Genomic DNA, 72089 nt, shown 5'->3' on the forward strand with positions numbered 1-72089 from the left:
ACAAATATATTTTTAATTTTTTACAAGCATGTTGAAGAGTCTATCCATCCCTAGGAATCATAGAGAGATTTACAACTACAACTCATCTGAGGAAATAGAGATCCTAAATATATCTTTACAGGAGTTACTATGCTGTAAGTAGTCTATCCTGTAGTTTTGGCATATTTATATGAAAATGTATTTAAATTTCTAAACTTTAACTTGATTTTTTTTTAAAGAGTAAGAAGTTGCTTGGTCAGCAGTGGACAAATACGTTTGTCTGCTGTGCCTAGATGGCTCACCACATACCAGTGGCTTGGCCTTTTTTAATTCTGATCACCTATGCTCCTTAGTGGCAAAAAAAGTGCTACAGAATATTCAGCATGCTACATTCCATGCCTGAGAACAAAAGACTTTTATTTAGTCATTCATTCACTTAAAAGAACAAACGAAACTAGACTCTGGGGTATATTCACATATATACTGTAGTAGCTAATGCTTGTCCCTATCCCAAATAACTTTGAGCTAAGGTCTTCTTTTACTTAGAAGACCCTTCTCACAGTCTTCACAGGGGAAAAAAAACCCTCTTTTCCTCCTTTCTCTATTGAATAATGTCCAAATGATCTGCAGGTCTACATGATGACTCAGGGAACTCTAAGCTATGTCTCCGCCTCTTCTTTCCCTCTCTAAGAAAAGAATTGAGACAATCAAGGAGCTGGCCACAATATCCTCTATACAGCTTTATAATATAACTTTTAAAGCTTCTCAATATGTCCCAGGAAATGGTTATATATGTTTGCCTGTGGCCCTCTGCATTCAGCAGTTAAATTACAGACATGTTAGAGAGTCACAGAATATTCTGAGTTGAAAGGGATGCATAAGGATCATCAAGTCCAACCCTTAAATGAATTAAGTAATTAAGTGAATTACTTAATTACTCTTAAGTGTGGGGATCGAAACTATGACCTTGGCATTATTAGCACCATGCTCTGACCAGCTGAGCTAATCTCAGTTTTTTTGTTATATCAGAAGAACCTTGTACAAAGAATTGATTGCTTCATTTGGACTTGACTCTTAACAGGGGCACTTGAGAGTGAAAAATACTGCAAACATATTCTATCAAAGCCAAAGATCAAGAATTGGATTACAACAAAAGAAACAGAATGGTAAAAGATAAAAACTAGTACACTTCTTGAATTATACTTGGCCAGTGTAATTTCTCTTTAGCTAGCCAAATAACGCTTTCATCCTACACTTATAGCTAAGACCTCATTGCAGTCTACAACTTCCTCACAAGAGGAAGCAGAGAGGCAGGGTCTTTTTTCCCTTCCCTCCCCCTTCCTCTTTCTCTTCCCCTTTCCCTCTCCTTCCCCTTCCCCACATGGAGTGAACCCAAGTGAACAGCATAAAGCTGTGTCAGGAGAGGTTTAGACTGGATATTAGGAAAAGGTTCTTCACCCACAGGGTGGTTGGGCACTGGAAAGGCTCCCCAGGGAGGTGATCAGAGCACGAAGCCTATCACAGCTAAAAAGCATTAGGACAATGCTCTCAGGCACATAGTGTGATTCTTCGGGTGGTTCTGTGCAGGGCCAAGATTTGGACTCAATGATTATCAGGGGTGCCTTCCAACTCAGGATATTCTGCGATTCTATGATTCCCCATGAGGAAATCTAAGATGTCTCTCCACCACCTACTCACATTCTGTCTTTCAGGTGCTGCTACCCATTGCTGAATCCAATTTATACACAAAAAAAATGCATATTCAAGACTTTTTAAAATTTTGAAGCTGTTCTTGCAACACTGGCTGCCTTTTCCATCTAGCCTTCCAAAGGACAAAAATTAGACTACAGCACCTTGAGCCTATGGACACCAAAACAACCTTCAGCCTAGGCTCATTGGGGACAATATCACCTTTTGTGTAATCATTAGGCTGGCAATTTCCCATTTTTCCACTTACTTCTGACTAGGAAATAAGTGGACTAGATGGTTGCTTAGTCAGACAAGGTATTTCCTTACACTAAAATTCCTTTTTTGTAACAGGAAAAAATTACATAAAAGGTATAGACTGCCAGCTGTTGTTATACTTCATTGTCTCCTTGCAGAGACTGAATGCAATACAGCAATAGTACAGATTCTACACTTAACAAGGATGTATGAGACAGTGGTGTATACTCCACCCTCAAAGGTGTTGTCAGCATTGTCAGAATTCATCAGTTCAACTGAGTAGGTTGTAAGTCTTGCTATGGAAATTGGGGAACATTTATGAGGTCTCCAGTGCTCTCCATTCCCATCAGTTGCTGGGGTAGAAAGCCAGTAGGCAGTCCATCCCTGCAGTTAAGACAAAGGTTGCTGGTTCCAGTTGGAGGCGCTTAGGCACAAGTGCCAGACTTCACATCCTTGCAGTTATACATATTTCTGCTGGTATAAAAAAGAAGCTGCTGCCTGTTCAGCTCTGCCTATTTCCATGTCTGCCTGAAGCTGCAGAGGCAATGGAGGAGGCACTTTAAAAGCAGGCTAGCAGGACCAAGACATTCCCACTCAGCGGAGTGAGCTTGATTGTCTTCAAGCTGACAAAGTGCAGGGCAGGGAGGTAAAATCTCCACTGTGCCAAGCTGTGTTTTCAAAACTGTATTTGAATTTTGCAAAGGACAAGTGCCTACTTTTCTCTTATGGCTGTGACCTCTTCCTGGTTGACCCTTTCCTGTCAGCTGTGAAGCCCGTATCCTGTAACAGTGGGAAGAGTCAGGCTGGTAATCCCACTTAAACTGTTGACAATGAGTAAATAAGGCTTATGGTCACTCATTGATCAGTAACAGCAGAAGAGGTCATTTAAAGGACTACATTGCATCTGTGCAGTGAATGTGCGTGAATGTGAAAGACTGTGGGGGAGAAAAAGCCATCTAAGTAAAGATTACTGCACTGTGTGAATACCCAAATGGGTTGACCCAGACTTGTAATTTTACTTCTGGCACTCATGGATTTTTCAGTGGTTGGCCTTTCAACCTCAAGTTTTCTTTTTTGTGTGGCAGAAAGTATAGGAGAAAAAATATAATAAAAAGGAACTCCTAGAAAATATCAAAATTGAGAGAGATTGCAATTACAGTCTGCACACACTGGTGCAGGATTGCTGATTCCAAAAGAATATGTCTTGAGAAGATATTTTACAAAATATGTACATTCTCACAATGTGATTCTGTGCCATGCTCCCTCTTGGAGATGGTATCAATCTTGCAGATTAACTGCCACTCAGTCAGCTACATCCTCAAAGGGGCTGCGGTTCTCTTCTTAAATGATTCAGGCAGCAACAGTATACAGACTTAATTTGATGAGGATAAAAAAATTGGTGAGGAAGAAGAAGCTACTTGATCATTTAGTTTAGATGAATGCATCTTGCTCCCTATTACTCTGTAGTGCTCATGGCAACCAGACAGGGGCCAGGAGATGGGTCTCCTGGGTAAGTGCTGTAGCTCACCTCCTTGTTTTGATCACTTCCACAGGCTGAAAACCAAGTTTTAACATGGACAGAGGACTGACCTTGTCAAAAAACACTAGCAGTCAGTGATAAAAACAAAGAACAAAATATATTTGTGTGTGAGTCCAGACAACTTTTGTTCATTGACCTTTAAAATCTGAGACTACAGAGTTCAAAGTGGGACTGTTTGTATCTCCTTAGGTCTCAATTTTAAGACCTTAGAAAGAGAAAATGAGACATGGTGCATAGGAAAGCAGTAAGGGAATACAGACGTGACAAAGAAAAGAGCAGGGGGAAGCCCACAACAGTAAGGGATCATAACCAAAGAGGGATAAGAGTGACTTGTTGCTAGGCTCTGAAGCAGAACAGACTCCTTTAGTGACAGCAGAATGAAAGCCTAAGACTTACACCAGAACTAAGAAAAGGTGGTGACTACAGACTTCATTGTAAGAATTGAAAAGTCTATCACTTGCAGCCAAGGAAGATGTACAGTGTCTTCCATGAGCAAAAATGTCTTTGTTTAATGACAACGTATTCAGCAGGTGACACCTCTAATGAGACAAACCCTTTTCTTTATTTCCTTCCCCCCAATATTGACAAGGTAGAAATTATGAGGAATCCAAAAGAAGAAGGAAAAATAACATTTTTTTTAATGGAAAGAAACAAAACCAGAAACAAACAAACAAACAAACGAAAACCTCATAAAACAACAATAGCAGAAAACAACTCCAAAGGTCAGCTTTGAAGTCAGTGCTCCAGTGAGCAAAAACCCAGGTATCAAGAGAGGGTTCCGGTGCCCACCTGTTTTTATCTCTTATCTCCCAGGTTCCTGGGATGTTTCACTTCAGGGACCCACCTTCCCAGCAGGTTCCAAGATGCTGGGTACAGTCACTATCTGATCCAGTTCAGACAGGCGGGAGGTAAAGGGGAGTGGTCCCCCATGCTCCGAATTATGTGATAGTATGAAACATGAAATTTTGGTAACTAATTAGATCATTGGGGGTGGAGGAAAGCTTCAACAAACTTACCCATGCTTCTACACAGATAAAGAAACAAGATGGCAGTGCTGGAATACCTAGCTTGATACAGTAGTCATACAGAGGAAAAACCATCAGTAGAACTTTATTCCATTGGATTGTGAAGCATGGGGGAAAACTACTGGATAAGGAAGTGTAATTACATATTAGAAACCTTTGTCATTTACATTATAAAATCTTTATATGAAGTATGAGTTAATGAAAGGTTTGTACCTACAATATGATAGAACCCCTATGGACTGACATTTTAGATCTAACTGGTAAAAGTTCAATATTGGGGTTATAATGACAGGATGGTCACGATAGCAAGAGTAACCAGCACACTCAAAGAGGCTGGTGAGGTTGTGAAGGCAGGAGACAGTAATAAAAGGCCTCTGTGCTATCTTTCTAAAGATATCCTTAGCATAAATATTGTGCTAGGGTTGATGACATATTTTTATATGTTTTTAATGCTTAATAGTTCAGGCACTCAGAGAGCTCTGAACAAGCACAGTAATGTTTATTTATTGAGCAGCACACAACCCCAAGCCCAAAATACAGCAGAGCCCTTTTGACCTTCATAGGATCTGAGTTGGCATCCAGGTTGAAACAGGAAAGACAAAGCCATATGCTACATTTGTGCACAGCTTGAGATTGTTTAAACAACATTCTTAGAGTATCAGAGTTTTCTAGCTCCACAGCCTGGGACAAAGTCATTTGGGCTTTTAAAAATTTACTTGTACTACTCCTAAAATTAAGAATTGAAGCTTTTTATAAAGCAAGTAATGGCAGCATACAGAAAACACATTTTTATGGGTTCCTATATCTTATGAAGAAATAAAGAGAAAGAGTGTGAAAACTAATGAGATCCTTCACCAGAACTTATTTGAACAACTAAATAAAGAATAAATCACAGTAGTAAAAAAGCAGCACAGTAAAGTGTTATATCAAACAGAAATATGACAAAGAAGGAGGTGTGATTACTCATTCAATTGGAAGTGCATAAAGCCTAATCTGACCTACTGTTATGAGCTGACCTACTATCTGACCTAGTATTATAAGCTAGATATCTTACACCTAGCTGTTTATACTGCAAGTAAAATGTCAGTTGTGGTTTAAACATTTTAGTGCTCAATATTGATTTTAAACCTACAGAATAGAAAATCCAACACTTCCCCAAGATCATACTTTGTAGTTTAGTCATCTTTACTCTAAATGAGTGGTACTTCCTTGTCCCAGTTTAAATGAGACAAGGGTCTTTTGCTGAGGATGAATTAGGAGGAAAAGACCCAAACTTCTCTTTCCAAACAATTATAAATCCAAAATTAAGAGGCTCCGATTGAAGGAAAAACAAATTATGGAAAAGGGAAAATAACAGCCCTTTATTAAAAGGTATGTGTGTATTAACAGGAACACGAAAAAAAACCCAAGTAAAATAACTAAGTAATACTCCTATACCCACCAATAATCCCCTTTAAGAACAAAACCGATAAACCGGCAAAAAGAAAATAGTTCAATTTCTTGCACCCTTTGGTGCTGTTCCAACCACAGTCAGCAGGGGGCGCCGTCGGGTCACTGGAGATGCAAAATTTGTAATGTCCCGTACCATTCACCAGGTGGCGCTGTTGGGTCACTGAAGGTGTAAAAAACTTGTAGTGTCCTATTATAGTCACCAGGTGGCGCTGTTGGATCACTGAAGGAGTAGAACTTGTAATGTCCAGTGCCCGTCACCAGGTGGCGCTGTTGGATCCTTGGCTGCCACCGGGGAGGGGAAGGGGGGAACAACAGCAATAAACAGAAAGTTCTCCCAATGGAAGAAAACTCACAAACTTCAGCTGATTAGGGTCCGTTGTAAGCAGGGCTTGCAGTCAGCCAGAGGTGAGCCAAGAGCAGCAGCCAGAAACTCCCCTCCGACAGGAAAAACAAAGGAGCCCGGCAGTGTCTGCAGCCCGCAGCAGCCTCTCACCCCGGCGAGAGAGAGAGTCTCCTCCCCTAGCCTCCACCCCCCCCTTCGTTGTCAAGGCAACTAATCTCGCCCATTAAGGCTCGAGCCGATTCCTTTGTTTAACTAAATGGCTCATCACAGAACACACACACACACACACACACACACACACACAGGGCAGGAGGAAAGGAAAGAAAAATTCCTTGCTAAAAAAAAAATACGAACTATGACATTATCCACCCCTAATTTTTTTTCCTTTTCTCATGCCACCGTACATCTATCAAATGGAACCTTTTTTAACTCCACATATACATACATCATTCTAGACTATGTACATATTCACAAATACATATAGATACAAATATGGGTAGAGTTATGACCTGTTTACCCTAAGATAATATCTCCTTGGGGTATGCACCGGGTTTCTCCATCTTCTTGCATCACCCACCATGTGCAACCAGGTCCTTGGGCAAAGACAACTCCACGAATGGATTTGCCTTTGCTCGAGGCATGGTTAACCCAAACTGTTTTACCTAACATACCTCTCATGTGAACCACTGGGACCTTGTCCCCGTCTACAGTGTGAAGGGACTCTGATTGGGCAGGGCCGGCTCGATTGACGGAGCCTCTAGTGTTGACTAACCATGTAGCCTTTGCTAGGTGTTGATCCCAGTGTTTGAAAGTCCCTCCACCTAATGCTTTCAGGGTAGTCTTCAACAGTCCATTGCACCGCTCAACCTTCCCGGCAGCTGCTGCATGGTATGGTATGTGATAGACCCACTCAATGCCATGCTCTTTCGCCCAGGTGGTAACTAAACTATTTTTGAAGTGTGTCCCATTATCTGACTCAATCCGCTCTGGGGTGCCGTGCCGCCACAGGACCTGTTTTTCGAGGCCCAGGATGGTATTTCTGGCAGTGGCGTGAGGCACCGGATGCGTCTCCAGCCATCCAGTGGTGGCTTCCACCATGGTGAGCACATAGTGCTTACCTTGACGGGTCTGTGGCAGTGTGATATAATCAACCTGCCAAGCCTCCCCATACCTGTATTTATTCCACCGTCCACCATACCATAGGGGTTTCAGTCTCTTAGCCTGTTTAATGGCAGCGCATGTCTCACAGTCATGGATAACCTGAGAGATAGCATCCATGGTTAGATCCACCCCTCGGTCTCGTGCCCATTTGTAGGTGGCATCTCTGCCTTGATGGCCGGCGGCATCATGAGCCCATCGTGCTAAGAACAGTTCACCTTTGTGCTGCCAGTCTAGGTCCACCTGTGACACCTCAACTTGTGCAGCTCGGTCTGCCCGTTCATTGTTGCGATGTTCTTCATTGGCTCGATTTTTGGGCACGTGGGCATCTACGTGGCGGACCCTCACAATCAGCTTCTCTACCCGGGTAGCGATGTCTTGCCATATATCAGCGGCCCAGATGGGTTTTCCCCTACGTTTCCAATTGGTCTTCTTCCATCTGTCCAACCACCCCCACAGGGCATTGGCCACCATCCATGAGTCCGTGTAGAGGTAAAGTTTTGGCCACTTCTCTCGTTCAGCAATGTCCAGTGCCAACTGGACAGCTTTGAGCTCTGCGAATTGGCTTGATTCACTCTCTCCTTCCATAGCTTCTGCAACTTGTCGTGTGGGACTCCATACAGCTGCTTTCCATTTACGTTTCATCCCTACAATACGGCAGGAACCATCAGTAAAGAGTGCGTAGCGTATGTCTTCTTCTGGTAGTTGGTTGTATGCTGGGGCTTCCTCTGCCCGTACCACCTGCTCTCCTTCTTCTTCTTCTGCTAGACTAAAATCCTCACCTTCCGGCCAGTTCGTGATGATTTCTAGGATCCCAGGGCGATTTGGGTTTCCAATGCGGGCGCGCTGCGTGATCAGGGCAGTCCATTTGCTCCAGGTGGCATCAGTGGCATGATGAGTAGAGGGCGTCTTCCCTTTGAACATCCAACTCAACACTGGCAGCCGAGGTGCCAGGAGGAGCTGTTCTTATCTGGAGTCACCCTTGTATCAGACCTCTCACTTTCATCTTTTCCTTTTCCCTGTGAGGGCTGCACCATACCGAGCACCTTTTGGTCCTGGTAAATCCTGGGCCTAACTACGAATATTAGATATGACACCGTGGCAATAGATATGACACCTTGCACGAGAAGCCCCAAAAGTAAAATGTCTCTTACATCTAAAGAGAGTTTAAATCTCTCAGAGGCTATTGTAGTGGAACCAAAGGGAAAATGTATGAAGGGTTGGGCAAATATACTCCCCTGTGTTTCTCCATAGGAATAGGTGCCATTATCCTTAAAACCCCAAAGGAGACAGTGTAGGTTAGAGCAGTAATATATCCTTGAGAACATATCCCGAAGGAAACTAACAGGTACTGAGTTTACTATGTCATAAAACCAGTGCGAGATCTCAAATATACTTATTGCAATGAGGGTCATAGTGTCTGAGCTGAAAAACATCGACAGGTGGGACATAGATTTCGGCATAATTATATACCACAGAAAAGCAGCGATCTTAGACTTCATGGTGCCTATAGGTTCACAAACACATATAAAGTCACACAAGGGCAGTTATTCCTTTTCCACTTTTCCTCTCTCGTGCCCCACGTTGGGCGCCAAAAGATGTCCCAGTTTAAATGAGACAAGGGTCTTTTGCTGAGGATGAATTAGGAGGAAAAGACCCAAACTTCTCTTTCCAAACAATTATAAATCCAAAATTAAGAGGCTCCGATTGAAGGAAAAACAAATTATGGAAAAGGGAAAATAACAGCCCTTTATTAAAAGGTATGTGTGTATTAACAGGAACACGAAAAAAAAACCCAAGTAAAATAACTAAGTAATACTCCTATACCCACCAATAATCCCCTTTAAGAACAAAACCGATAAACCGGCAAAAAGAAAATAGTTCAATTTCTTGCACCCTTTGGTGCTGTTCCAACCACAGTCAGCAGGGGGCGCCGTCGGGTCACTGGAGATGCAAAATTTGTAATGTCCTGTACCATTCACCAGGTGGCGCTGTTGGGTCACTGAAGGTGTAAAAACTTGTAGTGTCCTATTATAGTCACCAGGTGGCGCTGTTGGATCACTGAAGGAGTAGAACATGTAATGTCCAGTGCCCGTCACCAGGTGGCGCTGTTGGATCCTTGGCTGCACACCGGGGAGGGGAAGGGGGGGAACAACAGCAATAAAACAGAAAGTTCTCCCAATGGAAGAAAACTCACAAACTTCAGCTGATTAGGGTCCGTTGTAAGCAGGGCTTGCAGTTAGCCAGAGGTGAGCCAAGAGCAGCAGCCAGAAACTCCCCTCCGACAGGGAAAAAAACAAAGGAGCCCGGCAGTGTCTGCAGCCCACAGCAGCCCCTCACCCCGGCAGAGAGAGAGAGAGTCTCCTCCCCCCCTAGCCTCCACCCCCCCCCCTTCGTTGTCAAGGCAACTAATCTCGCCCATTAAGGCTCGAGCCGATTCCTTTGTTTAACTAAATGGCTCATCACAGAACACACACACACACACACACACACACACAGGGCAGGAGGAAAGGAAAGAAAAATTCCTTGCTAAAAAAAAAAAAAAAAACGAACTATGACATTCCTTTTCAGCTGGAATGTGTCTAGTTTTGTCTTCCAGCTGTTCATTCTTGTTATGCAGCTCCCTGCTACATTAAAGAGCTCTGTGGTTACCCAATAACTTCTTCCCATGAAAACACTTATCCATATTGATCGCATTTCATGTAAAACATCTTTTAGATAAAACAAACCACATTGCACTCTCTATGTTTTCATTCTGACATTATCCTCAGCCCTCATACTGTTTCTATGGATTTCTTCTGTGTTCTCAAATTTTACTTGCTCTTTGAATATTCATCTCATTTTAGCTGTCTACAAGCTGGACATCTAGCCTTGATAAGTCTCCAAGGTCCCTCAATAGTCAACAGAGGACAGAAAGCAACTCCAAGCAATTCATCGTTTTCTCTTAGTCACCTCTCTAAGAATCAGATAATGAGGACTTGGATGTAACTTTCTCCCCACAGACTACAGCAGGAATCTAGGCCACCCATCTGGACTGCACACCTTGCTTTTAGAAGGCTGAATTTTAGCTAAATCAATTCAAGCAGATATTCAAACTCTGGTACTAGTTGTTTTTCATCATGCCCATCCCTCAGTTCCATTTTGACTTCCTTCATAGTCTATGACCTCTATGTTCCTTTTAAGCAACACTCTTCCAGATTGCTATTTCTCCTTTTGTAATCTATATTTGGACCTAACACTTCCTGGAAAAATAAAGATTACTCTAAAAGCTATATTACTATAACTATTGTAATTATCATGATCCAAATAGTCTCACGACTCAGCTGTACTTATTGAAACTTCTTGTTTGGGATGTTTAATGAAATAATACTACACTTGAAAGACAAATAGTAACTTTGATGTAAGCTGAAAACGTCTTTTAAAGATATAATAAGTTAGCACATTCCTTCATATTCAAGACCTAAAGACTCATCTAGTTGTATTGATTTCACCCTTCAAAATAACTGTAAATTTTGGAAGCCCTAACTTCATTTGATAATAACACCTTTTGTGCTACAATATCAGATTATCTCAAAAGCGAATTCTAGACCACGTTTCAATTCTGAAATGTATGAGATTATATTCAGAGAAATAACGGTTATTGTAGAAACACTTATCCCTAAGTCTTTGAATTTTCAAGATCCTAGCATAAATAGGCAGCAAGATGTAATAAAAAACTCTGCTGTGATATGAATCAAGGGAAACCTTACCATAGGAGCTTTAAGATGTTCTGAAAACACTAACTATGAAATACAACAGTTTACCTAGGTCTTTGAATTAGTGACCTGAGCCACCTTCAATACCTTGCAATCGTTCTAAAGCTGCAAATGAGCTTTGCTTCAATTGCTTTTATGTATTACATACGAGAGCATAAGGAATTGTTTTGAAATTGGGTAAAATATCCAAACAAATAAAGCCTTTAAGTATTACATGATACAAGAAATGAACTAACTATTCATGTTTATGGACTGTATAAGAAAACTGAAGGATAACAAAAATGAGTGAGTTAGAGAAAAAAGAGAAAAAAATCAAGCTATAAGAGGTGAATTAACAATCTGCACTAAAGCCTACCAGGCAGAAGAAAGGCTATGGAAAACTACAAGTAGCATTATCAGGCAGCAGCCATTTCTCAGGGCTGACTTGTGACAGTCCTTACACAGAGCATTTCTTTGAGATTACATAGGCCCATTTAAGATAAGGGGGCTGATGTTCCTGTCCTGGAGCAGCTACTGAGAGAGGTTTCAGAGACATGGGAGGTGGCACAGGGAAAAAATTCCAGCTTGTGCAAAACAGGAGCAAGGAGGAGCTGGGAGCATCCAGGCAGGCTGCCCTATGGGCAGTAGTGGTGTTGCAACCCAAAGTTGCTGAGACAGTTGAAGCCAAGCAGAGAAATAGTCAGCTGCAAAGGGAGTGGGCAGGGAAAGAGCAGTATATAAACTCTGCTCCTTCCTGCTCTGCTTCCTCTAGCCAATTTGCATTTTATACACCTAAAAATTAATTATGTTTGTAGCTTTTCAATCAGATCATGTGGGATTGAGGGAAGCTGCGTTTTAAACCAGCGGGTCTTTGGGGAGATGTTCACTCTAGTAGATTATATAAACCTTTGCACTGCCATTTTCTGGGCATCTTGTGGTCTAGCCACACTGCAGAAGCATTTGTGCAACGCCTGATGCATCCTACCCTCTGAAACAAGCCTTAGAAATTAGCCTAATACCAGCATCTAGCTGCTCTGAGCACAAGGAGAGAGAGAGGAGAGTTAGCACATCTTCCTACTTTCTCCTTGCACAATAAGATTAATTGTGTGCTTGCCAGGATGCATCCCCTTCCCCACCCACAGCACTTCAAATAACTCTTGGCTGTGATGAAGGGAGGCAGCACTGGCCGGTAATGTGGTGCAGCTGATGCCCCTTAACACAACAACACCAGCACAAGTGAGGAACAGCACACACATAGGAATGAGAAGCAAGGGGCAGAAGGAATTTTGGTAGCCATCCTCATTGATGAAGAAAAAACTGGAAAACCATACCATGAAGAAGAACAGTTTAGAGCAGTTTGACAATCCTGGGCTGAAACTGAGGAGCTAAAGGGAGTCCTTTCTTCCCAAAGGTGTAGTCGCAGATAATCATGCAAATTACTGTGCCTAAACAAGAGCACTGATGTTCATGTAGCAAAATGCAGAAACAAAACAAGTAAAATACCCAGATAACATACGTTCTTTCTTGTAAGAAAAAAAAAAATCAACAACATGCAAAACTGAAAGAATAGCCAGTTTAAAAAACAGATTACTAAATCTGGAACTATAAATGCAAATCTCTTCATCATAACCGAGTTACTGAGCCCTGTAAAAACTAAGTCATACTAGTAAATACCCACAGCATTAAGCAAAAGACATTTATTTTCATATGCCTTTCCAGCAAAATAACAGTCTAAAAGTATTCCCCGATATTTATTCTATAAGACATTCAAATTCAGTAAGGAACTTTAAATGTTGCAATTTCTTTTTTTTTTAATGATATTTGAAATTAATCAACAAATTTTAAATTATTTCAAATCATCTGAATGAATCTATTTCTTGCAAGATAGAAAAACTCCTTTGTAGTACAAATTAATTGTTATAAATAATTTTTGCTGTTTCTTTAAAGGAAAGTATCAATTTCAAGATAAAAAAATTGCAGCTTGTTTAATAATCAAATACAAAAAAACCCAGAAGGATTGAAAATTTGGTAGCTATTTCTTCCTCTCTGAATGAACAATCATGGGAGTGGTAGTCTTCTCAGGGAAAGAAGCATAACAGTACAACAACTCTGCGTGATCCAGAAAATCATAAATGGTCTCCCAAAGAAATGGGTACAAGGTAGACTGGGGAGTCAGAAGAGAACATGGACTCTCACTGTGGAGCACTAAAGATGGATGAGATGAACATTCTGAAGAGGCAAGGAGTACAGGTTTACCATTTTAATATTAAAACAAAGTAAGCTGAAATGTGTTTACTATGCTGTGGCAGTGCAGCACCTGGCAAGGTGCTTTTCTGGGACAGAGGAGAACCTCCTGGCTCAGTACAATGAGAGCAGGTTAAGTTTTGTATATGTCAAAAACTATGTTAATACCCTTCAGAAGACATTTGTTTCTTCCCCTCTTTCATCCCCAAAGCCCTACTGGAAAATGAATGAAGAATGCCAGGTTTAAACTGTCTGAAATGTATTAACCCCTTCACTATTTTTTATCAAGTTATTAAAACAAACTCTTCATAAAGGTGCTGTATTTCTACTAAGATTGTAAAGAGAGATTAAGTGAAATCCTACAACCTCCTTGCAATGCAAAAGTATTTGTCAAATGAATCATCAACAAAGCTGTACTTAGTAGGTATGCCTGTGCTTATTTTAGCAGCAATCTCCCTCTTACCCATAATCATCTCCCTTAAAGGAAGATAGTGGTGTTCCAGTGGCACAGAGTAAAGATTTGCTAAAGTTTCTTTTGTCCTTTTTTTTTTTAAGTTGCAATCTTTGCTTTCTGCTTTGCATTTCACTGTTGGTTATTATGGCACAGGAGTGAAACTTGTCAGTTGTCAACCTCACAATGTCAGCAGCCTGGAAATGCTCATGCTGCTAACTAGTAATTACTCACACATCAGTGTTGGATCTGAGCAAGCATGGGCGTCTTGGCGAAGCCTTCAGAACTTCAGTTTCAGCTCCCAGTACATGTTATTAATGACAAACTACAAATCAGGCAAAGAAATACTTCTTCAAATGCAGGCATTCAGCCTGGGAGATTTCCATTCCCTTTACTATATCTCCAGTCAAGGAACTTGGGAATGTGCTAATTTACGTGGGACCCTGCTGGCATTGTCGGGATGCCAGATGGTACTTGGCCAATCACAAAACAAAAATGTGATTTTTTTAAAGAAATGTGGCACATTGTTCCGTTGTTCATACATGATGTTTGTATGCAAATGCATCAGAGATTTCTGCCACTAATGACTACTTTTTAAGTCACTCAACTGTAACTCAAATTGTCACTCTTTTTTTCCAAGGTGGGGATTTTATTACTCACAAGTGAAGTGGGGAGTTTTTCCAAGTGTACTGTGAAAAAGCCATACTACCCAATTTTCTGTTGACAGGAAACTTGCAGGAGATTTGCTGTCATGTAGAGCATTTTTAAATTTTTTTCTCACAAAGAAGTTCAATGTTCTGTAACAAATCTTGCTATATTGGTCTCAATTTACATCTGCCTTTTCTTTTTTTTTTCCCCATTTGAACAATAGAAACATTGATTGGTAAAAGCACCACTATTGTTAATTTGATCGAAAATACTGGAGTTACCAGAATAGAAATTCACTTTCACATAGTTTTAGCTTATTGTCATAAGTTACTATGGCAGCAGGAAAAATTACTAGCAGTTAAATAAACATTCTTTTTAGATGAGCATAAATTATTTTGGTTCTTGTGACTTTAAAAGAAGAATAATTGCTGTTATTTAGTTAAGCCATATTATTTCTCCTTTAAGAGCTGACAAAATTTTCCTCAAAAATCTAATTCCTTGTTAATTACTCTTTACTACAATGTTTTACAGATTATAGTTACTATCTCCCAGGGGAACTATTTAATAAAATAAAACAAAAAAAAAGAGATATAATTTGTAAAGATTTTTCTCTACTTCTTATTCCTTTGATAATTGATTATACAGTCAAACATGCTAAAATTTGTCACACACAATCAGATTTATTATCCCTGGAGCTCTTCAAGGCCAGGTTAGTTGCAGCTCTGAACATGGTCTAGTGAAAGGTGCCCCTGTTCATAGGAGGGTTGGAACTATGTGACCTTTAAGGTTCCATTCAACTCAAACCACTCTATGACTCTAGCATTATGAACATCATCTGTCTTCAAGTAGTGGAACATCTCTTTTCACTTAATGAATTATACCAGGTACTTAGACTGGTTATTTTAATCAGTGTTTTGTCACAACCACTTGAGGATCAAGCAACAGTAAAAAAACCTTGCGATATTTCTTGGCCCAGCTTCACATCCTAGGAGTCATAACCTCTCTGCTATGGAGAAAAAAAATGATGTGTGAAAATCAGATGTTTGTACTTTCCTGGCTGTTCACAAGCAAAGGTTGGACTATAAAGTGTTGTGAAATACCCACAGTGGTCTTTAGGACAGCTCTAAGTCTGAGGATATCCAATGTTCAGCCAGAAAATGCTGTCCAGAAACTCATTCCACAACGCTGCATATGCACTGCTGCTGCAAGCTTCACTTGGCAGTGCCAACTCTTCTTAATGACAATCACGTAAGACTTGGAAAGTCATCTGCCCATTCTTGGCTAAGAATCCCCTCCTCAACATTCACAATTTAGGAACATATGGGCTCCCTTGTCAGTTTACACTCATGCCCATCTGCTCAGATAGCATGGAGTCTGTCCACAAGTCAGTCAGATTGCTGCTCTAGGGTACACATGGCATGCAATAATGGGTTTAGATGAGCAGCCTGCACAGTACTGAAAACACCTTTTCTGCTGTAGAATGCCTCTCATCTGTACCAGCAGTCAAGCACTGCCACCACATGCCTCCTTATATTTGAACAAAGACGTTTCAATATATTTGACAGAATAGAAAAGGAAGCTGCCAGCTGACCACTGTCACTGATTGTAGGAAATAGGGCGGTCTGAATAATAGAAACACAAAAAGAAACACTTTCTCAAGATGCACAGTCTTGGCTAAGCATGCAAGACTTAATTTACAAAGTGACCCGGAGGAATATACAGAATATACTGAACTACAATTGAAAAATTCAGTGAAGATCGAGGCATAAACTGTAGTACCTAGAATATACCTAGAAACATCATTTCACTTTTGCTTTCATCTCTCACTAGTGCTGGGAAAACAAGGAGACCAGGTGAGAGGAAAATGTCAACTCCAAGACAATGGTATGTCCCTCACAGTAAAGCAGCATTCAGAATGTAGGAACTTGCATTTTCCTATAACGTGTTGGGAGTTGGTTTTAGATTTTGCAGTAGATGTTCCCTAGAAATGCCCTCAGGCTTATTAGTGATTGACAGGGTTACACACTAGTTTTAACTTGGATGGCCCAGGGCATCTAGAAGGAAGCTTCACATCTGCCAGGATATTGAACACAAAGTTAGTTTTCAACATCTCTGTGGTAACATCCCATTGAAGCAACATCTCATTGTAGCCCTATTGTCTTTAGTGAAAAGCCTTGGCAAGTGGGTAGGTAAAACAAGTGAAGGCAGGGGAAGGTCTTTTCATATCCATAGCAATGCATCATCCTTGCAGATTGTACCAGAAAGCTTTTATAGAACAGACTACACTACACATACATCAGCACTGCAGGTCTGGGACAGAAACTGTACATTTGTATATGAACAGAGATTGGTCCTATCAGGAATAGGAGAAACTCTTCAACATTCAGGCATTGGAATGGGCTGCCCAGGGAGGTGGTGGATTCTTCGTCCCTGGAGGTATTTAAGAAGAGACTGGATGTAGCACTTAGTGCCATAGTCTAGTAACTGTGGTGGTAGTGCATCAAAGGTTGGACTTGATGGTCTCAGAGGTCCTTTCCAACCCATCTGATTCTATGATTCTATGATTTATTGTAGTGGTTTCTCTTTCACTTACATCAAATAGTACAGCTGCTACTTTCCTGGTTCACATTAATTTTTTTCTCCAAATACACATAAATTCATCACAGAAGTTTGGTAATCCTACAAGCTGGCATGTTTTAGCAAGTGTAGGCATGCAGGAGGAAGTTTGAGCTGCAGATGAAAAACCTCTCTCAAGTTATTCCTGTTCTGGATATTGTTTATCCAAAAAATTACTAACCTTTTAGTAAATAATATACTCACAAAATTAAAAAATAAATAAATAAAATTAAGAGTTTGCACAGTTCCGAGACCAGAAATGGATTAAACTGTTGGTTAATATTGTTTTAACTGCCTAATCAGAAATCCTCTAAAATGTTGCTTTTCAGTTCTATTTCAGTAGAGGTTAAATTAGGAGACAGCTGAATCACTTAACGAAAGTAAATTCACAAATAAGAACAAATCCAAAGAAAATAGTTCTTCAGTAAGGAGCAGTGATTTATCCAAGTTTAGTACAGTTAATACTACTCAAATTTCATTAAGAATTTCACTCAAATATTTGTTTCAATTCTTTAGGTAACCCACACTATCACCTGTATTTCCTTTCTACAAACTCTTGAATAGCAAAGATTTATCTACAAATTCAGTGGTATATGAATTACAAAACAGTCATAAATAAAAACCAGTTTTAAAATCTGCTTATTAAGTAGTATAAATAAAGAATATCTTCAAGGAAATTTTTTTAATATTGCAGAAAAATTGTAACTGTGCATAACATGGTTTCCAGTGTGTTTTTCTGAGCTAATTTCTCTGGGTTTTTCTGAGCTAATCTTTCCTGTGTGTTCACTGTTTTTCTTAGCAAATAAGGCAATAAGAGACTGTGACATAGCTAAGGGTTAGCATGATCTTTTCTCACTAAGAAACTTGAAATAAATCCTACTGATTTATGTTGGTTTGCTTCTCACGTTTAGAAAGTTGTATCAGATTGAAGTTTAAGGAGAATGCTACACTGAATAAGTATTCATTTTACCTTACACCTCTTTTTAAGTTTTTATCTTCAAGAGCAGGAGAAATTATAGCACTCTAAAACTATGAAAGACAAAGCACAGTAAATTTGGCCTTGGACCTTAGGCAGCTGTAGAACAATGACAAATGAATTTGCTCATATCATTTATATCCTAGAAAAAGGAAAAAAAACACAAAACCCCCTCACTTTTCATACACAGATCCAACTGCAAATGTACTGATTCTCAAGCCACTGGGTCTTATCTTCTACAGTCTATCATTACCAAACCTGAATGATTCAGTACATAGTCCACAACAAAAGCCATAATTTAAAGCAAGAATACAGGAGCATACATAAGCAAAACTGACCTCAGTGAAGTCAAGCTTCTCCAAACAGACAAAATCACAATGACAGATTGTCTACTGAATGCCCAATATTAATAAATTCTTAATGCACTTTTATGCATTACTATGTTACGAAAAAAAAACACAAAAGAAAGTACTTTAACATGCTAAAGACATTCCATTAGGTGAATTACTCTTTTGGATGTTCAGGAATGAATGACACAGGTATAACAGGGACTGCTTCTGAAATAATTTTGTCCTTCTGCTTGTTTGAATTAATTATTGTATGCAAGTCTTAGTCTTTCCTCTTGCAAACAAGTAAATCCGGTAACAAAAGAGGATTACCTAGAGTTTTTCCTACCATTGAAAACTGAGGTTTTCAGCTAATTCCTAAAACTTTCAAACCATTCAACATACTTTTGACTTTGATTTCCCAGTGTCAGCAACACAGCAACTGTGAAGCACAGTGAGTTTAAAGGTATACACACACATAAAGAAGTAAACACATGGACAATGAAAAAAGAATGGGAGACTTGTAGTAAAATTAAAACACTGGAAACCCATAAAAATATTTTAGTCACTGCTCTGAATCCAAAATTCAGAACATTTAAAGATGTCAGCTCTTGCAGATGCAATCTCTGAGATAAACAAATGGGTAATGAAGATATAATAATCACTTTTACTAATGTCAGATCAGTGCTTACCCAATCTGAAAAGCAAAAAGTACCTACTCCCTCTGTCATCTATACAGAGGAAAACAATGTATGAAGAAATGCTACTTTTAGATAGCACTTGAATTGGGTTACATGTAATAGTTCCATCTAAATGAATGCTACCCAGGCAGTACAAAGGTGAATATTGGGATTCAGTACAGGGACTGAAAATTTGGGCATGCAGGTGTGTTTCCTGAAGAAAACTATGAGTAAGTTATGAAACAGCCTTTGATAAAAGAATGATGAAGTCAATCAGTCAGGTCAGTTGGAAGTGGGCAGCCAAGATGCAGAGATGTGCAGTAAGGATCAGTTCTACATTCATGGGAACAGCAGATAGAACAAATGAACTTGTAAAATAGCAATAGAATAAGCTTCATTCTAATTAGTATGTAAAGACCATTTTATTGTATAAATATTGTATATAATTCTGTATACCAACAGCTCATACTTTCTCTGTGAGACCCTAGTCCTCCAAGACTCCTCCTTTTCTTTGAAACATGAAGAAAAGGTGTCAAAATTTGAAACAACATTACTGACTGCCTAATACCAACCTACAGGAAGACCATGACTTCTGAGGAACTGAGCATCCCATCAAAAATGCAAAAATTGTCCCCCAGCACTGTTTGGATGATGAAGTCTGTCCCATCACTAAATAGAAAACCAGAATAAGGTGACAGGGCTAGGAACATCAACCCACCCAGGGCCTGTTCAGCAGGCATTGAAAAGCTGAAAGACTGTAATGGTGGGGCACTCTGAAACCGCCGCATAATGAGTCCTGATGGAACAAAAGAAATCTTTCCATTTCCGTACAATTAGGGCTGCTGCAGACTGGAATTGATTATGCAGACCTGATCAGTTACATTATTCAGCCTGGAAATGGTGCAATCCACAGAATAACATCTCGTGAATAAAATCTTGTGTCAAGACTTGTGATTAGTATTCTGTTAGGGATTGATTTGATTATTCCAATTATAAGAATTAACTTACAATGGACTTTGAAAAAATGAAATCATGTGGGAAATCCCTTGCACTACCACAGTAACTCTCATTCTTAAAACAATGAATATATAACAGTAATGTATTTAAAACTGGATTACTTGTCCTTGTATACATTAGTAGAAAAGAGGCATTCTGCAGAAGCAGAGATGACAGACCAGAGAAAGCCTTTCTGTGACACAAAAAGTTTAAAAGCATTTGTCCTTGAATGCAACAGGGGATGGTGATGCTATCCTAAGTTGAATGGAGATGTGTGCAAATGCCCACATCAATAAAAAAGGTTTGTACACTGTTAAACACAGACCTTGGAGGTAAGCTAATTAGCAAACTAGAGAGTTTTAAAACTCTCAAGTGAAATCTTTGAACTGAAAAAAAAGTTATCTACTAATGAAGTCCCCTGTGGCTTAACAGTCTAGATTTGGCAGCATTCATACTGCTATAGCTGAATTTCAACTAGGCAGACACACAGACAGCAAAAAGAGAAGTTGTATTTAAGGACAGAAAAAATGATGGGTACGTATATAGAATACCCACTGACCAATATCTCTCTTCACAATTAGTAGTGTTAAGGCTGTAAGGTGAAGAAGAGCAATCTAAATATTCTATCTTTGAAAGGAAGTGGCAAGTGAGATACATATTTATGGATGACTGGTTTCAAACAGTATCTAAGAAGTCTCTCACCCATATAAAATGTAACAGGATTTATCATTATGAAAGTGATATAAGTATATATTTTCAGAGTATTGCACAGAAACAGATGTGACCTCTCCTTCTAGGGCTTAACGGTTTCTGTAAAAAGGCGCTTTTTTTCTGTGCTGTTTAGCATAAAGGATTCAGGTTTACATCTACACTTGAATTAGAATTTTGAATCTAATAAAAAATGTAAGCAGAGTAAATATTCAATGGGGAGCTCCATATAAATTTAATAATTGTACTAATCCTGACAATAAAAGAAGGATTGTAACTAAAACAATGTTTCTTATTCCTTATTAAATGATAAATCATGATAAACATGATTTATCATGCTGCAACCAAGAAGCTGGCCATATGATCCTCATTATTTAATAAACATGATATTTTTATATGGTGTTATGATTCTTTTCTCCCTTTGACTATAAAGTCTGGAAATTACACTAAAGTGGCCTTGGGGAACAATCAAAACAAATCAAGTTCTAGAGTTATCAGCTTCCTAAAACCTGTCACAAGTTAGAAACACAGAGAAGTAGAAAGCAGAGATCTAGATTGAAAACGGGAGAAGTTGTTTCTTATTTTACAGAAATAGCATCAGGACTTTGAAAGCTGCCATCATAAAGGCCCGGGAAGTCCACAGAAAGGGGAAAGGTATGCAGGAGTCAGCCCCCAGAAAAGTGACTCTGATAAACAGTAAGAGTAGTATGCCCAGACACATGTATGAGGAGAGAATTACATTCCTCCTTTCTCACCTACAAAAAATCTTCCAAGCACACATAAGTCACACTACTTTTGTCTTCCAGGTTGAAGGCTGACATATCTTTGACCTGTGGCTTTGCAGAAGAGGGAAGAAAGCACTCTCAGGCTGCCTTAGAGAAAGCATTGCAGAGCTGTAACAGAAAAGTTAACAGAGCAAGTAAAATCTGGCTTTCACATTCTGTGAGTAATTTTATTAATTTCATTATTCTTTCATCTCATTATTTGTGCAAGATCTGCTGCTCCAGCTGGATCCCTGTAAGTCTACGGAACCTGATGAGTTTCGTCTGAGAATACTCGAAGACCTGGCTGGTGTCATTGTGAGGCCTCTCTCAATAATTTTTGAATGGTCTAGGGAATCTTGAGATGTCCCCACTGACTGGAAGACAGTAAACATTGTCCCAGTTTTCAAAAAGGGCAAGAAGGATGACCCTGGAAGCTATAGATCTGAGAGTCTTACTTCAGTGCATGGTAAAATTTTGAATAATTATTCTGGGAGTTATTGAAAACACCTGAAGGACAACACAGTCATCAGTCACACCCAACATGGCTTCATGAGGGGAAAGTTCTCCTTAACAAACTTTTTTCATGTCCATAATTTCACCATTTATCCTCTCAGAAAGTTGCTTAGGAAGTTAAGGCAGAAGCTTTTGATACTGTCTCTCCTTCAGGAGAAAATGTTCAGCCCACAGTTGGATAAATACATCATGTGATGGGTGAGCAACTGACTTAGACTCAAGACTAAAAGTAATACTAAGTAAGTTTGCCTGCAACACTAAATTGGGAGAAGTTGTTGACTCCCTCAAGGGCAGCGAGGCCTCAACAAATTAAAGGCAATAACCAACTGCATGAAGTTTACCAAGAGCAGGTGCCAGATTCTGCACCTGGGATGAAACAACCCTGGATTTATGTACAGACTTGGGAACAAGAGGTTGGAAATCAGCCCCATGGAAAGGCACCTGGGAGTTCTGGTCAACAGCAAGTTGAATAGGAATCAGCGGTGCCCTGGCAGCGAGGAGGGCCAACCGTGTCCTGGGGAGGATCAGGAAAAGCATCGCCAGTTGGTTGATGGAGGGGATTGTTCCACTCTGCTCTGCATTGGTGCAGCCTTACCTGGAATATTGTGTGCAGTTTTGGGCACCACAATATAAGAAAGATACTCAGCTGTTAGAGAGCATCCAAAGGAGGGCCATGAAGATGGTGAATGGCCTAGAAGGGAAGCCATATGAGGTGCGGCTGAGGTCACTCGGCTTGTTCAGCCTGGAGAAGAGAAAACTGAGGACAAACCTCATTGCGACCTACAGCTTCCTCATGAGGAAAAGTATGGGGGCAAGCACCAATCTCTCCTCTCTTGTGACCAGTGATAGGACCCAAAAGAATGGCATGAAGCTGTCTCAGGGGAGATTTAGGCTGGATATTAGTTCTTCACCCAGGGGGTGGTTGGGTGCTGGAACAGGCTCCCAGAGAAGTGGTCAGAGTACCAAGCCTGCCAGATTTCTGGAAGTGTTTGGACAATGCTCTCAGACACATGGTGTGATTCTTGGGGTGGTTCTGTGCAGGGCCAGGAGTTGGACTTCAATGATCCTCAGGGGTCCCTTCCAACTCAGGGTATTCTATGATTCTATTCTTCATTTAAATCAATCTTGACATTTCTGGTTTGCCTTGGTTTTGGTAGAAACACACTTTTTCTTTTTGAACTTAGTTAAACTTGAATTGCTGACATGTCTGTTCTTTTATTTGCCAGACGGGACTAGCTTCAAAGGTGCATTTCTCTTTATTCAATACACATCTTTCAGCAGTTTTACTGGTATTTAGTGAATACTTTAATCTAAGGGATGCAGAAGGCACATTTTTGGTTGCATTAAAATCATCTGGGAAGAGAAAAAGGAGACTAACTTTCCCACCAAACAGAAGCAAACCATTAAAAAATGTATATTGCCAATATGAGACAGAAGTATGGATGTCACAGAGTCACTATAAATGTCTTAATCCATAGAGAAAAGTGAAGGTTAAAGACAGTTTGGACCTCCCATTGCTTGGTCAATTTTCCTTATGATGCCTTTGGAGAGCACGAGGTTCATTCTTATCCAACTTTCCTGTGAGCCAATCATGCTTACAACTCTCAGGGAGCTCCAGATTACTTATTAGTTGTTTACTAGACACTGTCATAGAACAGACACTGTTTCTAGGTGGCTTCTGGATTATTTGCTGCCTATAGTGGTCATAACTAATCTCATTGCTTTCCTTCCGGGACATTTGATAAAATACACTACTGTTTTTCAGCTGCAAAATGTAACAGCAAGTGAATAGTTGTACTGGAGAGCTACCTAGGGATCAACTCCATGTATTAAAGCAATCAAGAAAAAAAAGGAGGAAACCAAGCTTTGTATATGTGAAAAAAGAGAAAAAAGGCTGCAAAACTTATCTGCTCTGCCCGGGAGAAAAACTTGTCCTCAGAGTAGATAAACTGAAAGGATCTCTTTATTTCTTATAGACTTGTTTTAAATTATTTCAGCATTGTTATTCCCATATAAAGCAGGGTAAAGAGACAACTGTCAGATTGTAAATGCCTGGAGGCAGGGAAGGAGGTCAGGCAGTCAGACATCTTTTATGTTCCTCCTCTACATTAAAAAAAAAAAAAAAAGTAACAATTACTATATTGCTCAGAACAAAGTCAACTTTATCCAGCATCCAGTGGACAGTAACAGATATGTCAGAAACAAGAGGGCAATAAACATAATAATCTCAGCTTCCAGAAATCTGTAACTTAAGGTCTCAGGAAGACACTGTTTACATCTTTGAGTTTAATAACTTGTGATGGATTTTTTATTATTATACCATGAATTTATCCGTTATTTTTAACCTGTTTTAGTAAGGGGTTTCTTTAGTTTTTGTAAACTAGATGACATTTGATTCTTCTACATTGAAAAAAGAAGAGTAAACTCCAAGTCTCAGGAGCCATAGATACACTCTGGACCTATTCAACTTCACATTTACAACTTTTATGTAATCTCCATTCCTTTCCTGTGTGTTCTCTGCCATTCCACAGCTGGGCATCAAGATGACAGTCGATTGACCTGCCCATGGTGATACTATGATCGATTTTCTGAGGAGCAAAAGCTAATTCTGAAACGCCACCAATTCTCCTAAGTAAGGTTATTTCTCTCTCAAGCTTCTTAATAATGATATGTCATTACCTATGAACAGTATCCTGAGCAAGGAAATATTACAAAGCAAGTCTGTCATTTCTTAGGAAAGGGGCATAAAACTTGTTGCTGACTGGCTGCAAATATGCATCTACTGTATTCTCCTGTGTTCAAGCTATATTTTGGATAGCTCACACCCATGCAAAAGACCAGGTGTTTGAAAAGAAATGGTACATTAACAAAGCTCTTCAGAAAACCTGCAGAAAGCCTGCAGAAAACCTGGGGAACAGCGTGAAGGAATCAGATTTGCAAGAACTCCTGAACTAGGAAGGCAGTGAAGTGAAAGAGAGAAAGGGACACAAAAGCCTTTCTACATAACATGCATTCAAGATTTGAGGGCCAAATAAACTGATGAATTACTGTGGAGAACTCAGGCACAATATCTCCACAGTGATTAGCAAACAAGCTAATTTGTTCCTTCCTGGTTTCTGGCACCTTGCACTCCTCCTCATCTGGATGTTTTTACATGCTCAGATGTAAAAACACCTGTTCTAAGAAAAACACAACTGCTTATTTTTTTTTAGATATTCCCAAAATATAAGTGACAAAAGTAAACACCTACAGAATCTCCAGGCCATATTTTATCTTGAACTTTTGCACAGCACTCATGAGATTACATCTAGACTTAAAGGAATTCTGAACTATGCTGCTGTGTTTTTCATCTCCTGCCAAAGTCTTCCTCAAAATTCACAGCTCATTCAATCCTTCTGACTACTTAATAAACAAAACTCTGTATTATCACTATTATCACCTAATTAAAATATATCTCTTTCGGAGCTTTATTGTATAGCACAATGCTTCAGCTGCAAGTTTGTACAAAAATTATTGTGCAGACATCACCTAATTGCACCTCTCAAACTACAGTTCTCCTATACACTTACAGAAGTTAAGCTACGCATAAGCGATATCAATTACTTCTCTGTGAAAAAATTCTACAGAAAAATCTTATATGTTTTAAGCTAAATTTTATAGAAAACATACTTCAACCTACATCTTTATAACAAAGTGTTAATTCTGCTTTTAACACTTTGTGATACATGAAAGGGTTTCTTGTGCAATTGGAGGTAGTTTTTGTCATTTGAGACCGTGTTACTGCTATTTGTTTCAGAAACAATATGACATCTATCACAATTTAAAACCAAACTCAATGAAAACTTTTCTAAATTGTATCACCACAAAATCCACCAGCGCAACGCAAGTCTTGTACTCTGAAGGCATTCCTACCCTACCCACAGACTGCCTGCACTCTCAGGGCAGAAGAATAATTTTTGTGGTATGTTGAATACACTTATAAATTGCAGTGGGTGTGTCAAGGGAGACACATAACAAAGATAAATGATGCCCAGCAATACTTCTCACACATACTATATATGCCTGCCTTTCTTTCGGAGTCTCGGGGGGGAGAAAGAGGGAAGGGAGCCAGCAGGTCACCAACTAAGAGTGAGGTGGAAAGTGGATACTTGTCAATTGCATGGAAAGACACAAAGAGGGTGATGGAAGTAGCAAGAAAAAGGGTGATGGAAGTAGTTAAGCTCAAACCACTTGGAGTGAAGGGGACTTGGAGAAAGATGTAACCGCCTAATCTATGTGTCATGTGAACACTGCTGATTTTCACTTTTGTGTGGCTCACTAAGGCTCAGACTGCTTCCATCAATGTCACAAGGATAAATTCACAAATATGAAATATTGCAGCATAACTGTCTCTTTTAATGCAGGGGATCAGGGTGTCACAGCACAGTGTCAATGCAGTGCCTGTAGTCACACATTGGAAGGACAGGACAGTCCTGTGCTGAACTGAAATCACTGTAACTGAGATGGTTCTTCACCATGAAGGATGCAGATCATGGCAGTTACACATCAGAGAGGACAAGGGGCCAGATCTAAAAACATAGCCACAGAAATTCACAGTAGTAAACATCTACAATTCCATATAGCCCTGCTGCCAGTGGAGACTCCTCCCATTACAACAGATGGTTTCAGAGGGGAGCCAGGCTCTTGATAATGGGACAGGATCCCTTAGTTTTGAAAAAGAGGGCAGAATCCCAACACATGTCACAGCTTAGAAAGAGACACATTCCTCTATGGCAAGTTCAGCAAAGATCACTAAAATGGCATAATTAATCCAAAATCCAATTAACATATTAAAGAAAAATTTAAAAAGCGGCAAGAACAGAAATAAGAACCATTTCTATGCAATGCTCTCCCTGTCCACCTTTTCACTGCAGGCAAGTCCTTGTTTTCATATAAGCTTAGGATTATCTAAGTTGCAGGCAGCTCTGTCCACTTCACCCTCCTGCTCCAGACACTCCTTCTGCCCTGCTCTCCTCAAAGGGGCAGCTGTGCACAGAAGCAAACCCAAACACTGCTCATCACAATGATGCACAGAAAAATGTAACAGAACAAGGAGAGGAGTCAAGAGGGGCAACCAAGATCATCTAATAGATGCCCTGAATCAGGAGAAATATGATGGATGTGTATAAACAATGAATGTAATAGAGAAAGGTTCAGTCTTTCATCTTTTTTCCTAAGTTAAGAATTAAAGGGTAATGAGTGGCAATAATAAGTGATGGATTCACAACAGATAGAGATGGTTCCTCACGTGTAATACAGCTGTGTTGTGGATACAATAAAGACTGACTGGATTCAAAGAAGGACAGAAAAAGTTCTTGGATTTAAAAAAAAAATCTATTGAGCAGCACTGAGTATAAGGCAGTATTTCTGACTCAGGAGCTACAAAAATCACCAGTCAGTGGTTGTTTGGAGAATATTTGGGTAAAATACCATGCTTGTGTGTCTCTTGTACTTTTCCCTACATTTCAGCGGCAAGATCACTGGACCATCAGGAACAGGAAACTAAGAAAAGCCAGGCATGTGGTCTTGGGAAAAAATGAATTTTTGTTTATCAAACATAATTTTTTTAAAAAAATTGTTACATATGAAGCCTCAGCCCCACTGGAATGCTAGTCTAATTGGAAATAGGAGGGTGTTATGTATCCCTGTTCAGAGAGCAGCAGCATAGCTCTCTCTTGAAAGGAAGAATTGACACTGCTAAGCTTTTTCTTATTTAAACAACAACACAGAAAATCTATTTTTTTGCATCATAGGTAATCATTGTGGTTCAGAATGAGCCTGAATCTTTCTTGGATTTTTGTTAAATAATCATAGAAGGATCTCAGAAATTCAAAAAGCTTGATTCTAGGGTGACTGTCAGAATGGACAAGACAGAAGCATTGAATGACTATTTAACTAATAGTCATTAGGGGAAGGAAGGAATCAGGACAATATGACACTTCTATAGTATTTGGGAAACTTAAACTAAAGATCCCCACACCATAAAAATCAGAAAAAAAGGCAACTAAAGGGACTAAGAAGAGAAAAGTAGAGGAAACAAAAAAATACTGGTCTTGAGAGAGTCTTTGTCTCTCTGTTAGGAGATTAGAAATTATTGTATTATGAATCTTTATTTATTTATGTATTTAATTTTCTTTGTAATAAAATGTACAAAGATGCAGAAATCTTTACATCAAGGAAGCAAGGACAACAATACCTGCACACAACAGCATCAGCAGTGCCAGCAGAACAACTCTCTTCACACACTCAGACTTTCAAGAATCTCAGTCAAGAATCTCAAGAATCATTTTAATTTTTACAATGTCTAAGGGATTTTTCTGCTGTATTTACATCCATCTTTTATAAATAAAGTCACTATTGGGCTATTCCCTTTGTCTTTTCTTACTGGACTTAAACTATCCCCTTCCTCTTTTCCCCTTACTCTTCTATATCATTGATGATGATTTTCTTTCTACACCTCTCTCTGATCATACCTTAATCAGTAAGGAATGTCTTGACAAATAGGTTCATTCAGGTTGTTAAATTTCTACATTCTCCCAATCACTTCAGGAATTTCACTCCCAGATTTTAGCCTGGTCCATTTACGAGTCCTTTACAGACCAAAAAGCGCCAAAATTATTTCTCAGAGGAAGATATATAGCAGCTGGCATCTCTGGTTTCTGAGTGAGGACTTTGAAGACAAAAATTGACCTGAAATACTGAAGTGTTTGAATAAATTCTTCTGGAATTTCACAAGTACAATTCATTTTATTCCAAGATCACATGTGCCAATTCACAAGGGGAAGTTATTCTTTTTATTTTTTGTAATGGTCTAGCAACAGATTAGTATCTAATTTTGTGACATTTAATTTGGAAATTTCTTCTTACAAGATTTCTGCAAAGGCCATTCATTGGTTTTGCACTGGGGAAGTATTTTTTTTTCCTTATGTATAAACTTTGACTCTTTGTGATGTCAGATTGCCTTTGAATGCTTTGTTCTTTTAACATTTTCCTGCACACCATTTTTAGAACTTTCCTGTATATTCCATTTATTCCTTTTCTTTTGCATCATTTCTGGAGTTTTCTCCAACTTATTATTAGTATTTATAAAGGTTTAATGTTGGAAAATATGCACAATTACTGGATTACACAAACAGAAAACCAAGCAGTGCACACAATTAAAGTCCTCAACTAACTGTTATTATGAAGGGACAAAGTTTTCAAGTGCTGCTCATCACTTCATCACTGTGGCAATTGCTGTGCTAGCCTCCTTAAAAAGCAGACAAATCAAAAATATTAGAAGTAATGGCATTACTTGGTCAAAAAGGGAGGTTTACCTGCCATCACATTTCCCAGGGATGTCAGTGGTGTAATACTACAGCATCCTGCAACACCAGCGTAATCTCAGAAGCAACAGCCTGTAGCTATTGGTACAGCCCCTTAGCTCATATAAAATTGCAGACTAAAGGCCCTTTGGATATTTCATTATAGGGAACAGTAAATAAAGCTAATTAAGGAAAATATCATATTCTCATTACCCAGTCTTTTAGGAACAACAAGACCTACAGCTTTCTTACTGTATAAGTCATGAGTTCTGCAACTCTTAATTTTAAATTTATTTATGATGTTCCTGTCAAAACATGTCCCTCTACAACCTAAATTATTGTTGTGAGCAGAAAATCATGATGTTTAACTCAGAAAGAAACCAAATGGAAAATTTAGACTTCCTTTTAGCAGTAAATAACATTTTAAAAAGTGGCATAGAGCACATTTCAACAATCACCACAGGCTAAAAAAGAAGGAAACAAAGCTCAATGAAGCAATCCAGGGGATTGATTCATGAGGCTTGCATACCAGCAAAGCTTGGCTTGAACCCTGTCTGGAGTTAGAAGTAAAAATAAAAGCAAGCACCTCATCCTCCTATAAAATCAAAAAAACCTCCGTATGTTCCCATACGGAGAAAGCAGGAAAGATTTTGGGCAGCTATATTAATACTACAGCAGAAAACCAAGGTAGCAATGTTTCCCTGTTCAAGGATAACAATGGAAGGTGAAAGCAGAAAATTTCATGGAAACAGAGATACATTTGGTGGTAACAACTGGAAAAGGTAATCCCTGCCCCTTGTGCCACTGAAACAGTGTTTTCACCACTTTGTAACACCTCCAGAACACAGAGTACTTTCCAAAGAACACTGTTGTACCCCATAGAGCCAAACTGCGTAATTTTTTTTTTTTTTCTCACCACTTACCTAGCTGAAACAGTTTATTTAATCAATTATACAGTTTAACAAATATAGTGTTTACAGTAAAAGCACTTTGAAAATCTAGGGATCTGCTGAGTTGGTATTGCTAAGTCTGACTGAAGATGCGATTCCACCTCATACAAGAAAACAAAGTCTCTAGTCATGTAGAACAAGAGATGCAGTTGTCTCTCTCCAAGTTTTCTTAAGTGTTTTCTGGAGTCCATCTTTTCTCCCCTTAATGTAGCATCAAAGGATAACAAATACAACATATCTCTGATTTTATTATGTAACTATGTTAATAACATTTTCTTCTCTGCTTCACTCCAGTATTTTTGTTCTGCCTGGGACACAGAGAAATTTCTGTTAAAAGCAGTATACACTTAATGATTATTGTGTCAGCTTTTTTCACAGTCTTCTGTGCATGTCTCAAGTTCTATTGCCTGTTAATTAATAATCTGATAGCAATTGATAATCATTTCCTTAAATGATAAGTAAATGCTATTTATATGCTAAACCCACTGAACAACATTGAGTAAAGCAGTTACCACCAGCCCACTCAGCACTCAGACAGCCATAGCTTCTGTTCCGAACCTGCTGTTCAGCAGTTTCCCAATGTTTCAAAAGTTTTCTCACAGTAGTTTCATAAGAAGTTTCAATTGACACAAATCATAGAATGATTTAGGTTCCAAAATACCTCTAAGATCATTAAGTCCAACCATTAACACTGCCAGGTTCACCATCATAACACATTCCAAAGTGTCACATCTGCATGCATCTCTACTGCAAAAATTGGGCAGTCTTGTCCTCCTTCATGCTGCCAGATTCTTGTTTCTCTCCTTCTCCCCCAGTTCATACATCAACCTGATCACTCAAGTCATCAAACCGATCCTGATCAAACCCTTACTACTAAGATAAGTTAACATAGTCTCTAGGGTGGTATTTTTCCAGGTTCAGACCAGTCCATAGAAGGTCACTGGTGTGGCTCCCTGAATGGCTACACTAAGGCTTTTATCTACTGAGTGGATAAAAAACTACCCAGACTGAGTGGAGAAGGAGAAAAGTGCTGGACTAGCAGAAGGTAAGTAGAAATAACATGGGTCTTGAAAAGGAGATATGACTTCTTTTGATGACAAGCCCAGAATATTCTGGCTTAAATTGCTTGAGAAGCAATGGCATAAAGTATAATCTAGGCATGAAAGTTTGAGTTTCTCCTGATGCTTCCAGTGAACAGCAAGAATTCAAAACTCTTGGGAGAAGCAAAGATATTCGAGCTAAAAATCTAGGAAAGAGGCCAGCAGCAGTCACTTCTGAGGGCAGTGATCATTTCCAGAGCTCACTCTTACTGTACAAGTTGTATTTGTTAATTTGATCAAGCCCTAGAAATAGTGAAACATAAGAGTGTGGTACATAAAGGCCCATACATAGTGGTTTTCAATATCTGTGTCTCATTGCCAAAACTTCTCATGCAATTCAGTTACCTCTAGAAAGTGATGTTTGCCCACACTATAGCCTGAAAATTGCCCAATCTATATACACAAAGATACAATTACAGATTCAGTAGAGGAGTAGCAGTGCACATTCACTTTCAGCAATCAGAATTGTTGTGTTAATAACTGACTTCCCCCTCCCCAAGGATTTCCACTACATTTACTGCTTTCTTTCTTAAAGCTCTAGCAGCAGAAATGCCCTTTCCTTTGCGTTACTTCTCTAATTTTGTTTCTTATGTGTAACAGTTACAAAAAACTATGAGAGAATTAGTAATAGGGCAGCCTGATTATAGTTACAAAATATTTATAATTTCAAAAAGTTTGACTCTGCAGTTCTACTTCAACTGACAAATTATCCATAATGACCCAATCACATTCCATTGGAGGCTGACAGGTTGTGTTCAGAGGATTTTTTTTTTTAACAGGAATCTTTTTTTGCCCAAATTGGGGCATCAAAGAAGGTCTCTTTCTGTTACTAGCATTAAATATTTTTACCTCAAGACGAATAAAAAGAGAAGATAATTTGAGAACTTTTTAGTCCTGAAGCAGCATAAATCAAAGCCCTTTCAGCTACTGGACTTGAATGAGTAGCACTTACATCTCATAGAAATTGAAAATGTGCAGGAAGCAAGCAATATTGGTTTGGACAGAAAGAGTTAAACAAAACATCCACTTTCCAAAGAGATGGGGAAGTCCACCTGCATTTTACAGTTTCCTTCACTCTGGGAAGAAAATGTTTGAGTGGGACTGAGCTGGAAATAGAAACATTCTTGTTTTAAAAGGCTTGCAACACTGGAAAAGAATACCACAGCTAAATCCCTTCTGCCTGCACCAAGAATCAAGTGAAAAACCTGCTTCTTCCTGTCAAATAAAATTTGTGGTTTTCTTTTGTAACCCTAACAAAGTCACTTTTAGAGGTTTTATAGTGTTCTGCTGCCTCTGGGTCTCCAAGGCAAAGGAAGCTAAACACCTCACTTTCATTATTCTGCATGTTTTAAATTTGTCTGAGTTCCTTAAGAGCATTTTAAAAGGCGAGAGACAAAATGATGAGACTGAACAAAATCCCAGGACGACAATTTAAAAGGTGTATTAAATGCACCTGAAATAATTTCTTGGATTCATTGCCTAAGAAGGATACATTTATTCCTGAAATTTCCTCCAGCAGCTTCCCAAGACCTTGCATGAGAAGGAATGTATGCTCCTTTGGGCTGTTTTTTTTTTCTGCAATGTCAGTGATATCATATGACCATCAATATCCTAGTGTTTTCCTACATGCGCACTGTAAGGGAGTGAGAATACCACGAATCCTCCTTGTTTTGCCTCCAAGCTTCTTCTGCCACTTTGTTTGTATGACCACTCTCCCCATCTAAAACCAAAAAGAAAACAGAAAAAACATACAGCAACACTGAAGAACTCAAGTTATAAGACTTACTCCTCAGCAGTGCCTTTTAAATATTTTGAGGCACCTTGAAAACATATAACTCAAGAAAAAATCATTTAGAAAAAACAGGATTTAGGCAAAACAGGCAGCCAAGAATAGCCAGTTGAACCACAACCTCCTGATATTTTCTGTAAAGTGAATTAGGGAAAAGCAACGTGCTTTTTTACAACTGTTGGTAATACGGTCAATATTTTTAGTTAGAGCTGTAAAAAAAGCATCAACCTTGTATGTATTAGGGAAAAGAATATTCAGAACAGAACCTCACCTCCATTTAGCTCTAAATGACTAACAGCAGGACTCTAGGATATGCATAAGAATCAATGTATTATTTAAATTGATTTTTTTTCTATAAAGGTTTTGAAATTATGCTCCAACTACATTACTAGCATAAATTTCAATTTTATTACATCTATCTTAAGATGTGACAAAACACTTCTTGTAGGCATATTAACAATGTGCATTGCCAGACAAACAACACTTACTCATTTATAGCACAAATTACAAACTGTCCAGGTCTCTTGCCTCCATATTGGTTGAGTTCTGTGGATAGCCTTGTAGTGCGGTAAAGAAACATGCTTAATTTTTAATTTACAGATAACTAAAAATTTGTTAAGGTATAAAATGAAGTATAATGATCAAAGGAAACACCTAGGAAAGTCAAATTTTAATTGATACTAAACTCAATTCACAAGTATTGCCACCCACACAATACCTGAAAGAGTCTGTCTCCTTGAGATCAGTGGCCTCTGGGCTTGTGCCAGCATGCAATCAAAATTCTCATTTACTGCTAGCACTTAATTTAAAAATAAAGGTATGAAATCTAGTATTTAATAATTTTCTTCTGATTACTCATAAATCTTTATATTATTCATTCTTAATCAGCTTCAGAAGTTGGAACATTTTCTGCACAATTGTCTCTTACTTCAATAAAAGAGAATCAATACGAGTTTCCATTCTCCTTCTCCTATTTGCTGCTCCAGTTAGTCTGCTCTGTCCTCTGTTTTTATTAAGTTTTGCTTTATTTCTGTGATTGAATTCACAAGCTTAGCAAATGATGAGGTTTTCTCTTGTTTCAGTTCCTTAATTTCCCTCCTAAATTATCTGACAGACCCTGGGGTGTTGGAGTGGTCCACTGTATCTTTTTCCTGCTGTTGTTCATTCTTCCATTACTTGGAATTAAAAAGTAAAAGTTTTCTCACTAATCATGTTGTTTTATTAACTATATTGATGTCTCAGCTTTTCTCTGATGACTGCCACCTTTCATTAAAGAGTAGGGCCTGATTTTTAAGGCTTATACACAGGTCAGGCAATTAAATGTCTTTGGTCCTTGAAGTTTTACTGGGTACATTCAGTGCTGCATTGAGTCACATAAATGTGGTCTTTCTGCAGAAAGGAATACAATTCTCCCTTCACCTGCTCCCCTTTTACATCACAGCAATTGAAGGTCACATTTCTTACGTCATGCACCCATGTAACCCCAAAGATTTATTTGAATTCCAAATCTGAAACAGACTTTGTTCAGATCCCGCTGGGAAAGAACTGTGTTACAGTCTAGTGTAATACCACAACTGCACAGTCTTACGGTATAGAGAACACACTGGAAATATCACAGGTTCAAACACAAAGCTCAGTCATGGATCTCCTACCTGTCCCTCAGACATCAGCAGGGAATCATTTTCAAGGCCACTGGAGTGTTTGTGTGCTTTCCCCCTCTGCTGCCTAAGAGCTTCTCACTTCTGCAGATATCAGCAATATTTGTCCTCCTCTGGGGAAGAAAGGTAGGAAACCACCAAAAACATTGCTTGCAGGGTCATCCATTCACCCAATCAAAAAGGTCTGTCTGAAAAGCTGAATTTGCAACCATCTGTGCCTGTAATCTTCTCCACTTATAAACAAGTGAGAGGAAGAATCCCCAGAATTTCCTAAACATTAACATGTAGACTAGAAGCCATTGTAAAGACAGAATAACAAAATCCACAAGTTTCTTTAGCCAAGCTGTTTAACAAGAAAGAAAGTGAAGAAAGTCACTAGCTCTCACTTTTCAAAGTCATAGAAGAGTGTACCAGATTTATTTTTCTATTATCACAGTGGTTGCTTGCCATTTCTTTCTCTTACTATCTTAGCTTCTAGCTCTTCAGAGCTAAGAAGTTCCTGGGCCAAATTGCTTTAGTCAGAAATGGGTTGCAGCGCCTTTATCAATTTGCCATTTCTTTCCTTCATTCTTCTGTTTACTCATTCAACTTTTCTCCCCAGAAGCAAGTCAAGAAATCTTGCTTTATCTCTAATCTTTTAGGAAGGACAATCACCTCTTTTGAAATTGCTTTCCAATCTGTGTCCATTTTGTATGCAGAGGGATTTTCCCGGTCCATACTCATTTTGCATGCAGAGGGTTAGCAGGAAAAACAAGGTTACTTGGAACAGTGTTTCAGAGGTACTTGAATGGCTGCTGGGCCTGGGTTTTCCAACCTACAGGGTAAGTTCATCCAAACACTTTTGGGGTTGGTTTTTTCTAGAGCGTTGCAGGTAAATAAAGCTAACTTACTTTTTTTATTTCCAATATGTTACATGAAAAAGAAAAATCGCTGTAAAAGAAAGATAGAAAGAGGAGAGAAGTTTCTTGTAGTTTATACATATTGCAGCCTACAGAAGAGGCAGACAGACCTGTGTCTCTGAACACAAGCAGGGTCTCCCCATGCACTGGGTCACTCCAGAACCAAGAGATATAACCTATCATATAAATAAAACATTTGTAACATAAAGATACCATTTTCCATGTAAGCTTGCTTTTTTCACTTGCTCCAACTTGAATTTGGTTGCAGTTCATATTCTGCTTTTAACATGGTATAATTTTTTTGTTGCCATTATATTCCCTTGCCTACAGTGGGGTACCTGGTGTTCTGGCACATGCTGTGCTGAATTCTTCCATCATATCACAGTGCAGGCTTTTCCTTTGTTCCAGGTCTTCTCATCATGTTATGCTCAGACTCTTGCCTGCCTTTTTAAATGCTCAGACAATTGCCACATCAGGGAAGAAAAACTAAATTTCTGACTAATGGGTACTGTGAGAGTATAATTATCTCATGGCAGGAAGCCTTATTATCCAAACATGTGTAAAGTTAGAGAAAAGCAAAACCCTGCTAAAGGGGAAAAACTGAGATTATGTCTTCTGCAAAAAGGTTTTGGAGGGCAGGAGAAAGATCATCCCTCCAGAGTTAGTTAGCCTTGACTATCTCTGGAGACCAGGAGAATATTCTTGTTCTTTGATCATGGATCTATGTAGTCATCCAGGAGAAAAGTCTGATTTTCCTTAGATTCCTTCATTTCTGACCATCTGATGTTCCTGTGTCCCTGAAGTCAGCCCAGATAACCTAATCTCTTCCACCTCCCACCTTGAGGACTCTCCCTGGCAGACCTGACATCCTTATATTAGCTGAAGGTAGACCCCAACCTATCATCAGAGATTAGATCTGATAGGGAAAGTGTATTTAAAGCAGCCCTAAGGCAAAGATGCTTGGAGTTCACTCAGAGATACTGTTCAAAGAGGAGGTTTCTGTTCTGTTTAGTGCTAGTCTAATAGTTAAAACACCTACCAAACAAATGGGAAATATAATCCCACAGCAGCACTTCCCAGATGAAAAGGACACTGAAGAGGAAGGCTTTGAAACACAGGACGAGATAATGAAAAGTTTAAATGGAGTATAATTTGCTCTAGGATTTACAAGTTGAAGAGGACAGACCAGATGTCCTGGCTCTCTTCCAGAATATTTCTTGATTTTATTCAGTGCATATGTAATTAAAAACGCATAAACTTTCCTAAGAAAGCAGGTGAAAAGGTGATAAACACAGAATTACCTTCATAACTTCTACAGCATTAGATAATGAAGGAAGTAGTAACAGTGTGCATTTATTGTGAATTCAGAAGACTTTCTCCTTTTAAGAAGGAAAAGACAACAGCCAGTATATTTATTTTCCTATATTCCTATTTAATAAATTAAAACAAGTGCAGAAGACAAAAGGTGGATACTATTGAGATACTATTTTTTTGAAAATTTCTGTAACCAAATTTAAGAAAAGTCTTCCAAAAATGACAGTAAGAAAATTTGAAAACTAAAAATTTTCCAGAAATTTTTAAGCATGCTGTTCAGCTGCTATAAAACCCCACTGGAATATACAGTTTTATCATATTTCAAGTGGGACGTTGAAGAATAAAGGAATGCAAATGTCTTTTAAATTCTCTGGGTTTATTCCAGTATCTTCAATTTTAAAAATAAATTAATAAACATTTGATGCATAAGTTATTCTTTATTTGGGGCAACAAACAAAATGTAAATGTCTGAAAAGAGCAACGCACACTATTACTACAACAACAGAAAACATTATATTAAGGGGGTGCAATGTGACCAGCTTGAAACAGCCCTCTGGGGAAAAGAATAGGCGAGGGCATGTTCACAGGGAAAAGTCAGGAAAATATCTGAGACTGCCTAACATGAGCAGCAGCAAAGCTGTGCTCCTCCAAGGTACACTGGAGCTCTCCAATACGTCATGTGTTCTCTTCTGTAAACCAAAATTCTATTTATGTCACTGAAGTTTCTCACAAACAAATCTAAAGCAAATACATGTGGCCCACAGATCTCATCAAAGAAAAGAGTTTTGCTTCACACTTGGAAAAACAAAAAAGCATATGCATACTATGTATAAGATAGAAAGCATCTTTGCCATTTCTGCTAAGGAATATGCAGGTTTTGAATTGCTAAGCAAAACGTTTTTAGACTAATAATAGTAACCTGCGAGTCAGAAGCCAGGATAATTAATTTAGAAGGCATAGAAGTGTATCACTAACATACAAAATAAACAACGGGTCACAAGACCCCTAATAAATGCAAAATTTTCAAATCTCAGAAGCCAGGAATACATGCACTTCTCACATTTCATAATACCCAGGTCATATTGAAGATAAATAATGAAATCTAAAGCCGGACATTATTGAAATAATTTACATAGTACTCCCATGACAAGAGAAGATCAAGTAGAATAATTAATCCTCCTTTCTGAGCCAAAAAAGATAGGACCAGCCACAAAGACATGCAGAAATAATGAAGAATTAAGTCTAGCTGGTTTTATCAGGAAATTCGGTCTACTTAGAGAAAATGTTGCCTTTAGTCACAGAAATACATGAATAATAATGAGAACTAAAACATGATAAATAATCACTCTTATTGGCATAAAGGAAGACCCAGACATTACTAAATTTTATAGGGGAATTTACTTAGTATAGGTTTGTTTAGACAGTCTCAGCTCCTCTTTGAGGTAGCTGATATGCCTAAGGAACAATAGAATGACAGTAGCTAAGGAAGACTGTGGAGGGACACAGCTCATCAGGCACTGGACCTGTTCTCGTTCAGCTCTTCATCTCATGTCAAATACATGCAAGGTTTTCAAGGCACTGGGAAAGAACATTGTCCATGTTTTCTCAAAGTGAACCTGAAAGTATTTTGGAGGGCCTGAGGATAGCCAGGAGTCACAAACCTAGAGAGACTGAGCAGTGAGGTGAGGCCTCCACCTCTGCTGGTAACTTGCTGTGTCCAAGATCTTAAAGCAACCAATTAGCTGATTTTTTTTTTGATGGCAAATCCAGTAGAAAACAATAAAATTTAGGCACCTAAAATGTTTTATAAGATCTCAATCCCTCTTTACCCACCCACACTTTGCATGTGGATCTGAAAGCCCTGTATGACAGAGGTAAGAATGTCTCAAGAAGCAGGCTAAGACAAATCCCTTATGTGTTAAAAAGATACTAAGGCCTACTGCTTATATAACACTGGGTTCCCTCACAGAAAGAGGTGTTAAGTAAACACAAGATATGTTCCCACAGACAAGAAGTTACTTGCAAATGCACACTGAAGGGAATGAGGTACAACAACATTGTGTGCATGGAATACCATAAAGCAAATAAATGCAAAAACCAAAGGCTTAGCCACAAGTTAAGGAGATGTAAGACATCCTGTCAGAAAAATGCATGCAATGCATAACAAAAATTGAAACAGAGACGATAATTATCTATAAGGACTTAGATGCTATATTAGGCCTTCAGTGGACCATATATTCCCCAAGAATAGCTAGGAAGTCCAAAATTTTGTGAGGCAATATAATACCCTTTCCAAATATAACAGCATATGCAAGAAAAAAAATTCCTTAATGCTCTGTATTGTACAAGGTGCCTAATCTGCCCTACATTCTGGCACCAGAAATATTTACTTAAAGCCCTTCCCCTACTCCAAAACTCCTCCCATACATCCATCCCTTAAAGAAGCTTATTCTCATCATGAAATACTGGTGCTTTTACCTGTCCCAGGTCTGTTTTATTTTGCCCTTCAGACCCATAAGGCATGACCTGATCAATGAAAATAAGGAAGCAGTAGCTATGAGGACTACAAATCCTTCCAAAGTCATTCTGGTACACCTTTCAGAAGTACAGCAATCGATAATTCATCCCAGTGATTCACAATGATCAGGGTACAAAATGCTACAGACTAATTTAGATTCCTTTTCCAAAGGAGGATTATGAGTTACATCTTCCTAGATTTGGGTTACTATGCTTAAGAGATAGCCCCAAATCCCTGCACAAGGTACTGGATTGGCCTAGACTTTTCTGGGTTTGGTCAGCACCTTGGCCGCAGCTCCAAGTGCTGCCCTATTCAGATAAGGCTTCAGATCAACAAATGTGATCTCCTGTTGTAACAGGCTGCCATGAAAATACAAGAGATGCGTGTTTCTTGTAAATAACGCCTGGCAAATCTGCTGGAGTTCTTCCTCTACCTACAGGGTTATAGAGAAGATGAAGCCAGACTCAGAATCAAACATTCTGATTAACCTGCAAAGCCCTTCACAAAGCCATGCGAATTATGCCTTCTTACACATTCTTTTTCATTCTTTTGTGTTACTTCTGTGTAACCTTATTAAAGTCCAGCCCTCATATCCTCTAAAAGAAAGATCTACCATAAGACCAGGAAAAAACATAATTGCATGACTGCCATCTGTTCATTCTTTTAAAAAACTCGATAACTAATATCTGAAGAAGAGAAAGAGTTACAAAGTTAAACTCTTCTGTTCCAGCTTTAACTGAAGCACTCCATCTTCAAACAATGGCTCTTGTCCATGTTACAGGTGCCATTACCTCATCTTCCTGTGACATAAAAATGGCCTGCTCATGTCCTCTAGAGCCCCCATGTTGTTTTGCAGAATCTGCTGATGTTCTTGGACAGTTTGAGAATAACCTTCACTCATTAACTTGGAAGTTTTCTCATACCCTGGAGTGCCCCTGTGTTTTGATATTTTCTGTTTTGTAGCTTTGACCACAGACATGGAGAGTGTTTTCATATGCAAGACTAAGTTAAAAATAAGCTAAAGGTTACCAGGTTGCCCCTGTAGAAACAACTTTAACTGCAAAACTGAAATAAATTGTGGTGGTCTAAAGAAAGACTGGGTGTGGGGGGGCGGGGGGGGAGGGGGCTAGCCATGGTTTTCTATTACTATTTTACTTAAATAATTTATTCCTATCCCTTGACACTGACAGAAGGACTATCTTCTTGCTAGTTCTCAGACAAAATTTGAAAGAAAAAAACCCACTTCAGATGATTTGCTAAAATGGATTTTCACCAACTCAGAGGATTTGAACCCATACATCTGTTGAATTTTCTCTATTTCTTACCAAACAGAATACATGAAAAAGCCAAAAGAAAGACAAAGGATCCCTATATCCAGGATACATTAGCTTGTCAAAGATCCGTTATGATAGATGAATGATGCTTTGGGTTTTTCTTTGCAAGTGTATCTGCTTAACAGCACAGATACCAATAGACACAAAGTGTGTCAAACTGTAAAATAATCCAGAAAGAGGATAAGCATTAAGAACTTTCTATTTGTGGTGCTTTAATTGCTGCTTTGTTTAGTTTATTGAACCATCAAATTAGTTTAATTGAAGGTGACAAATATATTATATTCTTCCAAGAATCAATTTGCACTTCCAAATATATCTCAAATTAACATTCCTCTATATTGCCAGTTTAATTTCACTTAATTTTTCAGAACTTATTTAGAATAACAATATGTATTTTACTAGGTAATGCTTATGTATAGTGTATATTATGTATGCTTGTGTTTATTTTAAAACTACTATAAAAACAAAAAAATTCTGTACGCCTAAATTTTTTATCATATCTGGATTCTAATTCCTTCCAGTAGAAGATGTATTTACAAAAACCAAAGCTAGTATTTTCCCACCAATTATTATAAAGCTGATTATACCATTTCCTAATTAACTGAAGACAGAGGTGATATTAAATCAAATCTGTACTTATGGATAGTCTTATATAGACCTATTGTAAACCAGAATAATTGTCACTATCAATTAGTTTGGTTTCTAAATGAGAGTAGATCTGATATAGATCTTGAAATTTTCCTATCAGAATGGTCCCTAATTCAATATTTTTATCAGCATATATAATGTGATCATGCCTCAGTAAATCAAGAGCTTTGACCAGGCTATTACATCAGATTTACTATTGGCACTTTATTATCAATAATGAAAAGATATTAACTCTCTGGCAATCTGGAACTGCTTTGTAATATTTTGATCACCACTTGCAAGCAAGGTAGCCAAAATCTTAATGTACAACCTTCCTCTAATAGAACAGTTAGTTACATATTTGCAATTGGAAAACCCTCTGTTTTAGGGATAAGAATAGCCTTGTTTTCTTGAAGATACTCAAGAGATCATTAAGTAAATAATAAATGTTTCTCACCATTTTCTGTGGGCATCATTTAAAAGCAACCCAGCAATCTTTAGCTTTCATCACTTCACATATATATACATATATATATATATTTAACAAAATTAGAGCTCTATTCATTACTAAGTAGTTATATATGAAGGTAATACATTTTCCCTTTGCACTGTATGTTGGTATTTCCAAAATGACTGCTTAGGTGCCAAGGTCTTTTACTGGTAGAGGCCATGTATAAAAATTGTAAAGGACAAATTGGATAAAAGTTGTTCTATACCTTTTTAATATCACCTCTCTTCTTACCAGTGGACCTTCTTTAGTGTGATGAATGCTGTTGAGATTCCTGTTTCAAACAGAAATAGCATAACCAAAACATAAAACCACTAACACCTCTTATGTTTTAGAACCCATAGGTAAGGGATGATGTTCAAACAATCTTGAATGAACATGAGAAATTCCTTTTCAAAGCTTACTGTGGAAAAGGTACTTCTAAAGAAGCTGCAAGAAATGCAAGTTGTGTGATGGCAACCCTGCTCAGACTTTTTCATCTAGTGTAGTCATGACTCATCAGCAGTTTGTTCGTTAGGACTGTGTGTTTAATTCCAACTCGGTATATATGCTGATATGTCGCTTCCCCATGTTTCCTCTGTTCTAACTAGGTGAATAGATGGCATATCTACAAGATGAACCCTTGCAACTTAAATGCATTAGCAGAGCATCCTTGAAGCAAAAGCTGGCTGTGTAGCAGGTTACATTAGCCAGCAGGTCCAGAGAAGTGATTCCTCCCCTCTATTCAGTGTGAGACCACTTCTGGACAGCCGTGTTCAGTTTGGGATTCACCAATATAAGACAGACATCAGACCACCAGAGCAAGTCCAGCAAAGAGCACCAAGGTGGTCAATGAGCTGGAACACAGGATGGCCAAGGAGAGGTTGACATAACTGGGCTTGTTCAAGATTGAGAGGAGAAGGCTTCAGGGAGGGATCTTGTTGCTGTCTACAGTTACCTAACGGGAAAATTTAGACAAGATAAACTCGGGCTCACCTGAGAGGTGCACAGCAACAGGATGAGAGGCAACAGACACAAGCTGAAACAAGGAAATTCCAACTGTAACAGAATATTTCTATTCTTCACCACAAATAAGAGTGATCAAACACTAGAACTTGCTGCTCAAAGAACTTAAGGAATCTCCGTCCCTGGAGATATTCAGAACTTAACTGGACACAATCTTGAGCAACCTGATTTGGGTGGCCCTGCTCTGCACAGGGGTTTGGCTAGATAGTCCCCAGAGTTCCCTTCCAACTTAAACTACTCTCTGGGTCTATGAAATGCAGACAGCTGCATGTTGTGTTTGTTTGTGTACCAAAGAGGATTTTATCACATTGTCATAGTAGTGCAAATGTGTTTAAATGCCTTCTGGACAGGATCTGGCACACATATCATAATTTAGGCAGGGAGTTACAGGTCTCAGAATATGGGCAAATAGGCACCTGCCTGTACATACATGTCTGTATATTCTTTATGAAGAGATACAAATCACCACTTCTACTTTCAAACTTTACCTGCTTTGAAAAAGACATCATCTGTTTTCCAGCTGACTGGTTTTGCACTCCTGTGAAGTGTTAACATAACTAACTCCCCATGCTGTTTGCATGGCAGGCTCTTAGTCCACACCTCTGCCCTGCACATGGTATCTGCACGTATTTCACTTTACCACTGCTCTCTGTTTCAGAGATGGCTGGATCCCTCCTTCAGAAGAGGAATATTCTTTCTTGGCTCAGATGAATGGTACCTATAACTTCAGCTGCCTGACACCAAGTTAAAATTCCTCTACAGTCGGCAGAGAGAAAAAGGCCCCTCCAGAGGGTGATTCATTCTCACTTTTCTTGGAAACAAGGCCAGTAAATTTCTGAACATATGCAAATCTCAGATATGTACTCTTTAGACACTATTCATGTCTTTAGCTCTCTTCATTTGTGAAGCTTTCAGTGAGGTACAGAGCAGAAAAACCCAGATATTTTTGGAACAATTTAGAGTAATTTAGTTAGCGTGACCTGTAGGAGAAGACATTAAGAGCAAGAAAAAAAGGAGCTCTACAGAACTGGTTTCCTGTATAAAAAGTGGAGGGAAAAAGAGATATATGAATTATTCTGATCTCTGAAACAAGTTACAATTTTGTGGATGAGAACACCTTACCCAAGTATGCTCTTACAAAAGGTACAGTATTTACATAACGCTCCCATTATGAAGTTTCCTTCATTATACTCAGAAACCAAATTCAGAAATTTACTTCTTCTCTTTTTTCTCCTTTTCCAAACCCTGCACCAGTAGCAGTAGTTTTCACAATTGTGACAAGATTGTTTTGCCAGTCTTACACGAGACTGCACAGTGGCACGAGGAGCCTGCTATTATCATCTCATACAGTACTGAACATCTCCTGGCTAAAGAAACCCACAGAGATGTTGAGCCAACAGCAAGTCCCAAAAGCTGTAAATGGAAGCTTGTGTGGCTGCAAGGCACAGGAACCAAGCTGTAAAAGAAAAATCAAACCTCTCCAATTGAAGAACGCCAACAGACAATTTTCACAGAATTTTACAAAATATTCCGAGTTGGAAGGGACCTACAAGGATCATGCTGTTCAGCTCCTAAGTAAATGGCCCATACAGGATTTGAAGCCTCAGTCTTGGTGTTATTAGCACCAAGCTCTAACCAAGTGAGCTAATCTCAGGGCATTTTACATCATATTTGCTCTTTGCTGTCTCACAGGTCTTCTGTTCTTCCCTCTGGCAGCATCTCCAAAGATTCAAGTTGTGTCAGTTAATTTCAGATCAAGACCAGGAGTGTGCCGACAGCCTGCAGCTCCCGCTGAGTCCTTGCTGCATGATGAGGAGCCCACTGATGCAGGAGACACTCCAGCAGCAGCGCTGTGGGCAGCTGACAGGCGTCAGCCCATACGGCAGGCATGCAGGGGCGGACTGGAAAGAGAAACACTCATATCAATGTCAGCCAAGTCACCAGGGTGCCCGAGCACAACAAAAGAGGCATGTTTGAAACTATTCAGGCTAGACAACTGTAAAGGAGTTTCTTCTTGGGATAACAGGATCCCAGCTTCTTCTGGAGTTAGAGGACAAAAGGACAATGTGTCTCTCATCTTATTCTCCTCTGTGAGGAGGAGAGAACATAAACTCATTTCCTCACATATTTCTCGACACATCTGTAAATAAAAGACTATCATTAGCACTCTTCATCAGACATCATCTGTGTGTCAAAACTGTTTAGGCTATGACTTGAAATCCTCTCCTTCAGAGAGCACGCAAGCAAGAAAAAGCTGCCTTTGATTTATTAAAGATGAACTACCAGTGCTGTAAAAGGCAGAATGGGAATGTACACACACATCCTAAGAGCAGGGCAGGATGAATACCACCCTCACATTTATACATAAAGTTCAGTACACAACCTTTCCTGTTTATTAACCTGTCAACATTCATGCAGTCACAGTACATCTACGTTGCTATTTTTTGAGACGTTTACCTGTGTGTTATTTGCTTATGATTGCACCAATTTATATACAGAATGCTTCCCTGTCTCTATGAAGCCTTTTGACTTGGGAATTAAATTTTGGGAACAAATAGCATATGAAAAGGAAAGTATTAAAAAAAAGTCTACTTTTTAAGTTAAATGAAAGACAGGGTGAGATTAACTAGAATTCAAGCACAGAAAGCAAGAGAAGAGTAAACTAGTGAGGATAAAAAGCCCAGTGCCTGTTATTGCATCACTTCCAAGCTAAAACGAGCTCAGCATTCAGCTCTGGTTCTCTGGAAGTGCCAGGGATCTCAGCATCCAAAGCTGTGCCATGGCTGCACAGGCACTGATGGAAGTACTGCCTTGAAATTACTGAGTGTAGGCTTCAGCTGACAGCAAAACACAACCACCACCTCTGTCCCAGTCATTCCTCCACAGAAGTCATTAACAGGTACGACACCAATGTCAGGGGGATGTGGAACACCACAACTATTGATCTGGTAATGCCTACAAGCATTCCCCCATTCCTCCTTTTAATTGTTATATGTGGATGTCTTAAGTAATCCCTGAGAGCTGGTTCTGGACTGGGGCTGTAAGGCAGTGCTGTGCTAAAGATGCTGTTGCTATCTCAGATGCAGAAATTCAGACCATGTCAAGAGATGTTGGGGTCCAATTACTCTCCACCAGCTCCTACTTCCCATCACAATATAACATCCAGAATCATCCTACTGGGCAAAGCACTTATGTTCAAAAGAGCAGGAGACACCTGTGGTACATGACATGTAAACAACAGGGACAAAAAAACAATCAGACCCACTTCGTTGCATAAAGAGATACTGAAAATGCTATTGTTTCATATTCATGTTAAATGACACAGGAGAAAAGAAAAATAAGAATTTGGTACAAGAATGTCTTTTATTCTCCTTATTTCCCAAACCCAAGGCTGTTCTTCTCTTTCATAAAACTGTCAGAGGCTCTCACTTATTAATCCAACCAAAATGAAATAATCTTCAGAAGCCAAGTGAGAAGCAGCTTACTGTGGAAGACAGTTGTTTGACAGCTTTGTTGTCGCTGCTGGTTTATATTTGTTTTCCATGCAGCACATTATGAAATGCATATTATTAGTAGCCAGGGTCCCTTGTGTCCTGTTCTGCCCTGCTGCTACTAAGAGCCATGTGCTCTCACTATCAGAGGCTGTGCAGAAACAAGTATTTGCTCAGGTGTTGACTGCCAGCCTCCATGCACTTCCCCGTGGAGGCGCGGGGCACAGGCTTGTCAGCGATGGCACCACCTGCCAGGCTAAAAAGCCTTTCAAAGCAAGTGTTTGAGGGGAAACAGTCGAGTGTGAGGAAGACACTTTGAATCTGTGGAACATGTCCCCCAGCAGATCTCTCCAGCTGCCCATGCTACCCGCAGGCAGAGTGACTGGCAGACACAGTGACAACCTGCCCTCCCGCATCAATGTTTCATGCAGTTCAAGCTTCAGCCTAACCCTTATGGAGCTTAGGGACAGTTCTGGCAGAGCTAGACTCTGTCACAGCTCTGAGAAGTTTTCTCTTTCTAAACAACCACCATCAGGCTGCTACTGCTTTTTTGTGCCAAATGGCACCATGCTGCAAAAAACCCAGATTTAGATCCTGCCGAAAGTACAGCTCTCCCCATAACCCTGAGACTTCCCTCACAGTGGTTTATATCTGCCATTCATTCTGGTAGGCAAAAGGACCAATGTCCTTTGAAATCTGTCAACCACCTATGTGGCTGCAGTATAATTCTGGTTTTAATACATTTTGGAGGTGGCTGGCAGTGTTTGCAGCACTTCCTGAGCCAGCTAGATCTACCTCCCCTGTTACTGCTCACAGCCCAGCATTCAGCTTTACACCTCATCCAGTCATTCAGCTGGCAGGAGAATGAGCTAGCATGGCACACAACACAGCAGAGCACCAAAGGGCAACAGGAAAAATCACAACCATTTCTCCTCTGTGGGCAGTCTGAGCCCACTGGTGTGAACTCTCCTGGTGATAGAGCATGCTCTGGCCTCAGTGCTAGCCTCTGACATGCAATGGAGCAACTTTTGGCTCAAAACAGATAATTAGCTGTAGCAATAGAAAATCTGCTGGAACAAACCACCTTCAATCCATTTCCCTCTTGGAAGTGTCAGGCTAGTAAGGTAAAAGCCTTGGAGCAAGCGAAACCAAGACAGAGCCATTTCCAAGCTGCCTTTGCTAGATGGCCTTCTCTGAAACCCTATGGAAATTTAAAAACTGCTACCTGCCAGTAGCAAATTGGCTCTCCTTGCTGGCACCAAATGTATCATAGAAGGTGGCTCCAGCCCAAACTATGGAAACTGGCTGTGTCAGCACATCTGCATTTGTGTTTTGGCAAGAAAGCGTAGGTTCTGGGGGTATTTAGCAATAATAGTGCTCAGCTTTAGACCATTTGAACTGAACAAAGACATTCAGTCTAAATTAACAGCATAACTCAAGCTCAACATGGACAAAATAATCTTTCCCAAAGCTACCCTCCACTATTTCCATTTTTCTGTGGCAGAGTATAATGTATCCTGCCTGTCATAAGAGCTTTCACCCCAAGACTACTACCTATCCAGATATCCTACTAGGTCTTCATCTCTAACAATGTTTGAATGTGTCTCTCCAATGCTCAGCTATGTGTCTAACTGTTGGTTCTTTCCATTCTACAAAATGCTTCCCATTTTACATTGCCAAAAATATAACCTCTTTTGTTTCTGCTGCAGCAACCATTTTCTGCCAATCTCACCTACAGGACTTCACAATTTGACCTCTCCAATCTAATCACCCCACTCTTCTGGCACACTGAGTGTCACTCAAGTTACTTTAAACTCTCATAGCCCTGTTCCCTGCCACCACCCTCTGTATGTTTTGCCTCAGTCAGCACTGAAATGCAGACTCCTGGTTCTGCATTTCAGGCATGAACAGCTATCACAAAGTCCCTGCAAAATCTGCAACGTACATACATCTCCATGCCTAATCATTCCACTGGGAGGGAGCAAAAGGTCTTGGAAAAGGAACATGCTGAGAACCTGAGCTGCCTGTCCCTTGCTCAGTCCCAATAACCTGCCACATGCTCAAGGGGTACATTCAGAACAGCAGAGCACCAGCAGCTCCAGTAGGTAACTCTGGCAACTGTCCTGTGCTGCTTCTTTTGTCAAAATCTTACACTGTTGAAAGGGGATGAGCCAGACCAAGCCTGCACCCAGCAAAAAGAGCTGAATTAACTGAGTGAGAGATCAGGGCCAACTGCACAGTGGTCGCCCAACCCTTTGCATCCACTAGAGCTCCCTCCATGCAGTGTCAGCCCTACTGCCACACCTTGGAACAAGTTAAAGCACAAAACTCATCTAACACAGTGTGGAGGTTACTTTTCTATCTGTTCCAACACACATATTTCAAGCTCGTCACTGTCTCATGTTTTACTCAGATAGGCCCTCGGCTATCAATTACATCAAAGATCTTGAGTGTGTGAAAGATAGTGTGACAGTAAGTGTAGGGAGAATAAAAGTTTTGCAACCATTACAGAGAAAAAAAAGTTTTCAAAAATAAGAAAAACAGAATATAGACAAATAAAGCTTGCTCCTGAATATTTAACAATGTTTAGCAGTGATACAATTGCAACAAATAGATAGATAGAAACAAACTGAACTCTCAGAGCTATGATTAGAGCCTCCATATGAAAAGGCCATATGCAGTTGCTAAGTAGATGATTAGAGCATGAATGGTAGCTCTTAGGGACATCTGTATTCAAAGCAAAAGCAACCATCCGCCACTGGACTGTGAAACAATTGGCTAACTAAGGCTGCTTACAAAAACAGGGAAGAAGGTGGGGAAAAACAAAAAAGAATTCAAAGGTAAATTTCCTGACATAAATTCTAATGACTTTCCACTCTCTTTTTTCCACCCTCTCCTGAAAGCCACACTTCCCTATATTAGGTCTCTTTGGCTTTCTCTCTAACTCATCCGATAATTTCAAGGGGAATTTGGGTAGAACTTGAAGACCCTAAAGTTTCTAGGGGAAAATGTTTAACTCAAAAATTTGCAAAATGACTGGTAACAATAATACAGATGACACCAAAAATGCAGCATGTGCAGAAAGCATAGATTTTTAATGTTTGACACTTTTCTCTCCTGTTGATCTTTCAAATTATCTTTTTTGAAATACATATCTTAAACTTTTAAGCTTTCCTGATGAATATTTAACTTATATTTAAGATAGCCTGATAGGGCTGAGCATTTTTTATGCAGTCGCTCTCTGTTTTGCTGTTGCCTCAGTACTTCTGTTCAAGACCTTTCATCATCACAGAAGGTAGTTAATGAGTGGCATTACAGTTTATGGCTCACAGACACAATTAAGAGCTATTCCTAGGTTTTTGCTACTAGTCATTTTAAATAACTCACATAACTCTTCAGCAATCATCATTCCAGCAACGTTTTCGTTAGGCAGGAAAAACCTGACCTGCATGTGCCAATTCCTTCTCAGGAAGCTGTCCCCAGGTTTCTGTTTGCATTTCCCCACAGCATGTGCCTTGTATGGCATTGAGAGTCTTGTATGACATTCTCAGAAAGTGGATTCTGAGAGGCAGACCATGAATATTTACTGAGAAAATAGCAGACTGCATTTTAGAAAGGTTTTGTTCCTCTGCTGGTCTGCAAGGACTGTAGCCAGAATTTTAGCATCCTTACCTTCAGCATCAATGTGTCTTAACCTAAGGGGGAATATTTTCAGTATTTCAGTGTAATACACAGATGGGCTCCATGAACCTTAATATATCCATAAAACTCCTACCTATCCACTGGCTGCCATCAGCAGTCACACAACTCACCCACTGCAAGGTGATGGTCAGTAAAGGAGAAAAGTCACAATAAATGCAGTCTTACGATGGAACAAGGCTCTGAGAAGGAAGTAAAAGCTCGAGACTCCTGAAATGCAGCATCTATAGCATTGAACCAAACACAGGTCAATGCTGACCTCACCTTAACAATCAAGTTCAACTGTCCAAATGTATCAGTTCAGTGTCCAAATTAGTTCATTATCATTTCTCAAAATGGAAATGGTTAGAAAATAAAAGTTATTTTCTGCAACACCTCCTCCAAAAGTTTGCAGTTATTACATATTTCTAACTGTAAATGAAATATTAAATTCAGCTCTTTCAATAGGCGGCAGAATACATCTCTGCTACTGGTACAGTTCATCTGACAGATCTTATTACTGTTGGTCCTCCGTCCAATTAGACCAGGATATCAGAGGCCTGAGTGTGCCAAACTAAAGCCTTATTTCCATTCAAATCCTGCAGTGTGGACTTTTGAGCTCTTTTGAAAATGTGATCCTGAAATAACAGTCAAAAACCCAGCTTTGAAACTTTTAAATCACATTGTCTTACAAGTCTCAGATTTTGCAGTATCATGTATATAATGGCTTTAAAATAGAAATTACATAATAATTATTTTCTACCAGTTCAGACATAAACTAAAAAATGATACATGGACTGGATAATGTTGAGAACAAAGAAATCTCTGTCAGTGCTACAACTTGACTGAACTGAGTTATAAATCTCAGAAATCATGAACACCACTAAGTCTTTCTACTGCATCTTTACAGCAAGCTCTAAATAGTGTTCTTTCCATAGCTAATATGACTTTTTTTTTTTTTTTTTTTTTTTGCTACAGGCTGTGGCCAAAACACCAGTACAATATTAAACATTTTTTTATATGAATTTGAGTCTTAGAATAGATTTGATTGGGGTACACAGGGTTTTTTATCATCAGGTGATTAACTCTATGGACTAGTCTTAAGACATGTCAGAAACAGGCAAACATTGCTAAGTATTTCTTTAAAGACACAACTGCCATAACTGCCATTCTTTCACTAAATTGAAATCAGGAAAACAAAAACAAACAAACAAAACCCAAACAAAAACAAAACCCAAAACCAACCAAACAAACAAACAAAAACCACCCAGATTTCTGCTGCAACTGACTCCTGGATTGTGTTTCCTGCTGGCTTCAGCAGGTATTTGTCATTTAAAGTATTTGTTAATAGTTTAAGAAAGGCAGGGATTCTTTTCTATGACATGATCCAAGTAAAAACTTCATGAGCTCTTTGGAAAGAAAAATATATGTTTGCAAGTAAGGTCTCAAATATAACAGAAAACTAAGAAACAGTAGAGAAATGTTGCATTAGTATTCGTTCTTAGTGAGTGTAAAAACAAAAACAAACCAGAATGGATTAATAAGGATGTACTAAGCTATAAATACTAGGCATCAGCCCACATTTCACTTGGGGAATCGACCATTTTCCTTTTTTTACAATTCTACTTTCTCATTTACCTGAAATAATGTTGGTACCAAACCACCAATCCCAGCTGTTAACAGCTGCCAGAAGTTTGTTTATGATCAATGCCTACTGTTTCTTTTTTTTTTTCCTAAGATTCAAGAAACTTCTGTATTAGTTAAAGAATAAAACCCAGTTTATTTCTATGGCTTTCTCTGCCAAGAATTCTTTTTCTCAAATAAGATTGAAAAAAAGGCTTGTAGATACTCTGTCAGTGCTTTATTTTCTAATGCATCATATCACACTGGATTATATGAGGTATCACTCAAATTAAATTTACTCCTGAGAGATGCAATAACTTTCAATCAAACCACAGGTACTCAGAATCCTTCAGAAGCAGGAATATAATGTAGGATGAATGAATCAGAGTGAGCACAATCAGCTGGAGAAGAACAAATTACTATTGCTGGATGCAAATAGCTGCAGTCTTAGAAAAATTATTTTGATTAGCTGAATAACTCACAAATTATGTGTGATTCCAGGAAAAGACATTTCTGTCAATGTAGTTCTCAGTTATGTCTTCTTTCTAGGTGCAGAATCAAATGGCCCACACTCAGAAATGCCTGAATGTCTTAATGTTACTATACTATGCATCAAGAATAATAAATAACTAGGAAATACCCATAGCAAAAGGTAGGTAGTTGTCCTAGTAAGCAATTTCCAAGCTGCTTCTGACTGGCTGCCTCTCACACACTATACCTAGATATGGGTGAAGCTGATAAGTATGAAAAGTGAAGAGATGTGAAAAGTCAGTGTGCAGAACTCATCCTAGGAGAGAAACCCTGTGTGATTAACCCTGTGTGCCTGCACATGGGCTAAAGCTCTTCCCACCAAGCCTTCAAATCATCTGTTCAAGTGTTCAAAGTCCTTCCAAGAGCAGGGTGCATTTCAGAACCTTTCCCACCACTGACCCCAAGTTGCTCTTCAATAAAGAAAGAAATCCCTGCATAATAAAAGGTTCTGATAGCACTGTCTTAGAGTCTGCCTCACCTAAAGGACCTGCTTAACTCTTAAATTGAAAGAGCCTGTTACTTACTAAATTGTTCATCATTTATGAGCTTCTCTCAGCTGGTCACACACATAGAACAAACTAAAGTGACTGCAAAAGTTTCAGCTGCAGGAGCTGTGGAGAAATAGCACACTTTGCAGTAGATTTTTTCTAAAGTTGAGACAAGGTAATAATTATGAGGACTCTTTCTGCTCTGAGGAAATAAAGGTGTTTTTTGAAAAGTTTTCATCCCAAGCTAATACTTAATTGTTCATAAAAACATTTGCTCAGTGATCCCACATTAGACACTTTATAGTTTATGCTAAGACTGTGGTTATGGATGGTGTTTTAACTGCTTGTGAAAATTGTCATTTTTACAGGGTCTGGACCATTATGAACCTTCATATTTGTCCTCTGAAAAGAAAAAATATCACCATGTGTGGTTAAAGCAATCATCATATCCTCATATAAATCACAACACCTGCAAAATGGAAAATTTCGGGGCAATACACAAGGTGTCTACAATCTACTGGGGCCCATTATTTTAGTGCTGTTTTGTCATACTATCTATCACTCTTCTGGATAATCCCAGTGTTTTTGGCTTAAAGCTAGTGCCTGATGGGGTAATTCTTTGAAACTGCTTCCTGAATTCTTTTTTGTATCTGTTGATTCTCAATTTACATCACAGCTGGGCTGTATAAACAGTTCTGCTTGGCTTTCTGTGAAAATTAAATTTTTATTGGCTTGTATTATGTATTTGACTACTGCTTTTCTAAACTCTACTAAATCTCTAGGTCCTTTCAGCCTTAAAATCAATTTTCTTCCCTTGAAAAAGGAAAAAAACCCCTACATTCCATGTAACAACAAGTTTTAGATATGTATTTAGATATTTACATATCTAAATATGAGTCAGCAAAAAATTAAATTAAGAATTATTATTTATTATTCAGACTAGATGTGACCTAAAAATTCAGCTAAGAATTGACATGCTTACTCTTTAAAAGGGCTGTAATCTGTATCCCTGGTGCTACAAGTTTTAGGAGCCTTGCAGAAATCTGTATATGTGAGTAATTTTACATGCAAGAGTATTCCATAGAATTTGCTGGAAATACATATTCACGGGTAAAGTTAACAGAGTTCCTCAGGAATGTAGATTTACTTATACTCATCAATGGTAGCAGGCCAGGATGATAATGTTACATATTCCAGTCTGTATAATGACAACTTGCTCATCTAGCACACATTGTATACTTCAGTAGAGTATACCTGGGTTACTTTTGACAAGACAAAAGGATGTAAACATCCTTTGCACAGAGTCCTGTGACAGAGTCAAAGCCTTTTCTGGCCCTCACCTTCCCCCCACCGCCAACAGCCAGAATGCTGGGGGTGCCCAAGGAGCTGGGAGGGGACACAGCCAGGACAGCTGCTCCCAACTGACCAAAGCAATATTCCATACCATATGGCATCATGATTAGCATATAAACTTGGGGAAAGAAGGAGGAAAGGATAGACTTATGAAGTGGTGGTGTTTGTCTTTGCAAGTCCCCATTACATGTGACGGTTCCCTGCTTTCCTGGGGGTGTCTGAACACCTGCCTGCCCATGGGAAGTGGTGAATCAATTCCTTATCTTGCTTTGCTTGTGTATGAAGGTTTTGCTTTACCTATTAAACTGTTTTTATCCCAACCCACAAGTTTTCTCTCTTCTTCTCTTCCCATTCTCTCCCCCACCCCACTGGGGTGAGGTGAGCAAACTGTTGCGTGGGGTTTAGTTGTCAGCTGGGGTTAAACCACAACAATATCATAAGACTGTTGTTGCCTCAACAAAAAAATGGGGTTTTATCAAAACAGTTTCTCTAAAAACAAACACAACCTATTCCCTACAGCTAACCCTGGAGAATTCAGCTAAATGCACAGATAGTATGCTTCTGGAAGACAGAAATGATGTCTTACTATACTGAGGACCTACCAGTGCAAGAAAGCTGCCTATTAATGGAGTCTACAGTACAAATAATGAGCAATAAAAGGGAAAAAAATGAAAGCTATATAAGTTGCTCATGAAGAAAACAGTGTGAGAATTATTTCTCATTGTACTTACAGGGAGATAACTTTTTTGCTCTGGATCAGTATAGTGTATAGATAGGTACATACATATTCTTACTCTAAAATGACATCATGTATTACATTCTCTGTGTAGAGTCCAAGGCAATTCACTTTCTCCAAGGTTAACATTTTATACCTCAATTCATGGTACCCATCTCTACAACTAATGAGCAAAGCTCACAGAGCTAAAAATATCTCCTTTCATTGCTTATTAGCTCCTTTTAGCTTAAAATGAGCACCTTCATTTCCCTTGCAGGCAAAGTGTATGGGTATACAGCACCTCTGGGAGGCAGACGTGGGGCTTGATTCTTCCTGAATGTGTGTGTTTAATATGTACCATGCATGCAAAACACATCTTTTGCTGACTTAGGAAAAGTTGCAGATACTCAGTAAGAAGAAATCTGATCATGCTTACGCTCTATTCATTTCAAGGAAAGAGGATTGTGCCTGCAAATCTACTAGCTCAAATAGGTTTTATGCATGCCTCTGCTGATCTAAGAATGAACCCTCCAATGACTGGAATTTTTTTTATAAGCTATTTTGCCAGCAGTGGAATACCATGATATTTATGTCCCAGGAGAATGTTATAACAATTTAGCTTAGTGTTGTTTTAAAGTTAAAGTGGTGAAGGAAATCCAACAGCTTTAACCTTTCTCTGCTGCAATCCTCGCTTAATTTTAACTGCCTAGGGTTAGGTGAAAGTATAGATTTTAAGAAGTAGAAATTATCTCTAAAGTAACATGACTTTTTCAATTAAAGTGATATTACTGTGCAGTGATCCAACTTTGTTTTAAACTCTGGAATAGCCTATCAAATTTCAAGACCCACTCCTTTTGCTCTTTTGGTATATAGGCACAAATAATTCTGCAGTTTGCCAGGCTTTTCAGGTGAGACTGAGAAACATCTGTAGTGAACTGCTTTTGTGGCCTTAGCAAACAGTTGCTGCTGATAAGATGTGCAACATTTACCTGTTCAAAAATTCATTTCTTAGTTTCACATTTCTAGAGATGCTGTAAATTTTACTTACTAGTCCACAGACCAAATCCTGTCTCATAAGCAATAGGTACACACAATCAAGCAATATGAATCTGCCAGAGGCACAAATAATGAATCAGCTTTTTTGCAGCCAATCCATTAGTCTGGATTCCAGACTTAAGTTATGCTCCATCATGCTATATTTTCCTTGATTTAAGCCACTGTCATAATATTTGCCCACATGCAATACTTTCACCATGTTCATCACTCAGCCTATCATCGAACACATTTCTCGGTGAATTTTCCTGATGAACAATATCCTTCTCTCCCAGTAATATTTCATTACTCACACTTTAAGCATATCCATTACTGGGCAGAATTTACTGCTGGTGGACCTTTTCATTCCTACTTGTTTAAGAAAAATCAGAAGCCAACCTCAAGGACAGATGACTAGAAAAGAATTTCTGCAAGAGGCACAAAGAGTCTTGTAAACTCCAGCTGTAAAAAGTAAAACATTATTTACTCGGCTGGATAACATTTCTGCCGATGTTGGGTGTGCTACAGTCAAGTGTCAACAGCTATAGTTAAAGTTTTGTTTTAACTATATGAATAGATAAATGTAGAAAAATATATTGACAGCTAATTTTTTCCAGTGCACCAGTGGGTGGCAAACCATTGCAGACAGGTACAAAAAAGAGAGAACAAAAGAATGATCACATTAGTTAGTGGGAACTCATTTGAAAAATGCAGAAACAGCACACATCAATGCTAATTTAAACTCCTTCAGTTCAGAGGACTCAAGAGATTGTCAACATCCATAATAGGAAGCTTTGCGGAGCCATGACCCCTGGAAACATGTACTGGCACTGTTGGAAAGAGCCACACACACAGAAGGCACCAATAAAAGTCACTTTCTATCTCAATAGCCCTCCTGTATGGATGCAAGGCAAAGACATATCAGTGCTGGGTGTGTTTCTTCCTATAAAACATTGCACTCCGCTACGCAGACATAGCTTGTGTAGCATTTGATAAATCATCTCGGAGCTACAGTTTTCCATCCCTTGGGAATGCAAGGCACTACTATTCCAAAAGACTTTTGGAAGAATAAATGAAGTAAAGAAAATGCCATCTTGCAGCTATTAGGAAGTAGAACACACCCAGATATCTTTCACAGATGTGTGTCTAGAGGACAGCTGGTGGTCCAGATGAGGTTTTTTTTTCTTTGCAACCCATACGTTCAGTGACCACTGTCCTCCCCCTTAGGGAGAACTGCACACTCCTTAGGAGCAACCTGGAGGAACACACACCCCTCATTTCCAGGTGAGCTCTCTGTGGGGGCAGGTATCTTAGTCAGTCTGTTCACACAAGACACCAGTACAATCTCCAGGAAAAAGAATCTGCCAACACTGCCTGCAAGTCAAACTCCACGGCTGGCAGCACAGGGTGAGTAGGAGGTAGGTTAGAAAGAGACAAGTGCATACTTATAAGGCTGCAACACATCTTCTGCTCGAGAAAGCCTTTTCCCCTCCCTACCTCACTTAGCATCTCAGCTCTGAGTCATGTTGGCATGACAGATCGTACGGCTTGCTCAAGATGCTCTTTCCTTATTTTGTATCTTTCAAGCAACAGAGTTGAAGATGACCATAATTATGCACCAGTCCCAGTGTTCTGCACATTTAAGGCTGGCTGTGAATACTTTGTGACTTCTTATGAATATGTCATCCTTATTTCCTCCAGAAAAGCCTATTAAGCATAAACACAGTTTGTAAATACATATTTCATGGACAGGTATACTACAGAAAAAAGAAGAGAGTACAAGAACTAACAACATTTAGAATAAAAATAAATTCTATAAAAGCAAACTGCCATTTAAGCAACACTATCTTAATCCATTTTGTTAACAGCTAAGAAAATCTTACAACCATCTTAAGATCCAACTCTCTCCTCTTGGTTATTATGGACACTAGTCCTTCCCATTTCCCAGTTTGCAAGGGAGATGATGATGCCCTAGCTATCCTGACACAAGCCTCTGTTGAATACTCTTTTAAAATAAAGTTCTGGGACTCCCACCAGCCCCAGCACCGTGTCCCTCCCAGTTCCTCACCAGCTCCTGCACTTGTCTCTTGGCTGTGTAGCAGAGCATGACATTGCTTGCCCATATTGAGCTGGAGAACAGACAGGAGATGCAAATCACCTGCAGCCATTCCTCTGTGAATATCTCAGCTAGAGTCCCTATGAATGGCCTCCAACCCTCAGAGGTTTTCACCCAGATGTTGTATATGGCAAGGAGCAAGGCATGACAGGAGAGCAGAAATAATTCTGTGAGGAAGCCAGAACCCTAAGAATAAAGACTATGCAAGAGAAAATAAAAGGGAAGAGAGTACTATTGAGTTTAAAAGCATATTTCTGGTGTACCAACGAGTCACTACTTAGTTATATCACTGTAATTCATAATGATCAAACCATTGCTGTCCCAAACTATAAAAGATCTACCACAAAAATTTAAAAGTAAGATTCAATCTTTAAGCAAGATTGAATTATTTAATCTAAAGATGCAGTCATATAGATAGATGCAAGTAAAGGTTATAAGGTCATAGTAAGAATTAAGAACAACAAAGATCCAGGATGAACTATCCATGACAAATATGTTTGAATGTAGAAGTGCCCAGAGAGGAAGAGGATCACAGAAAGATTTATTTTACTTGGACTTTCACCCAAAGGCAGTCACTGCACTGCCCTCTGCACTGAGACTATCCTGTAGAACTCTTATATACCATAAAGCTTCCCCAAAAAAAGCCTAAAGATATGAATGGAATGCAAGCATTCAAGAAATGCATGAGGAGTGTCTTCATGCTCTTTCTATAGCCCAGAGAGAATAAAGATGCAGCTCTTCTCCTCACCAGTAACCACTTATGAGTTCCTTGCAAAAAACTAAGGAAGGAAAAGATCAGGTCTGTCAGTACATTAAAGCACCTTGCTCAAATATTGAGCACCTGCTGAATGTTAGTGAGCATCTGCTCACTGCCCCATAAGAGGGAGCAGCTGGTTCTTTCTGCCCTTTTTACCAAGCTCTGCCTGGCAGGAACATCTAGGGCTGCATGTGCCAGGAACATGATTCTGTTCATCCCAGGAAGATGCCCTTCAGTCTCATATTTACAAAATTCTCATAGCCTCCTCCTTTTTTATGCCCTATATCTTCTCCTACTAAAGTTCTGCTTTACATTAATACACTGCTTTGAGCAATTGAATTTGGAAAGTAACTATAAAACCCCCCAAAGATTTTACTTAAGAAAAAATCATTAGCTTACTGAAAGTCTTAGAGGTGACCTCTGACATAAAAAGTTATGTGGCAATAAAGGGGTTAGTATCTAAAGATACATTCAAATCCTATGCATGATAATAAGTCAGAAACTGGCAATCATTTTCCAAACCTCCTGTGCAGAATACCACTTTTATTCCTGTGACTATCTCTTTAAGGAGGTGAGTTACACAAGTATGAGATCTCTCAAGAGAAGTTATAATAAATCTTTACTGACTCGGTTTTTAAGCAGCAAGAAAAATTCTTCTATGAAAAGGCTTCAAGCCAGAATGCTACCCCAATCCAGATTCAAACCTTTGATTTATTAGAAAAGATGTACAGTTGTCTCCAGGTGCTTGATGTTACTTGTTCTGAGCAGTGGAAGTAATGATGCTACTTCAGGGGAAACATTTTAGACTCTGTCACTGTTGATCTTAAAATATTGTATTGTATAATTACACAAAGTCTTGTCCATCAGACAGGTACTATTCCAAGATACAAATTCTATGGTCATGATACACATACAGAGTAGTGCTGTGTAGGCACTGAAAAGAGAATCTGAAAATCAGCAGTATCTGATTTGCAATAGATAAGTTCAATTCATTATGACCCCTGTTTGGTAACTGAGGTGTCAGCATCTACACTGAACCCCTGAAAGGGAGCAAGGTTTTCCTGCTTTGTTTGCTCTATGTTGTCATGGTAAGCTCTTTTGTTGTTACAGTAAGCTTTTATGGGTTTTGCTTTATAACCAGTTCCTTTAGCCTTCAAGAGCAAAATGCTGAAACACATGACCAGCTTACATAGGAAAGTGAAAAATCAAGATTTACTGCATTGGTTTCTAAATCAGTTCTAGTAAATAGTCTGCAGAACTTTGACAGGTCTGTTGGGTTTGCTAATGAAAAAGCCAAACTGTGGAAGCAAAATACAGAGCAACTGAGATTCCAAGACTCCACAGATGTTTACATATACCTGTCATCATTGAAAATTATCTCCAGAAATTGTAGGTACCCCTAAAGGAAGTACAAGAAGCTTTGTGTCCAGAACAGGAGTTGAAACACAAACGGAAAATACTCCAATACAAAGGAAATGGGTCATGCATATAATCCATAGCCAAAATAATAAAATACTTTCCCACTGATCACATGGAAACTACACCACTGACAGCCCCCCCTCCCCAAGTGGAATTTTCCACTTCAAAACCGTAGGGCTGTACAAATAACCAATACAAATTGGTCCTAGAAAACAAAACGACATCGCAGCTTTCCAGTAAACAGAGGGGAAAGGTCAGATTCTGATCTCAGGCAGATGATGTTGGTGTGCAGCAGCAGGTTTCTGAAGAGCATGCATGATAGCATCTGCTAGGTAGTGAAGAGTGGTTTGTGTGGCGACGGTCAACATCACAAACCTTCCAAGTGAGCCACCCACCAGGAAAGCTGCTGTACTTACAGCTGCACCTTGCTAGAAGATGTAACTCTGCTGCCATTTAAAAGGAGAAGAATCCAGGGACACAGAAAGGGAGCTCTGCTTCCTTACATGTGAAGACTGATGAATTTAGACAAGGGACAGACCTGAAAGATGACTTTCTGTTAGATTAAGAAACTCAGCTCACACAGTACATCAATGATTCATCCCTGACTAATGGCCAGGTGCCTTACTGTGCTGAATAAGATTTTGGGCTGCATCTAATTGAATAGTTGCCCAAGCCAAGCTTTTTTTCCAGTAACAAGTATAAGTCATCCCAAGGAAATTATGACTCTACATTGGTAATTTAATAGACTACTCTCTATAAAACTTAGAATCTTTCAAGCCTCTTGCTTAGTTCATCCTGTGTTTTTGGCCAGAATACTTGGGCAGAAAAATAACAGAGGAGTGGGGAACTATAAATACTTTGAAATGTTAGGTCATTAAAACTCATTGGAGTAAAAACATATAATGCATGCAATTCAGTAAAGACAATTGCAAACTGTTACTCTAACACAGAATTATCAGGTGAATAACTATGAAATGGAGAATTTCCATCTAAACACAAACACTGTCAAAAGAGACCCACAGAATTAAAAGGTTCAGGAACTGCCCAGAGTCAACATTATCATTCTACTACACTGTCAGGCCACTTATCTGTAAAATGGAGCTTCTTTCATGCAAGCCTTCCACACACCTCAGAAGGGTTACAGCTCAACCAACACATCACTGTGTACTTTCAGCTGCCAAACATCAAGAAACAAACTAATCAGAAAGCAGCCAAAGAGAGCAACAATGAAGGAGGAAAACAAACAAACAAAACCACCAACAAACAAAAACCACAAACAAACAAAAAACCCAACCAGACAAAAAAGTAAAAAATCAAAGGTAGAGAGAATAGACCCTTGAAGAAATATGGGAAAAGCTAAAGCTCAGTTTACTGAGTTGAGGAATAAAAAACACATGGTAGCAATTTCCAGAGATTTAAAAGATAAATGCATTTACTGGTGAATGGAAAATCAGTAATAGGTTTAAACAAAGACAATAGGATGTAAGGTAAACACAAGGGTAAAAAAAATATCTATAATTAGAAGGATAATTAGACAATAGCATAGAGGAGCACTTAGGAAAGTCATTGACCCACTTGACTGGGATGCTTTTAAGAACAGAGTATGCAAACGCCTCTGAGAAAGTCTCTCAGTATAACTGAATCTGTCTCAACAGAAGAATGGATAGGACCTCTCAAGGACCCTTCTAACCATATTTACCATGATTATATAATTTTACAGTTTGGGTAAAAAGTTTTCACATTTGTAATGTAATAAATATTTCGAAGGCACATAATTGTTATACTAGGGGAAGGATCATATTTTCCTGTTCTTGGAAAAATTAGCTGTTATTAGGGAGAAATGTAAGAGGTAAATAAATTTCTCAAAGTGAGTAGAAGCACTGGTTGCTACTAGTCTTAATCCCAGCTTCACGTAACACAAGTCATAAACTGAGCTAGGCAGAATTCACTGTGGACCTACTGTAAATAGAGAGACCTGTCTGCTGTTTGTGGAAGCTGTCATTACACTACCAAAACCTTAAAATGTATAAACACAGAGGGATGGCAAGAGGTCTGACAGGCAGAGATACACTTATAAAAAGGAAGGCTTGGATTATTAGGAAAGGAAGCTACTTTCTTTTACTCACTTCTACTACATTAGGAGGATCAGGGGTTTGTAAGTTATGGTTCTGTCAAGAAATCACACAGCTTTCCTTTTCTTTTACAAACAAAAACAATGCTCAAGAGGCCAAATACAGTCAAAGCATTTCAGTCAAAAGAAGATAGATAACAAACACAAAAATGGGCACCTGATTACAAAGTTGGTGTTGGTTCAAAGTTCTCCATTTTTCTTAAAAGTCAAACACATGATTTTAGTGAAAATAGGAGCTCTGTCATCATGTATTTAGCCTCAATTCATCCATGTTATTAAGGACACTAATATTTTAACCAAATGCAAACATAAATTTTAAATTGGACCTATACATAACTTCAAAAAGAAGTTATTCCATAGAAGACAACGAAATAGATCTTCATTTATATTATGCATTCCTTCTGATGAACTAGAAGCAGCTTTGAATGAAACTTGGAATGCAAATACAATGAGACAGGAGTTTCATCAGAAGTCCAACGTCGCAGGTGTCTGGAGGTTAGTTATGACAATAGTCAATACAGTGTGGAGAGAGAGAGAGGCCCAACCCAAATTTACGATGTAAAACTGATTGGGAGGAGCTGGGTGAACTGTTGGTAGCAGCAGATCCAAAGGAGTAATGAGGAAAAATCACGAGCAGTGCTTGTCAGGGGAAGTGAAGGAGTAGGAAAATAAGGAAGCAGTACAGACTGAAGACTAGGAGGAAGCCCAGCATCTACTGCTGTGGTCTAATACAGCGGGAAAACTGCATTAGTGTATTAGAAAAGAGGTGTAAAAGCAACTGAGTAACTTTCCATACAATAGACAAGGCAAAAGAAAGCAGTGCAAGAGAATGGCAATGGTGGCAGTGGTGAGAGGGAAAGGGAAGCTGAAGGAAGAAAAAGAAAGAGCTAGAGGAGAAAGGAGCAGGGAGATGCAGAGGACAAAATAAATGTCGTGAGTTGCAGACAAACACAGCTGCAAACAGAGTATGGCTGTAAGAAAAATTCCCTTAGCTCTCCTCCAGGAAAATGGTATGTATTCCCCTCCACCCACCCACAGAGCCCAGCGAGAACAAAACAGAGTGTGTGGCATCACAAGGACAACGTGCTCTTCCACAGACAGCAAAGAGCACACACAAATTCCTGCGGAATAAGTGCTTTCTAACCTATTAATTCATACAGTTCAGCTGATCTTGACTTTATTTAGCATTTCCATGGTACTCAGCATATTCAAATCAGAGTGTAACAGTTCTCACTGTGCAACTGCAGGTGTAGGGCAAGTAGAGGCTGATGTAGACAGCACAAAGCACTGACTGGCCTGTGCTGCAGATCTGAACCAGAAACTGGTTATGTGGGCCACAGCTCAGCACTTTAAATGCAAGTCTGACCATCACCTTTTTGATGGATGGATAATCCTTAAATTTTGCATAATTGATATGTCAATTTAATTTGGTTTAAGCAACTCTAACAGTAAAGGAGCATTTCTTACTGAAAACATTTGCCACAGTACTTTTTAGTCTGAAACAGCACCAAGGATTTTTGGTAGAGACAGGCATTCTCTGTTTGTTCCTGTCTCAGACCACTACCTAACTTTTCTTATTGGACAAAGATGTTTTCATAAAGCTAATATCCCACAGCATGTCATTCTATTCATTTCAGTGTCCTTTATCTTTTTTATTACCTACCTACCGATTTTTCTGCCAAGACCTTTTCATGATTGATCTGTTACAACTATAGTAGAAACTATACCCTTACAGAAGACTTGAGGAGGGTCACATTTACTCCCAATGTAATTAAACTGACAGCAGTGGCTTTATCCCAAGAAAAAATTTGGCTGTGTACCTTCACAATAAATAATGAATTCCAAAATTATTCAGTTGTTTCCATATTTAATTTCTCTTCTACAGGGTTAAGGTCTATATTGAGCCATTTTTCTGGGTATTGTATACATCCTTTAGTAGTCAGGAATACCAACATTAATTACAGCAGGATCCAAGTTAGTTAATTGGATTTAAAATATTCTGATCATGAATCTAGATTGAATCTGGTTTTGAATCACAGGTAGGTTGAATTGCTGCCATAGTAGATATGCAAGAGACATTTGTTCACTAAATCCCTCATCTACATATCATTCATTAACTATTATTACAAAGGCAACAAAAATCCTAAGAATGTGAAGTCATTTATAATTGCAGTCTTTCCTTCCATACCTGCGTTATCACACATTTCACTCTTCTGCTTCTTATGTACTGCATATGCTCTTACCATCTCCCTTTTTTACGTCCAGTACATGAGAGGTTGGTTTATTACACCATTTCAGAATTAAGTAATAGGCTTTCCTCTTACTCATGTCTTGTATTCACCTCCTCACCTTTTTATTGCCTCCTGTCCACTCTTCATAATCACTGTTCTCTTTTCCTTTCTGAAAACTAGCCATGACTGCCCAACTTTGAATCTACAAACTGGTCTCCACCTGAAAATCTAAAATGCCAATTTCTCTTCATTTTTTTAGTATTTTTTAGTGTTTGAACTGGCCCCTTGGATTTTCCTGAAGAAATTACTCCATTACTACATTTTTTTACAAATGTGAACTGTTAGAGGACAAATTTTAAAAAGACAAAGGGAACTCTATCTTTCATAGCAGCAAGAAAACTGAAGCAGTTGTAAACTCTGCCTGGTTGCAAATATTTAAGAAATCTTTTACCCATTTAAAAGGCAGATCTAACTACAGATCTCCTACATAGAGGCACTTTGAGATCAATTTTAGGCCATACATCATATTTTATGTGGGCATCAGCTATTTAAACATTGAAAAACCTTACTAATGGAAGGATTTTAACAGCGAAAATAACCTGAGATGACCATGGATATAGCAAACGTAAGTGTCATGCTGGATTACAGTGCTGCAGCACCCTGAGATTAGCTCAGTTGGTTAGAGCATGGTGCTAATAACACCAAGGTCATGCATTTGATCCTCATACAGGCCATTCACTTAAGAGTTGGACTCAGTGATCCTTGGGGATCCCTTCCCACTCAGAATATTCTGTGATTTCTGTGACCCAATCCACCTCATATCACACTGTGAAAAGGATTTTTTTTGTGACCATCAGTTAGTCAGACCTTCAACAGATGTGAACAGTGTAATGATGAGCAGCTCTGCTCACTTCAAACAGATGTTTCTGTGACTTTACTCCTGTGGTTAAAACAGCTGATGTGATGCTTTCATAGCTTCCAAAAGCACTGAAGGAACAATTGTATGGGGTTTGTGTGGCCAGGTTTCGGTTGCAGGAGGCAGGGCTACAGGGGTGTCTTCTGTGAGAAGCTGCCAGAAACTTCTCGGAAGCAACTGGAGATAAACTAAATTGTGGAAGTTCTTTTCAAACAGCAAAACCATCAAACTCCACACAAAGTATGGCTCACATAGCAAACCCAGTCCTCAGGTAAACTGCAGTGGTGAATCACTGCAGGCAGACCAGAGGTTGAACTTTCTTTCATAAGTACCTGCCAACTAATACTGAGGAACATCAGTAAAGTACAACATATGTTTGTAAGCAATTTGCCTAGAGGGAAAAAATGCCATTCAGAGAATAAATAAGTGAAAATAAATAATTTCTGATGGAAATACTGTGCCTCATTATTTCTTTGCCTCATGACTTGCTTTGGTCACACATGTTGAAAATACTTTGGTTTTACTATCTCTAGCCCCTGGGAAAAGACACTTTTATTATTTTCCATTTCTTTCCCTTTCCCCCAGTTGTGCATCCACATTTAGGGTTTCACTTCTGCTTCCTCTTTATCTTCCAGCAAGTTCTGTTGATATTTTTTAAAATGGGAAGGTGTGGGGAACAGAGAAATTGCACCAGGACCTATATTCTATGAAGACAGATTCTATAAACTTGCAGGTATACAGCACAGCAAAATGTGGACTTCTCCACTGTACTTTTCCAATAGCAAAAATTAATCCATCCCTTTTATGCCTTAGAAACCACTCACGGAGCATTGCAATCTGCAATCTTCCACACTGGGGATTTTTATTTCCCTGTCTGGGTTAGGGAGAGATACAATGTACCCATCTGTTTAACGTGGTTCTGATTAATATACTGTCAGCCACCCTGAAAACACTCGGTTATTAACTCGCTAATGTAAAACTGGAGCTAATTAATGAGTGGGTGTACACACACCCTTACAAGTGTGTCCACGCGCGTGAGTCGATTTGCGGATTCACGGGCGTGTGCCAAAAAGGAAAGGGATTCTCACCCCCGCAGTAAAGCAGAGGAGCCACGACAGGGGAGGTAAACCCACCCTGGAATCCCTTGAGGCTCGCTCCACCTCTCGTTTCTCCTCTGGAGCCAGCACAGCAACAGTGAGACTTCTGCGCAGTAAGTTTTTAGATTTGTCATGTCTGCACCCACTGATGTAGAAACTGTGAAAGTGGGACCAGGAGCAATGATGGAAGGATAATTAAAAAATAATTAACAAGAATAATTTGCAAGGGGCCAAGGGACAAGAGCTTTTATTTCATCAGCTGGTGTAAGTGATTAAATAGGTATGCAACACAGCTGTAGATGTATCCCTTTTTTCAAGTCGAGAGGAGGGATGGCAGAGGGAATAATTACCAATTACTTTCTTTCTTTTGTTCTCTTGTGAGACTGACTAACTTGCATGACCAAATAGTTTACTCCAAAACAAGCAGTTAACAAATCACCTACCCCCATTGTGAAGAGTCGTTCTGGCAGCATGACTGTACTTGGTGCAGAACACAGCTGCACAGATAAAAGGAAAAGGAAGCAGCCGAACAATAGACTCTCTGCACTTCAATGCCCCTGGATGGGAGGTATGATAGGAGGAAGGGAGGAAGTCTTATTGCATCTCCCATCAGCTATCACAGTGCTCCTCTCATCTGGAATAATTTATTGCTTTATAAAAGAGAAGGGAAAGAATTAGTTCCCTCGTGATATTTTGTGGTTTGTTTTGGTATTTAAAATTAAGATTACATCTCTCAGAGATGCACACCGTAAAGCTTGCTCACAACCAGTCACATCTTCCTAGAAGCTGAACGTCTTTCCCTGGCAGAGGCAGCTTCCCTGCGGTTAGTCAAGGTTGTTGCACTCTGCATAGTAACAGAAAGCTGTCCAGTCGAGAACAAATCCCACAGTAAGAGAATAAATTCCAGTGATCTTGTGCATTCCTCTGAAAATAATCCAGCATCTTTTATTTGAACATTTTAGCTTTTGTTCCTTCTTTCTTGCAAGTCTTTGAACTCCACTACAGTTCCTCCATGTGTATGGGACCCTGCAGTCAACTTTACTATGGACAGGACCTGCTGCTTCTGGTTTAGATTAAGAATCAAGAGAGCAGCTTGTTTTTTTCCCAGGGTAGTTTCAAGCCCTAAATCTGCTGCCTTCCCTTCAAGGTACATTGATCTCTGGTTTCCTGCAGCTCCCTGTTCTTGACATTCTCTTGTATTTGGCCTCTGCTAGAAATGTGAGCAAAATGGTATAAACAGCTAAATGATTCACAGGTATAAGAAGTAGCATAAAATATATGACAAGCCTGAGAAGAAGACTTCTGTCATTAAAATACCTCACAGAGAAAGAACTGAAATCCCAGGTCAGCATCTGAGCTGCACATTTCATGCCAGATTTCCAGGCCAGTACAGCATGAATACATTTCTGGGAAGTATCCAAACCTTTGAATACTTTTCTAGACCTTTCAAGTTCACAAAACATTAATGACTGTATGAAAAATGCAAATTAAGTACCATATGTGAATTCAAAATCAAAGCATTATAAAGAACAATGTGGAAATGTATATTCCAGATGCATTGCTGCTTGGAAGATAAAAGAAAAGCAGCTTGCAGGATTTTGCCAGGTTCTGCATTGTAATTCTATCCTCTCTTTTGAACAGCTCTCTATGTAAATGATGATAGGGCAGTTAAGCACAGTGATTGTTAAATGCTTCCTACTGTTCAGCGGGGGTTTTATCAGAGGCTTTCAATTCTGCATCTTTATCTATACTGCCTTTCAGTCAGTGCTAAGTGCCAGTCCTAACAAATATCTCTTTTGTAAGTTTGCTCTTCTTGCTGTCACAAGTATTATATAATATAAAAGCCAGGCTTCTAGCAGTAGGGAAGTGGATCTACTCACGTGTCAGGTGCTTACTCATTTATTGCACTCAGTCCTGTTTTCTTCAGTTCGGGGAGTAGAAACGAGGTACCTGGCACTGCACTAAGGGCCAAGGTCTTGCCTATCCTAGGCTGGAGAGTCTTCAATCACAGCGAGGTTTCCCCAGTGCCCCTACAGTACAGCACATTCCAATGAAACAAATTACCGTCAAGTACTCAGGAGTGATCACATCACTCCTACAGATTGCACTTGACCTAAGCAAGGTTAATTGTCATGTTAGTCTCTATACACATAGGCTTTGCAATAACAAGCATTTCCAAAGGAAAACATGAAGCTCCCAGAGTCCTTTTCTTCCCACATTGTCTGTTGTTTTTGAGATACTGAATTTCTTTCTTACTCTTTTTTTTTTTTTTTTTTTTTGTAACCACCAAATTCTTTTTTACACAAAGGAAATTCTCACATTGTTATTTCAGCACCACATTCCATGTCCTGCTTACAAACATGCATAACTCTTCACATTAGGACTCTGCCAGAATAAATTGGAGTCCACATATGTTAGGAAAAAATGGGACATTGTCAAATATCAGCAAGCACTACAAAGTCATTTCCTGAAGCAAAGCTCCAAAGTCATCCTTTTATTCATATGCATCTATAAAATTCCCTGAGGTGTAAGGTACTTTGACAGAGGCTTGCAGAGCTATCTCCCCTGGCACAAGACACTTTTGCTCTGCTACAGAACCTGGAGCAGGCTACACTACATTTAGCTTCTTTACCTCTTTTCATACCTTCAGCCTGAAAGTCCACATGTGTGCCAGAAAAATACCAAGAGCTGTTTACTAAAAAAAAAAAAAACCACTTTTCAATATTTTGCATTTTCTTTAGTTCTCTGCTAGGTAAAATATACAGAAACATAACACAAATAACCTAAACAGATGGCTGCTGCAGGTGGAATTTCTCAGCTGCTAATTTAGCATTTGCAGGTAATGGTGGGATATATACAAAAATCTTGTGAAATAACAATCAGTTAACTTTCAGACTCACTGACATCACCTACTGAAGAGGGAGCTTCTGGCTATGGTAGATTTCTAAACACAGGTGGGCATTCTATCACTTGTACTAAATTAACTAATTATAGGCATGACCTCTCCATTAAAAATAAAGTATCATACGACTTTTAAAATAATTGTTCCTGAAATGTTAGAATACTTTGTTTTGAGGTTTTCAAAAACACTAAAATTTTTATTTTTTGCTTTAGAAACCTTCAAGTTTTGCTAAAATAGTTTAAACTGAAACAAAAACAAGAAAAGCATTTCATTCTTGGATGAATTAAACTTTTAAGGGAGGGAGTATGAAACAAGAAACTGAAATCCCAGGCCAGCATCTGAGCTGCAGATTTCATGCCAGATTTCCAGGCCAGTACAGCATGAATACTATTCTGGGAAATGTGCTTTCCATAGTTTTGATTCAGTTTCTGAAAAGCTGTGTTCATATCTGTTCTTTACTCCTGAGTACAACAGATCACTTCTGTCATTTACAAAAATTTTAGTGCTATCTTAAGGGGATAAGTGAAAAGAGGCACATAAGAAGAAGGTCAGCTGCTAAGAAGAAAATATGAGTTAGGCAGAAATTGGTTTAGACTGGAAGCCAAATGAAGGTTTCTCGTTCATTAAAGAGCTGAGATTCAAGAACAGTTTCCCCATAGGAACAGAGAAGAAGAAAGCCTAACAACTTTCATGTGGATTTTGCAACACATATGTCAGAGATCGGAATATCTGACATTTCACAATGCAATAGACTGGTCTGCATAACACAGGAATGGCCATTCTTTCTAAGTCTCCCATGAGAGTCATCATTTACAAAAATAATTTCAGAAGCTACGGAAGGAAAACTGATAAATCATTATATACACAGCTTATAACTAGATCTCTGTGTGCAGAAAACAACTGAAGGCAAAATCATTTGCTGTGGTGGACACAGCACAGTCAGTCTCAGTAGAGGAATAATCCTTGTAGTATAATTTTCTGAAGGAAAGGAAATCAAAGCAGTCAAAAGCTATTGAATAAAAGCATTTAGAAGCATTGCTTGTGTATGGTAAACGGCTTGAGTTCTGCCATGATAGGGATTTTTGCTAGAGCCAAGAACTGTCAGGTATTATGTAAAAGTCTACTCTGCTCAAGCATCCTGGGAGATCTGCAGAAAAATAACAACAAGCAGAATGAAATTTGAGATAGAAGTTATTGTGAAAACTTTAACTTTCTCTGGTAAAACACCCAAAGCGCTCAGCTGTCCTATTGACAAAGGGCAGTCCACATGAAAATGTACACTGCAGCTGTGAAACCAGAATTCAAAGAACATTTTCTCATAAAAAGAGAGTCCTGCCGAGGGGTGGATGGGATGAGGTGACGACACCTGGAGATATTTCCGCTCATCTCCCAACATGATACATTGTGCAAAGCTTTTGGCTAATCCTAACAAATGGAAATAAGTAAATCTCTCTGACTTTTATTCTGCCAGGGGTTCCTCATAGTTTTCCACTGGCTCAGACCCTCCAGCTTCACCACGCCAGTGCTGTAGCATATTTTTCTGATATCATCTAGAATGACTGCTTTATTTCCACACAAAGTGCCAAATGAAGTTTCTGAAGTGGGAACACTTTTTCTCCGAGAAACAGTGCTATATCTTCCCTCTGTTTTCAAAGAGGCAGACAAATATTCATCAGCTGGTAACCTATCGTGACTATCCAGATCATACATACTCAGTTCAATAACCTAAAGTGAAACCCTCTGTATTTCATTACTTTCTAGCACATCTGTTCCTGCAGCAGAATCACTTATAATACTGAATGCTTGACAAAACTGGAAAAGCTGGATATAAAAAGGAGAAAGCCACCACTGGCATATATTGTGAGTATGTGGTGTACCCCTTATGGGTTTTTTCACATGAGGAGTGACCACCTCAGAAGTTCAGAAGTTGCACTTCACTTTTGTTTGGTTCCTTGAAAGAAGACAGTGACAATTTTAGTGAAATTACTTTTGTCTTCAGATCACACTGATACATAAAATCCAAATCATAGAATGGCTTGTGTTGGAAGGAATCTTAAAGGATCATCTAGTTCCAAACCCTCTGCTGTGGGCAGGGATAGCTCCCCCTAGACCAAGTTGCTCAAAGCCCCATCCAACCTGACCTATGTTTATGCAATTCCACATACTACTGTGAGAATCCCCACACAGTGCTTTTTAACATCCTTAACAGCATAAGTGCAAGAGGAAAAACATTTATACTACTCTCAGCTGGTACAAGATAAACACCAAGATAAAAAAGAGAGAAAACTAACACGTTGCCATATTTCAGATACACAGTATAGGAGACAATACCCTAGAAAATCATGGTTAAAAGACTATACAGTTAGATGTTCATAGATATGCTGTGGCCTTTCATTGATAATGCATGACATCATACATAATAAGCAACAGAAAAACAATTTGAAAATTTATGCTTTTCTTTGTAAAG

The sequence above is a fragment of the Myiozetetes cayanensis genome, unplaced genomic scaffold (genome assembly GCF_022539395.1).
Source record: "Myiozetetes cayanensis isolate MyiCay16 unplaced genomic scaffold, myiCay2020 scf2-11, whole genome shotgun sequence".
NCBI classification, from domain to species: domain Eukaryota; kingdom Metazoa; phylum Chordata; class Aves; order Passeriformes; family Tyrannidae; genus Myiozetetes; species Myiozetetes cayanensis.